Source organism: Stegostoma tigrinum, chromosome 23, assembly GCF_030684315.1.
Source record: "Stegostoma tigrinum isolate sSteTig4 chromosome 23, sSteTig4.hap1, whole genome shotgun sequence".
NCBI lineage: Eukaryota > Metazoa > Chordata > Chondrichthyes > Orectolobiformes > Stegostomatidae > Stegostoma > Stegostoma tigrinum.
The window spans coordinates 10,095,453-10,167,541 of record NC_081376.1 but is presented as its reverse complement, the minus strand read 5'-3'; the positions used below and the strand labels follow the sequence as shown (position 1 = coordinate 10,167,541).

Below are 72,089 nucleotides of genomic sequence, written 5' to 3'. Positions count from 1 at the left end.
CTGTGGGTATTGTCATGCGATCACTGCCTCCAAATGACCTCCACTTAGTCAAACAGCCTTTCTTCCCTCTTCACTTCCGACTTTACAACAATAGCTATCTTTCAGAAACACATTAATAGCTGTCGCAAGCTTTGGGTGCCTGGAATTCATGAAAGGTGCTACATAAATGCAAGTATCTATTTTCTTCCGAATGGCTTTTGTTTTCTCACTGTGTTATTTAGAGCAGTGATTGGGAGATTAATCTTGGACAGCACTGATCCAGGCAAATTTTCAGCCAGAAAAGCCTTCCAAGTTGGAACATGGGAATTCTGAACTCTTTCATCAGAAAGAGCCCTCACCACTTTTGCAATGGAATTATCTACCTAATATTTTAACTGGAGTTACACTACTAGTCATGTTAGCTGTGAATTTGTTGGTAATGTTGCTTCTGAATTACGAGGTAATAAAATGTGAGGCTGGATGAACACAGCAGGCCAAGCAGCATCTCAGGAGCACAAAAGCTGACGTTTCGGGCCTAGACCCTTCATCAGAGAGGGGGATGGGGGGAGGGAACCGGAATAAATAGGGAGAGAGGGGGAGGCGGACCGAAGATGGAGAGTAAAGAAGATAGGTGGAGAGGGTGTAGGTGGGGAGGTAGGGAGGGGATAGGTCAGTCCAGGGAAGACGGACAGGTCAAGGAGGTGGGATGAGGTTAGTAGGTAGCTGGGGGTGCGGCTTGGGGTGGGAGGAAGGGATGGGTGAGAGGAAGAACCGGTTAGGGAGGCAGAGACAGGTTGGACTGGTTTTGGGATGCAGTGGGTGGGGGGGAAGAGCTGGGCTGGTTGTGTGGTGCAGTGGGAGGAGGGGATGAACTGGGCTGGTTTAGGGATGCAGTGGGGGAAGGGGAGATTTTGAAACTGGTGAAGTCCACATTGATACCATATGGCTGCAGGGTTCCCAGGCGGAATATGAGTTGCTGTTCCTGCAACCTTCGGGTGGCATCATTGTGGCAGTGCAGGAGGCCCATGATGGACATGTCATCAAGAGAATGGGAGGGGGAGTGGAAATGGTTTGCGACTGGGAGGTGCAGTTGTTTGTTGCGAACTGAGCGGAGGTGTTCTGCAAAGCGGTCCCCAAGCCTCCGCTTGGTTTCCCCAATGTAGAGAAAGCCGCACCGGGTACAGTGGATGCAGTATACCACATTGGCAGATGTGCAGGTGAACCTCTGCTTAATGTGGAATGTCATCTTGGGGCCTGGGATGGGGGTGAGGGAGGAGGTGTGGGGACAAGTGTAGCATTTCCTGCGGTTGCAGGGGAAGGTGCCGGGTGTGGTGGGGTTGGAGGGCAGTGTGGAGCGAACAAGGGAGTCACGGAGAGAGTGGTCTCTCCGGAAAGCAGACAGGGGTGGGGATGGAAAAATGTCTTGGGTGGTGGGGTCGGATTGTAAATGGCGGAAGTGTCGGAGGATAATGCGTTGTATCCGGAGATTGGTAGGGTGGTGTGTGAGAACGAGGGGGATCCTCTTGGGGCGGTTGTGGCGGGGGCGGGGTGTGAGGGATGTGTCGCGGGAAATGCGGGAGACGCGGTCAAGGGCGTTCTCAATCACCGTGGGGGGGAAGTTGCGGTCCTTAAAGAACTTGGACATCTGGGATGTGCGGGAGTGGAATGTCTTATCGTGGGAGCAGATGCGGCGGAGGCGGAGGAATTGGGAATAGGGGATGGAATTTTTGCAGGAGGGTGGGTGGGAGGAGGTGTATTCTAGGTAGCTGTGGGAGTCGGTGGGCTTGAAATGGACATCAGTTACAAGCTGGTTGCCTGAGATGGAGACTGAGAGGTCCAGGAAGGTGAGGGATGTACTGGAGATGGCCCAGGTGAACTGAAGGTTGGGGTGGAAGGTGTTGGTGAAGTGGATGAACTGTTTGAGCTCGAACAGTTCATCCACTTCACCAACACCTTCCACCCCAACCTTCAGTTCACCTGGGCCATCTCCAGTACATCCCTCACCTTCCTGGACCTCTCAGTCTCCATCTCAGGCAACCAGCTTGTAACTGATGTCCATTTCAAGCCCACCGACTCCCACAGCTACCTAGAATACACCTCCTCCCACCCACCCTCCTGCAAAAATTCCATCCCCTATTCCCAATTCCTCCGCCTCCGCCGCATCTGCTCCCACGATAAGACATTCCACTCCCGCACATCCCAGATGTCCAAGTTCTTTAAGGACCGCAACTTCCCCCCCACGGTGATTGAGAACGCCCTTGACCGCGTCTCCCGCATTTCCCGCGACACATCCCTCACACCCCGCCCCCGCCACAACCGCCCCAAGAGGATCCCCCTCGTTCTCACACACCACCCTACCAATCTCCGGATACAACGCATTATCCTCCGACACTTCCGCCATTTACAATCCGACCCCACCACCCAAGACATTTTTCCATCCCCACCCCTGTCTGCTTTCCGGAGAGACCACTCTCTCCGTGACTCCCTTGTTCGCTCCACACTGCCCTCCAACCCCACCACACCCGGCACCTTCCCCTGCAACCGCAGGAAATGCTACACTTGTCCCCACACCTCCTCCCTCACCCCCATCCCAGGCCCCAAGATGACATTCCACATTAAGCAGAGGTTCACCTGCACATCTGCCAATGTGGTATACTGCATCCACTGTACCCGGTGCGGCTTTCTCTACATTGGGGAAACCAAGCGGAGGCTTGGGGACCGCTTTGCAGAACACCTCCGCTCAGTTCGCAACAAACAACTGCACCTCCCAGTCGCAAACCATTTCCACTCCCCCTCCCATTCTCTTGATGACATGTCCATCATGGGCCTCCTGCACTGCCACAATGATGCCACCCGAAGGTTGCAGGAACAGCAACTCATATTCCGCCTGGGAACCCTGCAGCCATATGGTATCAATGTGGACTTCACCAGTTTCAAAATCTCCCCTTCCCCCACTGCATCCCTAAACCAGCCCAGTTCATCCCCTCCTCCCACTGCACCACACAACCAGCCCAGCTCTTCCCCCCCACCCACTGCATCCCAAAACCAGTCCAACCTGTCTCTGCCTCCCTAACCGGTTCTTCCTCTCACCCATCCCTTCCTCCCACCCCAAGCCGCACCCACAGCTACCTACTAACCTCATCCCACCTCCTTGACCTGTCCGTCTTCCCTGGACTGACCTATCCCCTCCCTACCTCCCCACCTACACCCTCTCCACCTATCTTCTTTACTCTCCATCTTCGGTCCGCCTCCCCCTCTCTCCCTATTTATTCCGGTTCCCTCCCCCCATCCCCCTCTCTGATGAAGGGTCTAGGCCCGAAACGTCAGCTTTTGTGCTCCTGAGATGCTGCTTGGCCTGCTGTGTTCATCCAGCCTCACATTTTATTATCTTGGAATCTCCAGCATCTGCAGTTCCCATTATCTCTGAATTACGAGGTTCTGGATTCAAGTCCCGCTCCAGGGCTTGAACATAAAAACAAAAGTTGACGCTGTAGTGCAGAGGAAAATTGCACTCACAGAAATGGTGTTGTTCAGACAAGATGGTAAACTACTTGAGATCCCACCTACCTGCATGGGTGATGTAAAAGATCCTGTGGCGCTGTGAGGAAGAGTTATCTTTGGTGTCAAGGCCTATATGTATCTCTCAATCAGCATGACAAGGACCGGGCTACCTGGTCATTATCAGACTGTTGACTGTGAGAGCTAGCTAAGTGCAAACTGAATGCCACACATCCTGCATTACAGCAGTGATTTCACTTCAGAAATTGCTTCATCCGCTGTAAAGGACTTTGCAATGTCCAGGGGTTTTGGAAGTGCTCTTTAAATGCAATTCTTTCCTTCCAATTACAGAACAATTTCAGACCGTTAATCATTCCTACCCATTACTCCATTTATAAAAGGCCCATTAATGGGAAGCACAGTGATTCAGTGGTTAGCACTGGTGCCTCACAGCACCAGGGAGCTGGGTTCGATTCCATCCTCGGGTGACTGTTGTGTGAAGTTTGCACTTTCTCCCCATGTCTGTGTGGGTTTCCTCCCACAGTTCAAAGATGTGTCAGTTAGGCGGATTGGCCACGCTAAATTGTCCCGTCGTGTCCAGGGATGTGTAGGCTAAATGGATTAGCCATGATTGATGCAAGGTTATGGAGATGGTTTGGGGGACTGGGTCTCAATGGGATACTCTTTGGAAGGTTGATGTAGACTTAATGGGCTGAATGGCCTGCTTCCACACTGCTGGGTTTCAATGAATCATTAATGATGACAGAAGAGTCTTTGCTGTGTCTGGAAAATGCCACAGTATTGTGTTGCATACACTTTTTAAACTCGTATGCCTCATAAAGGCTTTTAAATGACAATTAGATAGTTGCTTGAAATGAGAACAGTCATTATTTTGAACTCCTAAATTAATTCTCACTTTAATGTCGCCTGAGGTGGAACTTTCCTATCTTCATTTAATGTATTTTGTCGGGTGAGAGTCACGGTATCTAGGCTGTCAGAATCAGGGTGCCTTTGCTCACACAATCTTCTACCCTTCACCTCGTTTAAAACACAACCTGGATCTTGGCCACATTTCTCAGGTCAATCAACAGCAGGAGAGGGAGAAACGCTTGCTACCGCCAGGACCTTCTGGGATTCTCTCCACTAGGAGCCCAGTGAATGACTGGAATACGGTCAGCCAGATGGATCTTATATGATATGGGGCTTTTAACCTGGTCCAATCAGGGAGCTCTGCCTAACAGATATAAACAGGAGTGTCAAGGATTCTGTTCACTCTGGGAGCCGGCACTGAGCTAGCTGATTTAATGTTTTGTACTGCGCACGCGTAAATAAAAGGGGACTTGGTGATTGGATATTAGCCTCCGTGGAGTTATTTCACCCAGCTGCACACTATGTCTGCATGCCAGGGATAACCCTTCACATTGTGGTGTGCTCAACCAGTATCACCAGAGTCTGACAGAAGAGAGGAAAGCTTATCCCTCCCTACTCTTCACAAAAGACAGTAAGGACACGGATCCCAAAACTCAGTTAGGACAAATTGTCGAACTGATTGTGGCCACACCCGGTAACTGTAAGAGGAGCACCCCCTTGACTGACTGTAACAGTACCACATGAAGACTGTAATCCCTCCGCACCCCACTAAGGGCTGTTTCTGTTTGACTTTCAGGCAAGGCGCCTTTGCTTGAAGCGTGTGCAGTGTGCTTGCTGTCTAAACTGTTAACAAATGCTGAAGGACATTGAAGGAAGCTGGAGTGCAGATTGCAGGGGCACTGGCTCTGATTGTTCAGTCTTTCCAGACACCGAGGTTGTGCCAGAAGACTAGAGAATTGCAAACATTGCAATGTTCAAAAATGGTTATTAAGAATAAACTCAGCAATTAGAGACCAAGTCAGTTTAAGTTTAGTGGTAGGGCAACTTGTAGAAGTATTCATTCAGGATAGAATTAGTGATAGTCATGTTCCATTATCTTGCTGGAATTTCTTGAAGAGATAACAGCATTGAATTGAATTGAATGTGCTTTGATGTCACATGTACTCAAATGAGTACAGTGAACAGTTTACAAGTCGCCACTTATGGCTTCATTATAGGTACAAAGGTACCCAGGTACAGATTCTTCAGCACAAGTTCTTAGGAAAAATAAATTGGAAAAATAATGAAACAAAAAGTTCAGAAAGGGTTGATGAGAGTAATGTTGTTGATTTAGTGTACATGGACCTCTGAAACGTGTTCAACTTAATGTCATGCAACCAATTTAAGAGAAAGTTAATAGCTCATGAAATAAAAAAGGCAATAGCAACACGGATACAAAATTGGTTGAGTGCTAGGAAACCGACAATAATGGTCAATTATTGCTTTTCAAGCTAGAGGAAGGTTTGTCGTGGGGTTCCCCAGGAGTCAGTATTGGAATGCTTGCTTTTCCAGGTATGCTTTAACGATCTGGATCTTAGTATACAGGAGACAATTTCAGAGTTTGTCGGTGACATTAAACTTGGAAGCATTGTGAACAGTGAGGAGGAAAACATGGAATCTCAAAACAATATTTTCATGTTGGTGGAGTGGGTAGATAGGCGGCAAATGAAGTTCAAAGCAGCGAAGTCTGAAGTAATACATTTTGGCAGTCTGAACAAGGACAGACAAAATATAATAAGTTGTCAAATTCTAAATGGTGTGTAGAAGCAGAGGGACTTTGCTATATATGTAGACAGATCATTAAAGATGGCAAGACAGGTGGAGAGAGCAATTAAAATAACATACAGGTTCCTTGGCTTTATTAACAGGGGCACAGAGTACAGGAGTCAGGAGGTTATGCTGACTCTTAATAGGACATCACCTAGTGTATTGTGCACAGTTCTGGGTACCATAGAATGAGACAGGTGTGAACACACTTGAGAGAGTGCAAAACAGATTTACAAAAATGTTTCCAAGAATGAGAAATTTTAGTTATGAGAATAGATTGGAGAGATTTTGACTTCGCTTTAGAGATTTTAAGGTTGAGGAAAGACCTGATAGAAGATTGCAAAACCATACAGGCCTTGATAGAGTAAGTAGAGAGAAACTGTTCCCACTTGTAAGAAGATCAAGTACAAGAGGGCACAGTTTTAAAGATTTTGCCAAAGAAGCAAATGTGATGTGAGCATAAACTTTTTTCGCAAAAGTGTTTGCAGTTCAGAATACACTGACTAGAACGTGGTTCAACTGAATCTTTCTAGAGGACATTAGGTGAACATCTAAGTATATACAAGACAAAACAAAAACAGTGGCCCTAACTTGTGACGGTATTTGGAGAGTCAATATGAGCTGAATGGATTCCGTTACACCAGAAGTCTTCAGTGATTCTGAGATACGATGTCAATGTAGTGTGGTGCTACATAGTGACATGACCATTCCTTTAACTGTTCAATGTTCCCCACTGTAGCAAATGCCTGCCTGTCCCTCCACCTGCTACCTCATAGGCTGGCAGCCTGTAACAGAGCACTTAATGATCTTCAGTGTCAAGAAAGCAGTGTGATCCATGAAGGCAGGTAGTATGTAAGCCAGTGCTGATATTAGTGAGCATGCACAAAGAAAGTAAGCTAAAAGCTCCAAGATGCATCCCGTGCAGATGCATAAGTTGCATATCTGCCCTTGCGTGCAAAGTAACCTGGCAGATCCATGTTAGTCACAGATATCTCTGAGCTTCAAGTATTGAAGGGTTGAAGTAGTGTGAAGATTGATCTGAGGGCAAGCATGATGTTATGGTGAGGCTGGTGGTTTGCCAATGCCAACGTGCCTTAACAAGGGGTTGAGAAAGATGGTGGCCAGAGACCTTGCAGAGATGCTGTTCTGAAGAAGACATTAGATGATGACATTAGATGGGACAAGCACGTGATGAACACAGCTGCCAAGCAGCCACTGATTCAAATGTCAGGAATAGGCACTGTCTAGTTTCTCAAAGTCGAAGAGGAAATTTAGAACTGATGTGTAAATGAGTAGGGACTTTAATGAGATGCAAATGCATGGAAATATGGTTGTTGCCACTCAGTGGCAAGATTCTGAAGTTACCATTTAAAACTTGAGGGGAAAACTAGGAAAAACCTCCTCAACATTGAGATTCTGTGTTTATCATTCTCTCCATAATTTCCTATCTTTCTCAACACCATTGCTTATACCACACCAAGGAGGGGAAATCTCCAACTCCACTCTTGAAGAAAATGCAGGGTCAGTTAGTTCAGTTGCATAGGCAGTTACTTCTCGTCACAGAGTGACATCAACAGCAGAGGTTCAGTTCCTGCATTGACTGATGTTAACATGAAGGCACCCTTCTCAACCTTGTCCCTTACCTGAGGCATGGTGACCGTCAGGTTAAAATCTACCAGTCATGTATCTCTCTCCAATGAGAAGGTGGGATTATGGTGCTTTTACCTTTTGTTGATATTAAATCTGTTTCAAAGTCTTTATATAATGTAGAGTAGGAGGAAGAATTTGTGGAACATTAAGAGTGGCATTAGCCAGTTGGGCTGAATGCCCTGTTTCTATACTGCAATTTGTATGATCTATGGCTTAAGTCAAAGGATAACTATTTTCAGTTCCAAAAAACTGGACAGCGGAATGCAAATTGAATCCTCTTGGGCAAAGGAGAATAGCGCCTTTTGTTAATGGAAGAGATTTTAAGGTGGTAAAGTTGCAGCATCTTGCAGCTACGGTAGGGTGCTGCATTCTTTGGAGACATACTGGCAAATAGTGGATGCTTGACTTATGATTTCCGTCTGTTGGCCAAAAATAGAGTGATGTTATGAGCAAACTTCGGATTAATTTTTAAAGTATGTATCTGGTATACCAGGTGACTGTGTGTGCAATATTGCCAACCCTCCAGGATTGCCCAGGAATTGGAAAATAATTTCCAGGACACTCCAGATTGCTTGAAGTCTGAAACAAACACAAAGAAAACTGAAGGAACTCAGCAAGTGTGGCAATATTTGTGGAGGGAGAAACAGAGTTAACATTTTGAGTAGAGTAAGACTGTTCAGTTCTGAAGTGCTAGATCAGACTTGAAACGTCAACTCTCTCTCTCCCTCTCCCCACAGATGCTGCCAGACCTGCGACCACATCAAGCCTTCAGGACCCTGTGATTCGATCCCATGCTCCATTTTTATTTCCAGTGAAAGAATGGCTTTCGACAGATGGCACTGCACCGCCGGAAAGAAAGCTTAGCTGGCTAACCGGGACTCCAACCCTTTCTCTGTCAATTAATCACAGATTACGTCAACACGGTCAGCCCTGAGTTACAAATGGCATCTGCCAAAACAGTATGGGAATTGGCTGCCTTCCATTGCAGATTAAAGACCTGTACAATGAAGAGCTCCACTCAACACACACGGCTGCAAGAGGAGGTCCAAAGCTCACACATGAAGTGAAATCTGTGATCCTCAACTGACAGGCTTCAAGGCTCTTGAATTAGCTGAGCAAGATCGAGAAATTTGAGGGCAGCAAATCTTCAATTTTGAGTGTGAAATTGAGCAATGCAATCACTGAAAATCATTACTTGCCTATTTTCTCAACAAGTCAAAGCTGTTTCCAGGAGAACAAAGACAGACCTATTAGCCAGAGCAACTTTAGAAAGGGGTAATCTTCTCCAGATCCACATAAAATAACAGTGAACTTGTAAAATAGTCATTATTGCTCCCTCGCCTGCAGGTTTACTAGCCAAAGAATACTCAAGACACAATTATTTGATTTTTCATGATTCTCCCTTTTATATACTCTCTTCATACACTTCCTTTTTTCTTATGGAAATAGCACTATGTCCTGTAACACCAACATGGGGCTCTGCTACTAGAGGGCAATTGAGGTTCAGCCATCTTTCCCCTCTAAAACCACAAAATCTTATTGCTGCAAAATATCATTGTGTCAACGACAAGTTAATTTCTGCAGGTGAGGAGAGTTTGTAGATTGCTAGGTGCTTGGATAATGTACAAGAGGGGAGAAAAGCTGGCTAATCATTGGAATAATAGGAATTGGTGCCCCAAGGAAAAGGAGTAAGACAATACTGGATGAATGTAGAATATGGAATTCTTCTTTGTCTAAGTACAAGAGCAATCAACCATGTTTGCAATTCTGGAGGTGCCAATATTAGATATCTTCATTTGTACCTCTTTATCCACTCATCTGCTTGCAATCTACCAAATCCATTGCAGCAACACACACTGACACTTTGGGAATTGGATCAATTAGTTCAACTAATTTATGATGTGCAGACTTTAATGTGATGCACAGGGATCGCCTGCTTAAGCACTAAGTAGGACCAAGATACCAACTGGAGGAAATTTTGCATAAACTAATGAAATGAATGAGGCATTTGCTATATTTACCAGCAATTTTAAATATAATTGATGTTGAAATCTTAAAAGAAAAGGAAGAGGAAAAGAAGCCTAATTGTAGAATTCTAAATGAGTTACTACCATAATTTTCTTTTTTAAACTGGATGAACTGCAGTCTTAATTAATTCAATGTAGTCAGAGCTACCTGTAGCAATGTCTGCTTATTGGCATATAAATTATCCAAGTCTTACATCAGTGTAACAGGCTTCCCTCTTCTTCACCAGTATCTATATCAGTATGTGTGTTTATTTCAGAATGCAGCATGTAGTCATCCTGGGAATGTGCTGGGAGTTACCATTATAAATCCTAGATTTTGTGTTCAAGGCTTAGAACATGAATCCGCAGCTAATAATAAAAGTGTTAGAGATGATATTCTAAATTCAAAGCAGTTGAGCTGGTAAAGGGCTCAAACCAATTCTTGTGTGCCAACCAAATACCTAAACTTATGTAATTGTGGATGAGGAATCAATTAATCTTACTCACATGTGCCATTTCATAACCTCCAGTTGGTAGCTACCTTCAACCAGCATCACTAAAACAGATATAGTTGATCATATTAAACAGTCCTTGGATAAGCATATGGATAATGATGAGATAGTGTAGTGGGGGGGGCTTAGATTAGTTCACAGGTCGCACAACATCGAGGGCCGAAGGGCCTGTTCTGCGCTGTATTGTTCTATGTTCTATATTATATTACTGGTGTTTTTGGGAGCTTGCTGTGCACACTTTGGAGACAATATTTCCCACATTAAACAATGATAACATTTTAAAACAAAGGCACTTTATTGATGGAAAACCACCTGGGATGACTTATTTTTCTGATATTTGTTTTCTTTCTATTATTTTGCATTCAAATGCCCTACTTTGAGTTGTTAATCATGCTGCTGAAAATATTATTTTCTTCAAAAGTCTGGAGAAAATAGAATAATGGATTACAAACATTAAATCTGAATCATAGTTAATGAATTTCATAACAAGTAAAAATCTATCTGAAATAAGAGGCTGGAATATGCTTACTCAGATATTTTTCTCACGACTAAATTGGAGTAAAAAGTCAAGAATCACTTAGAAGTTGTATAATCCAAAGAAGTTCCAAATAATTATTGATCTGATCCATTTTAGTATTTGACATTTCCTTGGTCTTTTGGAGCTTCTTACAAATAAATGCAGCACTCAAAATGATGTCACACTACTGGCAGTAAATGTGGGGTGACTAAATCAGATTAGATTCCATACAGTGTGGAAACAGGCCCTTCGGCCCAACAAGTCCACACCGCCTCTTGGAGCATCCCACCCAGACCCATCCCCCTATAACCTACACACCCCTGAACACTACGGGAAATTTAGTATGGCCAAACCACATCTTTGGACTGTGGGAGGAAACCAGACCACCCAGAGAAAATCCACGCAGACACAGGGAGAATGTGCAAACTCCACACAGACAGTCGCCCGAGGCTGGAATCAAGCCCGGGTCCCTGGTGCTGTGAGGCTGCAGTGCTAACCACTGAGCCACCGTGCCACCCGTAAATGTAATCAGGACTTTTTTGGTGGTCTATGTTAGCTTCAAGATAACACGCCAAAGGTCCAAGTGGAACAAAGTCAACCCTTTGCAGTTGACTCACTGCATCAGAGTTTGATCCTGGGTCAGAACCTCCCAGGACACTGGTGAGAATTAACAAGCTAGTCTGACTTATTGTTAGAGGCTGTGGGGAATCAGCAAGTCAGGTTACTTCCCACTCCATTTTGACAATCCTAAAAAGTATAGGCTGAATGTTGCAGCAGCCGTAATTTCTCACTGATTGTGAATATAATACGTTAACATTTGGAACTTCAGAGCATTAAAGAGTGGGAAATGTTAAATATGGCAATAATTCTGAAGGAGTCAACATCAATCTTGTATTAAGCTCCACTTCGTGGGATAATGTTACATATTTGAGTAGAGACATTGAGTTCTGCACAAATACCCAAAGGAAGCAACTGTAATTTTAGTTAGCAATTTAAATTAACTTGTTTTCATACAATTAATTGCTCTGTTACCTAAAATAAGTACATCCTGTTTACAGTCACCAGTAGTCCATCATCTACCACTGATAATCAGACAGGCCTAGACTCAGAATAGAGAAAGAAGGATTGCTGTCAATGAACTACTCAAAGCAGAATATGACTTGCAGCGGACATGGCATCTTAAAATAAGAAATAGTGACGAGCGATGCACAGAGAGAATCCACCTAACCATGAAGAGAGAAGAAGTGCATCTTGAATGCATCATTTTAAAAGCATTACTGCTTTAAGAATAAACACACACAAAAATGTAAAAACTGACAAAAAGTCAACAGGAGACATGGGAACAGCAACAAGGTACATTTAGGATCCTAAAGGCAAACTTTCACCAAAAAGCTGGTAAGAAGTGCAGGGAGGAGAGTGAGGGCTCAGGAACAAGAAAAAGCCAGCTACTCTGAAAAAAAGACAAAGGTCTGACTGAAAGAAACTCTGTAGAGAGTGAGTAAAGGCTCCAGGAGTAAAGCTATATACCTTTGGAGGGAAAGGGGTGAAAAATTTATGAAAACAGGGTAAAGACCAGACTGGGAGTAAAAGGAAAAAATTTACATTTTTTCAAATGAACATTGCTGCTAACACAAGTAGGTTCCAATTGCACAGATGGAAGGCATAGTGAAAGGGTCATCGACATAATCCATATTGGAATCAAAAACAGAAATTGCTGGAAAAGCTCAGCTGGTCAGACAGCATCTGTGGGCAGAAATCAGAGTTAACTTTTCAGGTCAAATGACCTTTCCTCAGAACCATACTGGGCCAGCAGAATTGGGACCGCCTTCAAATTTACTTCAGATGGAAAAGTGGAAAATTTAGGGAAAGCCAACCACAGAAGAAGAAAAGCCATTTGAAATTTAGGATGTGATCAGAGATAATGGGAACTGCAGATGCTGGAGAATCCAAGATAACAAAGTGTGGGGACGGATGAACACAGTGTTCATCCAGCTTGCTGTGTTCATCCAGCCCCACACTTTGTTATCTTGAAATTTAGGGTGTAATTGGACTACAATATTAGTTAAACAGCAGTGTTGTTAGAAAAATTAGGAAGGTTGACACAGAACGTTACTCAAAAAGAAAATGTGTAGGAGAAAGTGTGTTTTGGAATATGAAAAAGTGAAAAAATGTCATTGTGCCAGCAAGGAAGCCAGAAAACTCCAATTCGGCTGTAGAAGGTAGGAACCCCCTGGGAAAAGGCAGAAGCCACCATCTTAATAATTGAAAAGAGGCAAGAAATCACTGCAAGCAGCATAGGGATACAGTACTGTAATGAAATAAAATTTAAAAGCTTAAAGTTAGCACTATTGGAAGAAATGAATACACAACTACAAGAAAATAGAAATGACAGACAGGTGGATAAAGACATTACTGCAACGTTGTGTCTTTACAAAGTCAAGCAAACTTTACAGCATCAAAAATTGAAGTTCTAAGAAAGGGTCACCGGACCCAAAATGTTAACTTTGATTTTTTTTCTCCAGACCTGCTGAGCTTTTCCAGCAATTTCTGTTTTTGTTCCTGATTTACAGCATCCACAGTTCTTTTGGTTTTAAAACATAATAGCAACAGCATTTAAAACACCATTTTTGAAAATGAGAATAAAAGCTTAAATAACAGCAGATTACAAGCAGTATTGAAATGCTAAAGATTCAAACAACTTTACAGTAATGAGTTAAATGACTTCATTAATAAACTAAAAAGGAGAAATAATACTTTACCACTTCCAAAGTCAGACACAGTGCATACAGAATATAAAATTTGACTCTGCAGATGACACGTCTTAAGATACAGTATCACTGCAAAATTAAACACTATGTCTGAAGCTGACAAATGAAATACACTTCTGTATTCAGTGGGTCCTATTCCAGATAATGTTGTTGATCATCAGATCATTAGAGAGTATTGATATTTTTCACAAAGCCCTAAAAGCTTTTGATCATTGCTTTAATCGGAGAACAAATGTCTTGATTGAGTGAGATTTAACAGAAAAATTCAGCTTCCGGGGAATCCATACATAGTTTATACAATTACCTCTACAATAAATAAAATAATTTTTGATGAAGCTTTGTTAGATTTCTTACACTCTTATAGTCAAAATTCTATTTAATTTTGGAGAAAACCATTCAAATTGTGCTGAGAACAGAAACTAGAAAGACTTAAGACAGATCCTGAGAGGAGAAGAACTCTGTCACAGGACAGCAACAGAATCTATTCAATCTTTAAGGTATTGACACTGTAAAGAAGCACATGAAAAGATAATACATGGGCTAAGCCAAACAGCAAAGGCTAAGAATCTAGGACAGCACTGTGGAGCAATAATGCTAGAAGTCACAGACAATTTAAAGCATGAGAAAGGAATGCTATACTTACAAAATACTTGACATACAGAAGAAAGACACATTTCTCAGAACAGCAGAAATACTGGGGGTCATCAAGAACATAAGCATAGAATCCCTACAGTGTGGAAACAGGCCCTTCTGCCCACAAGTCCACACCAAACCTCAGAGCATCCCACCCAGACCCATCCGCCTATAACGCAGCTAATCTACACATCCCTGAACACTATGGGCAATTTAGCATGGTCAATCCACTTAACCTGCACATCTTTGGACTGTGCAAGGAAACCAGAGCACCCAGACGAAACTCACACATACACAGGGAGAATGTGTAAACTCCACACAGACAGTGACCTGAGGCTGGAATCAAACTCAGGTCCCTGGCACTGTGAGGCAGCAGTGCTAACCACTGAGCCACTTACTGCAAGGTCACACAAACAAAGAGGTCTACGTGGTGGACATCCCACCACCATTAGAAAATGACCATGCTTTAAATTTCATTCGTCCATTAGAAAAGATAACAGAGGCATTCTTGAGAGAAATTACTATTCTAAATGGGATTAGTGATGTCAACAGCTCATATTTGACAGCTGTCATTATGTATGTCATTGGGTATCTTGTTAATTTCAAGCTTGACACAAGAATGACTGGTCACTATACTATCAGGTTGAATACCATAGCTATAGAAACTGAGGCTATAACCTACAAAGTTAAACTGCATGGTCTGGGTGAACAACTCCTGAAACTAAAAGTATGTACATGTAACACTGCAACATAAGAGTTGAAGATATATATGTGGTTAACACTTTCAGCCTGAGTGTATATCTTGGTCCCAACATCATTGCAATTGCAAAAGAAGTCAGAATAGAGCCAAAAACACAACTGCATCAGAAACAAACCATTGTCAACCAATCAGTCAAGGAGCAACCAGTAGAAGATTTCATTGGGCTTCCTATGTGCATAGCAGAAGCCAAACAGAAGGAAGAATTTAGAGAGATTACCTGTGTGGGTATAAAGGAGCATTTTCATACTGTCAACAGGAAACAAGTCATAGACTTTTACAGTACTGGTGGGAAAACTCAATCCTCAGACTTTGAAAACAGAGCAATCAATGCAAGCGACAAAGATAGCGCTGATTGAGTAGCACCCTTCCAGTAGCTGAACTGAGTGTGTGGAAAAAGTCTGGCCCATCAGTCAAACAACTGCAGAAGGCAACTGAAGATATCCAACCTAGCTTATAGACTTCAACCCAGACGTATTTACGGGAGGCATGGTGGCTCAGTGATTAGTACTGCTGCATCACACCACCAAAGAAATGGGTTCGATCCCAGCTTTTGGCAAATGCTTGTGAGGAGTTTGCACTTTCACCCTGTATCTGTGTGGGTTTCCTCCACATGCTTCGGTTACTTCCAATAGTCAAAAGATGTGTGGGTTAAGTGGATTGGCCATGCGAAATTGCCGACAATGTCCAGGGATGTGCAGGCTGAGTGGATTAGCTATGGGAAATGCAGGGTTACAAGGCTGGGGTGGGTCTGGGTGGGATGCTGTTCGGAAGACTGCTGTGGAGTTGATGGGCGGACTGGCCTCTTTCACACTGTAGGAATTGTATGGTTTCATGGTATCAGCCAGTCGACAGTAAGTATTTGCTTCAACAAAGTGGAGATGGGGGCTGCATATGACTTCATGGAAGCCACAACAATGTCTTCAGATTCAGGGCACACTCAAAAAGAAAAATATTTCTGGTTTGAACATCCAGGATACTGCAAAACAAAACTACTCAAACTGAAAAGCAGTTGCACGGGTCCAGAAACCCAGTGTACTGAAAGTGAAAAAATAGCCTTCGCTTTAACAGAACAAGTGTCTCTCATGATGGACATTCCACAAGATTAAAGGTTCTCCAGATGACAGCACATGTAAATACCTGAGTCAGGAAGGAAGAGTTCCTCTGTGAAGCAAATTCAGAAGATTATAGGTCTTGCAGGGAAGGTAATGGACCAACGACCTGGCCCATCAGGAATGAGGACCTCCCTGCTGGATATCCAAAAGATTGGAGAACAAAAGTTCAGAATCAAAGTCAAAAGTCCCTCAAGCAATAGACCTACTGTTCGTCCATGTCCAAACAGAATGCATCTAGGAACATTGTGAAACATTCAGACTGCCTATAATTGACTAAATTGGTAAGAAAGAACTATTTAGATGTCAGCGAAGGAGGACCAAGGCATTGTTAAGAAGGGTAAAAATGTCAGAGTTAGCTTGCAATGAACATAAAATCTGACTGCAGAAGCTTCTACAGGCATATAAGGTGAAAAAAGTTGGTGAAAATGAATGCAGGTGCCTAATAGAAATGGTGCTATTTATATTGGGGAAAAAAATAAATGGTTAATGAACTAAATTCAGACTTTGCTTCTGCCTTCACAAATGAGGGGACAAATAACGTACCAGAAATAATGGCAAACACAGGGTTTAGACTGAGAGAAGAACTGAAGCAAATCTGTATTAGTAGAAAAATGGTGTTAGAGATATTGATGGGATTGAAGGCAGATAAATGGCCAGAGGCTGATAACCTACATCCCAGGGTACTTACAGAAGAAGCCCGAGAAATAGTGAATGCATTGGTGTTCATCTTCCAAGATTCTTTAGACCCAAACAATTCCTAGGTATTGGAGGGTAGCCAATGTAACTCCACTGTTTAAAAAGGGAGATAGAGAGAAAACAGGGAATTTTAGACCAGTGAGTCTTATATTGCCAGTGGGAAAGATAGTAGAATCCATTAACAAGGATTTTATAGCGGAGCATTTAGAAAACAGTGACAGAATCAGTCACGGTCAGCATGGATTTACAAAAGTGAAATCATGCTTCACAAATCTACTGGAATTCTTTGAGGATGTAAAAATTAGAATTAATTGGGAAACTCAATGTGGTTTATGGATGTGGTTTATTTGGACTTCAGAACACTTCTTTCAAAATCCCACCAAAGAGTGTAAAATTAACATGCATGGGACTGGGGATAGAGTCGAGCTGACAGGAAACAAAGAGTAGTAAAAGATGAGTCTTTTTCTGAATGGTTCAGGATTCTGGTTTGTACGTCTGGTATTTGTATAGGTTCCAAAATGTCTGCGGTTTGTAGCCCAAGGTGTAAAAGTTAGTTTCAGTCTACCGTGTCAGGTCTGGTTGATTGCTCTCTCAGAGTAAAGGTGTATATTGGAATTCTGAGATAACACAGTGTGGAGCTGGACGAACACAGCAGGCCAGGCAGCATCAGAGGAGCAGGAAAGCTGACGTTTTGGTTTGGGACCCTTCTTCAGAAAATTCTTCATTCTTCATTTTCTGAAGACGGGTCCCAAATCAAAACGTCAGCTTTCCTGCTCCTCTGATGCTGCTTGGCCTGCTGTGTTCATCCAGCTCCGCACTGTGTTATCTCAGACTCCAGCACTGGCAGTTCTTACTATCTCTATATTGGAATTCCAGTGAGAACCATAGTCCCAGGCTGAAATCATTCTGACTGTGTATCTGTTTGTTGCAGGCTGAGCTCAGAATTTTGCCCCGCATTTTCGATACCAGGGAAGTCCAGGGGTTTGTCAAGTTTTTAGATGATGGGAATTTTTTGTTCAATCCTAAAGTGGCAGGCATTGGCTAGTGGGATACAGCAGGGATCAGACCAGGACCCCGTATTTTAACAAGTCAGACAAGAGAATAAAATGTAATATCTCAAAATTTACTGATGATCCAAAGCTGAGTGGAAGGGTGAGCTGTGAGCAGGATGCAGAGATGTCACAGTGGTGATTTGGACAGGCTGAAGGAGTGGGTAAATGCATGGCAGATGCAGTACAATGTGGATAAATGTGAGGTTATCCACTTTGGTAGCAAAAACAGGAAAGCAGATGGTTATTTGAATGGCTGTGAATTGAGAGAGGGGAATGTTCAATGAGACCTGGGTGTCCTTGTGCACCCAATCATGTTTGCCCAGTAACTTAAATGAAAATTGGGAATATAAAATTCATGCAGAATGAAGACGGAAAGTGCTGCTGTATATTTTGTAGAAAACCTGAGGAAATACACAACAGATAACAGCAAATGTTAAGCTAGTAAGGTTTAACATCAGTGAAAACAAATGATAATATACAGCAACTGTAATGTTAATGGGTTTGGGTGAACATATTCAGAAAAGTTTCAAATGGTACCTGTCATCTGAAGGATTCAAAAGAAGGGTTCATCTGGAACATCTAGCTCTTTCAGAGGCAAACTGACCTATTGTAGATCTTCAGCTTTAACTTTAGATCTCCTGCATTTTCTTACTTTTCCTTTCAATTCAACTGGAAAGATTTCCCCTTAGACTATAACAGGAAATGAAGGGAAACAGACCTCTGAAGGCAAGACTTTGAGAGTTGACGGTTCCACAATCAAGTCTCATACCCTTCAAGGCTTTGGGGCTACATCGAAAAGCAGAAAATAGAAACGTGCATTCACTTGAAACTGGGAAAAGGATTACAAGATTTTTTGGTTATATAATGTCTCTGGTCCTGACCAGATAGCCAAATGGAGGTCAGAACAGATGTAGTGTAAAACTTTAATTTGAAGAGAATGTAAAGCACACAAACTGGGATTTACATCACAGGATTTTTCTCTCTTTAGTGGCAGGAGAAATATAGATAAAAGAGAGAGCACAGATTGAATTGTAACATACCTTTGCTTTCCTCGACAGACTTTCTGCTTTATCTTCCATGCAAGCGTTTGCATCTTACGTTTATATTGACTCAAATATTAAATGGTGGTTGTCTGGGTTGCTTCAGCATTGCAATGTTGTGTCATTTTAGTCAATTTGTATGTTCATTTAATCTGCCAAATTAAAATTAGTAACAATAGGAGGCCCATCCACTTTGAATATCCAACAGTGACCCATAACTGGAAACATTTGTTATTACAGTGTTGTCAGATGTATTTCATTGGTCTTTGTAGAGTTCAACCATTGTTGTGTTTGATTGTGAGACTATTCATTATTGATGTGCACTGTGCCTAATTGTTTAAGTCTGGAAGTGGACTCACTAAAATTTAAACAAACTGTAGATATTACTGCTACGCCATCTCTGCATTGTCCTGACACACAAAATTTGCAACAGTCTTCAAGCACAGAAACTTAAAGGACTCTCATTCAATGTGGCCTATGATGAGATACAGAATTGTCCAACATGGAGAAATGCCAAATGTGATCATTATTGCTTGTTAAATGCCTTGTTGATACCAGAACTTTCCTCGTAATATTCAGACTTCCATCTGAATGAATTTGCCACACAAGCTGGACATTGGGAAAACTCAACAAGGAAGCTAGGAAGATTCAACTCGTTACTTGCTCTGAGTGATGTCCATGTTGGAAATCAGGTACTAACATCTCAGGACGCTCTCCATATGCACCAGTCACAAGCACCGTATTTCTATGGACATTAACATGCTATGTTTGCTAATCATAAGAAAGTTCATGACACATCTCCAATCCACTTAGAGTAAGCTACTGCACTTCAATGCTGTAATGTTGCACGCTCAGAGACATGCACCCAGTTCATGGACTGGACAAGGCTTCATCGCTGGGCTGTTCACTGGCTGTCACAGTGCTCACTCACTCTGAGCCTAACTGGATGGGTTGGAATGACAGCGAGTGGGGAAGATGTTACAGGAAATAGTGACAGTGGTACAGCATGAGCCTTGGTCGGACGTGGGTCCAGTCGCCGAAATACAGTGAGTGTGGAGTATCAGAGACATGATTGTGGCACTTACTCTGGTGGAGTGGAGAAGGATGTTGACCTACTTTCTACAGACCTGGGCATTCTTATGATGGCTGAGACCATTTCAACCTGGTTGGAAATCCTGTCCAGCACACTTCTCTTCTGTCATCACAAAGGAGGGCACAAATAACATACCAGAAATGACGGGGAGCTCTGGCTTTAGAGAGAGGGCAGGAACTTGAGCAAATCTGTATTAGTAGAGAATACTAACCCTTCACAGTGGGTTGATGTTGTGGCCTCCACTCCAAGTTCTGGGGGAAGAAGGTGCCTTACTTGTGCACCATCCTGTCCAGTTGGGGTCTCCAGTTCCCTGCCTGCACAACAAGGCAAGAATTTGCCCCTCTCCATCATTTCCAGGGTAAATATCCAGAAACATGCAGGGCAGTTCCAGCTTGACAGTGCTTATCCAGGTACATAATGGGCTTTGAAAAACAGCATGGCTGTAAGGAATCCCAATGAATTCCGACATGTCCACTGAGTGGCGAGCTGTTGTGAGAAAGCATGTGGTAAAGCTGGGGCAGAGATAAAATGTAGAAGGTACCATCGGGGCATGTTAGGTAAATTAATGAAGCATGTTTGATGAAATAAGGCAACAGAACTCATTTGGCCTCATAGCAGCAAATCCTCCAAAACTTCAATGCAACTTAGATTTAACCAAAAACAATGTGATTTAGTCCTGTGGGTTAAAGAGTGCACAGTTGTCACTGTCTCCCACCTATTCGGCAGAACTGATTCCTCTATCACCCATTTCTAGTTGCACCTTGAACTTTATAAATAATTCAGAGACTATTGGCAAGCCTAAATCTCAACCCTGGTATAATATTGCACTCAGAATGTTCTCATTTTATCTGTACACCCAATGCTGTGCTTCCTTGCTATTCCAAGATGGCTGTGGACTAGGGGCCCTGAGTCGAGGGCTTGTCTGCTTTTCGTTTTCTCTTTCCTTGTTGTTTTTCTTCTTCCTTCCTCCCCTCTTGTGAAGAGCTTGGTTGCAGTGCCAGTATCAGCGGCATGTTTGGGTTCCCGGAGGCTTCTCCGTCGACAGGGTTAGCCCAGTGCTGACTCATGGCTGCTGCAGTGGAGGTGAGTTCGGTTCCCTGCAGCGTCTGCATCCTGCACAGATTAACAGAGATAACAGTGAAGGCGGGTTTGGGCCCAATACATTAGCCAGGGGCATTGGCTGTGGCTGAGGTGGGCCTGGAGCGGAGTCTTGGCGGCGGCAGAGTGGAGTTTGGGCCTCCGTAGGACCGGGTGGCATCGGTGATGGCTGCATCAGTGAGACCCATCAAAGATTCATGACGGCAGCTGTGTCAATGGAGGAAAGATGGTGTCAAAGAGTGGGTATTCTTGTTCCACTGGTGCTGAGAGGGATCTCATGGCTGCCTGCACCAGGCCCATGGCTGAGCATTTAACAAGAAGGGCTGTAACGTAGAATTTTACTTCTTTATTTTTCTGCCTTTATATTCTACGTTTTGGTTTTTTTTATGTTTTAAGATGGTGCCAGGGAAAGGCGACACCATACAGTACACTTTACCGTATTTTGCAACAAAGTACACACGGCAATAAATAAATCAAATTTTAAAAAAATCAACAAAGCTGCTTTGAGTCAAGTTTGATTGATTGATTGACCTGTGGTAGGAGAAAGAAGTAACACCCTCAGTGAGCATTTTCTCCTACCATGTGTGTCAGTGTTACATTGATGCCTCCATTGGACAATAACATAAATGGGGTGTTGGATTTCCACTCTAAGCAAACAGTGTTTATCAGATCAAATTGTCATATAATTAATTTTCAAGCTAAGTGAGTGAGAAACACTGGGTGAATTTCATTAGAAATGCTGTTTCATTTTATCCAATTACACTGTAAGTTTTACTCGTGTCAACTGATCGTTTCATTTTTGAAGATTACAGCCTTGTTTGATGCAGGTTTCTCCTTGATGACATGGATTCCTTTTGTTTTACTCCCTTTTTCTCTCCATAATCATCTGCTGGCTAAGTATCTCCCATGAGAAAGACAGTAGCCAGCAGCCCTGTTGTAAAAACACAAGTGTTGGAAATATTCAGCAGGTTCTGGCAGCATCTCCGACCAGTGAAAAACAGTTAACTTTTCAAGTTACGTGTTTCTCCTCGGCAGAAGAATCTTTTCATCTGGTGCTGTGAAGCAGGTCATAACGTAACGACAGATGCCCTAGCCTGTAACTTTGGGGCCTGATGGTATTTGTGGCAAACTGTGGTGTTCGTGGATACAAGAATGCTGCCACCATTCCTCTTTTCTTAATGAGATGTTTTTAGTTGTTCCTCTACCACTGTAAACAAACATAAACTATGCGTGAGTTTTAACAAGAAGAAGCTCTTGACTAAATAAGATTCAGTTTATTGTATAACAATTAAGTCCAAGTGACATTAGTGAATTAGACATTGTTACTAAGATTACTGAGAGACATTGATGACAAATTCATCTCCTTTGAGATCCAAAGCTCTTCTACTCATTTCCCCATCCAGACTGTATGACATCATCAGATTGGATGGAACTTTACACAGACTCCAACATTAACCACTTCAGAACCATCACCATATACAATATCTGCCCCCATGCTTTTTTTTCTCAAAATTAACATTCATACATTGATATGTACAATTATATTTAACACTACCCCTTCCTTTTCTCAGCTAACTTTCATCACAAAGTCATGCAGCCTAGAGATTTCCAACTTTTTGAGAATGAGTTTCTTTAGGACTTGGAAGATCATTTGATTTGATTTGAGAACTGTTGACCTTGGTTCTAATTTTGACTTTGCACTTCCATAACTTCTGATTTCTAAGCTCCATCGTCACAGGTTTCCACTAATCTGTAGGGATCATTAATAATTATATCTTTGAAATCCCCTAGATGCTGAACATTTGTGATAAATCTTGCTCTTTCAACAATTTATCTGTTCTCAGATTAAAGCAGCTGTCAAACACTTGCAGATTTTCTTCAAAAGTATCTGTGCTTCCTTTTATGTTTTGGAAATTTATAACTTTATCAGCTGTAGGTACTACAATAGCGTATTTCTTTATTCAACTTATGGTTTAATATGTAAGTTTGAAACAATTCAGTATCTTAAGAACTGGTTTATCCAAGACGTCCAATCTTATGTTCTATGTGTTCAATTCCAGTAATAAATATTACAGGTCATATTATTTTTCTTGCCATGTTTTCTTCATGTGATTATTTATTTTGCTTACTTTGAAGGTTGTTAATTCTGCAGTAATTCAAAGTTAGCTTTGTAAACACTGATGTTGTATATAATTTTCCTTGTCTCAAAGATTTTTAAAATATGCACTATCTAATGCTATATTTTGCTTTATTTTAAAGCTTTTAATTCTTAAACAGTAATGCTGAATATTTGTACTCCCAACTGTGAATGTTCCCAAACTTTTAGCAAAGAAGTCAGAGGCTTCACACCTCTATGGGCAAAATGATGATCTCCTTCCTTTCACATCTAATTCACAAAGCTTATCTTTTTCAACATTCCCAAATAAAACCTCATGCTAGTGGCCTTAGTAAGTTCTTCCAGCCAGAGCCATCATTAAATTACATTTCTCAGACCCCTGCTGCAACAAAAGTTCTATTCTTCTGTTTGACTCTGTCTGCTTTAGCTTTTAAATTGTCTATTTTGTCACTTTAATTCTGCTTCATGATATTTCTGGTGCTGTTACATCAATACAAAGTATTTTGTGGCCCTTAATCTCTGCATTGTAACTGCACTTTGTGATGTACCCTTAGTATGATGGCAATACTCATACAGAGCTGTAAGTATTCCATTTCTTTCTTCTAGCCTTCTCAGCCTTTATTTTCATGCTGCAAATTTGAAGATTTTCCTTTTATCCCCACATGTAATTTTAATTTTACTCTTGGAGTTCTAATACACTTATTTCTCAGCCAAAGCTCAAATCGTGAATGAAATAACTCTACAGAGGCTGGTATTCTGTCACCAAAGCACCCTTTATTTACATATGAACTGTCCTTGACTTTAGTACAGCCTCATTCAGAGTGAGCTTTCAAAATGCCGGAATCTCTGACAGTCCTGCTTATATCTGTCAGCCAGAGCTCCCTGATTGCACCAAATTAACAGCCACACTTAGGGAACTCATATTCCATGAGGTCCAGAGATAGTAGGAACTGCAGATGCTGGAGAATCTGAGATAACAAGGTGTAGAGCTGGATGAACACAGCAGGCCGAGCAGGAAAGTTGTTTCGGGCCTAGACCCTTCTTCAGCCAAAACATCAGCCTTCCTGCTCCTCTGATGCTGCTTGGTCTGCAGTGTTCATCCAGCTCTATACCTTGTTATCTCTTTCTATGAGGTCCCGCTGGCTGACCTTGTTGCATTCACGACAGTGATCCTAGCTTCCCAATAGAATTGGTTACTAGCAGGTGTGAGCAATCTTTAAGCTCTTTCTAAAGTAAACAGCTTTTCCTGTGCCCCTATCAAATCTGAAGTAAAGGGATTAGGCTGAAGTGCTGCTTTCCCCTTTCATGAGTTCCCACTGACCGAATGTTTGTTCAAACACTTGCAGCTACTAACTGTTTTAAAACTTCTTTAAAGCTGAAAACTCACTTGGCCTCTGGGAGTTTCTTCTCCTTGATCCAATGGAATTTTTCCCTGCTGTACCTTGAGGTAGTGAGCAACAATGCCCAACTCTGATCGCTGTGCAATATTTATGGATCGGAATCTAAGGGCCTACTTGATTTACAGTGGAGGGTGAACAGCCTCTACAGAGTCTTAACATGAACAAGACTATTACCTTAACAAGATGTAGTTTAATGCATAATGGCAATTTAGTACAAGTTACATAAGCTGGTTACATATTGGTACTCAGCATATTTGGAGACATAGGTCTGCCCCTTGGAGATTCAGAACTTTTCTACCCTCTCCCCACCCAAGATAACATCAGACTGAGTACAACTTAAGCACAATCTTCAACGCCAATGCTTTCAGAACAACTGGCAGCATGGTGGCTCAGTGGTTAGCACTGCTGCCTCACAACGCCAGGGACCTGGGTTCGATTCCAGCCTCAGTTGTCTGTCGGTGTCAAGTTTGCTCATTCTCCACTGCGTGGGTTTCCTCCGGGTGCTGCGGTTTCCTCCCACATTCCAAAGATGTGCAGGGTAGGGGGACTGACGAGGCTAAATTGCCCATTGTGTCCAGGTATGTGTAGACTAGGTGGGTTATAGTGGGGATGGATCTGGATGGGATGCATTAAGGTGGTGAATTTGCTGGGCCAAAGGGCCTGTTTCCACACAAAAAAAAACTGCCCTTGACAACACAGACAAAATGCAGGCTGACATTGACACAGATAGGAAGTTGGACCTCAGTTCTTTCCTTGTCTGTGAGGCTTGGCTACTCACTAAATAACTCTGTTGAATCATTGGTGTCCTTTACAGAATAAAAGGAGGTCATTCAGCCCATCAAGTCCATGCCAGTTTCCCATGGAGGAATCTATTCAGTCCTATTCCTCGCTCGGAGTCCATAGCCTATCGTTTACTTCCTTCAAGTGTCCATTGTTTCTAATTAATTAATTAATTGTTTCTGATTTCACCATTTTTATGGGCATAAAATTCCACTTCAGTAAAAACCGAAAGAACCATGCATGCTATAAATCAGGAACAAAACAGAAGTTTCTAGAAAAGCTCAGCAGGAAGCGTCACTGGACCCGAAATGTTAACTCTGATTTTTTCTTCACAGATGCTGTCAGGCCCGGTGTGCTTTTCCAGCAACTTGTGTTTTTGTCCATGTCATTAATACTTGCATTTCCTCTGCATCGCTTACCTAAAATCTCAAATTTATGTCCCCTGGTGTATGGACCATGAGATGATAGCAAGATTGGTTCTTTGACTGCTTTATCCAAGCTTGTTGTTATAAATCCCATGGACAAACAGGAAACTAAAATAACAATTCTTACCAAGCAACCCCTAGGTGAGGAAATTAAAGGCAAATTTCACTTTAACTACTTGATACTTACCACAAGCATGTGCATCACACCCCACAGATATGTGTCATCATGCACAGTTCTAACTTTCTCCAAGTCAGCCTCTGGTTGATAGGATCTCTCACTTTTCCACTCAATCAATTCCATATTTGAGTCATGCTCATAGACAGCCCATATTCCATCTGAGGACCCTGGAGATGGTCATCACCTGAACATTACACTCCTGCAAAACTCTTTAGCTAGATTCATGACAGTCTTGATGGCACAAATTTCTCAGACACTCCTTTATTTGATTTATTTAAGAAAATTATTGAATAGTTTGGTTGGCTGTAGCAGAACTGAAACATTTCAGAAAAAATATCCGATCGACAATCTCTTGTCGTAACCTGCATTGAGCTTTCTATAATCGTAGAATCCCCACGGCGCAGAAAGAGACCATTCAGCCCATTGAGTCTGTAGTGACCCGCTGAAGAGCATCCACCCGGAACAAGCCCCCTGCCATATTCCCGTAACCCTGTATTTATCATGGCCAATCAACCTAACCTGCATATCCAAGGACACTACGGGGCAATTTATCATGGCTAATCACTTAACCTGCATGTGCCTGGACTGTGGGAGGAAACCAGAGCACCTGGAGAAATCCACACAGATACAGACGGAACGTTCAAACTCCACTCATAGTCACCCAAGGCTGGAATCAAGGCTGACTTCTGTTTTTTTTTAAATTTTATTACGTGCACAGCTCTTTATAAATGTCCCATCTCTTTTTTTTTCCCAGCTGGATTCTTTGTCACTGATAACATGGTGACCAAATGTTAAATTTCTTCATATTGATATTGCTCCAGGTCAACAGTTGCCAGTTTACAGAGGCCAATATATCTTCTTAACCAAGAAAAGTGCAATTGTTACATTTTCAATTGCTGCAGCCTCTTAAAAGTCCTCTTCAAACACTCTTTAAACAATTACAAACTCCACAGACAGTTTAAACAAATTACAATTATTCTTTGATCCTGTTCTGCTCCTGGGTCAAAGATTGCTGCACTGTCATTGTCTTGTACAACTCTACTAAATCTCCCCTCAATTTCCCGGGGAGACCAGTCCCAGATGTTCGAACACAACCTTTTAACGAACCTTCCCACCACATCCCCAATTCCTGGAACCATTCTGGTAAATCTCCTTTGGATGCTTTCAAGGTATGCACGTGCAGATGTCCCGAAGTTCCCACACACACTTCAGTAGAGTACCATTAAGATGATATTACCTCTCTCTTCCTCCTGTGCATTGCGTCACACTTCTTTGTATTAAATTCCATCTAGCACATGTTTGTCTATTCTGCTAGGCTATCTATGTCCTCATATTGGTGTTTCACATTATCCTCACTGTTCTATCATGAGCAAGTTTTGAAATGTTACTCATTCTGCCAAGAGCCAAGTCATTTATTTATACATAGCAAAAAAAAATGCAATGTTGCTGGCATTAAACAGCAGGAAATACCATGGTCCAACATCCTTTAGAACAAGTAACAACTATCTACCATGACTCTCTACTTTCTGACATGAAGTCAATTTTTCACCCAACTGGGTACTAACCTTCCTATTCTACGCCATAAGGCACCAGTCTGTTAATCAGCATTTTACTTGGTACCAAGTCAAACAATTTCTTAAAAGGTACATAAACAACCTCCAGTTGTTTTCCCATCATCAATCTTTTCTATGGCTTCATCAAAAAAATTCCATAATATTAGTCAAGCACAATACATCTTCTACAAATCTGCACTGGCTCTCCTTAATTAATTTAAATTTCTCCACGTGGCTGTTGATTTATGTCTTTGCTTATGGATTAGAAAACTTCAGCCAACACTGATTTTAAACTAACCAGCCTGCATTTGCTAGGACTATCCATCCAATCTTTCCTGAATTAAGGATGCCATGTTTGCCATTCCCTGGTCCTTTCACCATACCTAGGGAAGATTGGAATATTAAGGCAAGCCTTTCCATGACTTCCATCTCCACTGCCTTCAGCAGTTTATTCTATTTCTTTAATAATCTAGAAAATTAAATATATTTCAAATTCAAAAATGTTGGCAGACTTTCAAGAACCAATATATTGCATCCAAGTATGAACCTGGTAGAAATTGCAGTGACTTATTTGGATGAGATCTTCACAGCTAAGATAAATGTTTAACAGATTTGCTTTAGCAGAAAAGAAAAAAATTGTGGCAGACAGGGGTTAATTTTCTTGACTCTTTTTCACTGCTTATCCTCACACTGTGATGGCAATATCACAGAATTACTGAAAATATGCATATCGTTTTTCAGCTTAGCATATGTACAGTCGAACTGTTTGGATATCAAAGTATGAATCTCTGAGGTATATTTCAACACTGCTTTAGACAGCAAGTGACATTTGGCATTCAGCCTAGAAGAGAAGCATTTCCCTACAATATGATTGAACAGTCAGATCCACCGTCTATAAGCAACTAAACATCAGAGAGCCTGCACTAGCTAAGATAATTCAAAAAAAGCAATATCAGTGAAATGCCTTCCATGTGGAAATTAAGAAATCAAGTCTGTGAGTCTATATTTAAATATGGATCTTTGAAATTAAATCTAAACCACTTATCTAAAAATTTTGAAATCTACTTAAAAAACCGTATGCATTAGCATCAAAATGAACAGAGACGCATCAATTTAAACATTTTTTAAATCCAAGAACTTTGCAACATTGAAGGAGACAGTTCAGCCCAAATTTATTGTACTTGCTTTGGAAGCATTATCTCACTAGTATCACTCTTGCTGCTCAATCCTCAATTTTACAACACATTCAGTTTAATTTTTAAATTAATTAGTGGATCTACTTTCACCACGCTTGAATCTGCTTCCACCGCCCTTTCGCACAGTATATTTCAGCCATTCTTCAGAAACACAGGGTTGACATCTGGACATGATTCTAAAATCCAAAACCAAAGCACTGCCAATGCTAGGAATTTGAGATTGGATTATAATCCAAAGATGCCCTGCCTCACTGTATTGGAGAATGAGACGAGAAGCTGTCAATAAATGTAGTGACACTCAGAGCTAGCTTAATGATGAAGTGTCGAGGGTGGGCAGTCAATCTGGTTCAATTTCAGAGATGTCACAGATTGACTACTAATCTAATGTCTTGATGGGAACTGGGAGCTAAGGATCCCTTGGAGGACTCCATCATGGTTAGGATATGAAGCCATTGCTGCAGATACTCTGGTTATAGTTGGTTTCAATAAGAATCTGATCAAGGGAAGTTTCCCTGAGCTGGATTGTGGGAGGAAGGAGATTGTGAGGATTACAAGGAAGCAGGAATGTGGCACAGTCACAAATGTGGACAATTGTGACATTCGTTCAAGCCTGTGACCAGGATGAAAACCTGATTGGAAAGGTTCAAACAAAGTTGTATTACAATAATAAACCAGGGAGATGACAAGATGGTCAAATTGGTGAGGATCTGGAGAATGTAGGTGAGACATCAGGATGCAACTACAGAGGGTTCCAGCATCTTTGAGAGGTGACAATGAGTTTGGAATGGAAAGGGAAATATCTAATGTCAGGGAACTATTTACAATTGCAGCTGGCAGGGAAGTGGCTTTGGTTAAAATAAAGATTTGTGTTTGTATAACAACTTCTAAAATTTCAGGACACGCCTCATAGCCAATGAAACATACTATACTACGCTGCTAATACAATGAGTACGTTCCAACGTAGGGCATATGGCAGTCAATGTATGGAAGCACCCACAAACAGCAACGCAGTAATTGCCTGGTTGTAATTTTTTGTGATATTGATTATGGAATAAATAGTGCTCAGGACACCTCCCCCAGTTAGAGCTATGGTATCTGTTAGATCCATCTGAAAGAATACATGGTTGAAGACTCACATCAACATTTCAGACCAAAGATTCACTGCCAACATTGCAGCATTTCCTCACTGCACTGGAGAGTGAACCAAAAATTATGTGCTTAATTGTTGTTCCAATACATGAACAAATACAGAGGAAAGCAGACACAAAACCTTGCTTCCTTGATACCCCAGTTTGCTCGCACCATTCTGCCCCATGGTCACATTCCCTAAGGCAGGTTGCCAATAGAGGGCATTTTATTAGATGAATTGTTGGAGCCCAAATGAATATTTATAGACAGTCACTGGTCAGCCCAAAGGTGTGGGAACTAGGTCAGCTTGCCCGGAAGTGGCCTCCCATTGCCAGACTGGAACCTGGGACTCCAAGCTGACTCTGCAATAGGGTTAGTCTGGAAAAACATCATGATGCATTTTCTCAATAAGAAATTTGAATGTTTTAATAAGATCATCTCTCATTACTCAGAGACAGGCCCGGTTTATTTAATTTTTCTTCAAACGACAATCCCTCCATCTTAGAAATTAATTTTCTGAACCTTCACTGCACTCTGTCTACAGCAAATATATTTTCCCTTAGGTAAGGATACCAAAATTGCTTACAATACTCCAAGTGTGGTGTCAGCAAGGATGTTTTTAATTGCAGCAAGACATCATTGCTCTTACACAGAAATCTTACTGTAATAAAGGTCAACATACTATTTGCATTCCTAATTATCTTAAACCAAACGCAGGCAAAAGAGTTGTGTGAATATCATGGAATTGAAATGTTTCAATATGCTCTTAAAAAATAATGAACCACCCAGGCATACATGACACTTACTACTTCGAAATCTTATTTTGCCTGAAACTAAAAATTCAACTTATTCAGCAACTAGTGCAATTTAAACAAAAAAGTGTTAAACGAAAAAAAATTCATTTGCTTCAGCAGATGCTTTGAGCAAAGTAGTGCAAACTGTGTTTTGCAAAATAACAGAAAATGTTGCGGACAGAGAGACTATGGAAATATTTCAAATTTATGATCCTCCACCAGAATTGGAAATTGTTCCAGATGTGATACATTTTAAGCAAGTGCAGAGCAGGACCGGGGTAGAACACAAGGGACGGACTGTGATAAGGTGAGGGCAGGTGAGATTAAATGACAACTGGGATCGTAATTGAAAAGTAAGGAATAAGAAATGGATCTAGAGGAGTGAATGGAAAATAGTAGTGTCATCACCGACAGATATGTAATATGATGGGGGCCATGGTTATAATTTGAAATGCTTGAACTAAGTGCCGAATCTGGAAAGATGCAGAATGCCCAAGAATCAAAATGTTGTGTTGCTGTTCATCAAAACAGGAGACCAAGGATAAAGGTCAAACTGGGAATAGTATGGAGGATAAAAATAATGGCCAACTGGAAGCTCAGGGTCATGATTGCAAACTGAACTGAAGTGCTCTGCAAAAAACAAAAGGTGTAGGAGCAGGCAGAGGAAGTCAGCCTCACAAACCATCCTCACCCATCTCCATTTAATATGTAGACTGTAAGCAGTGAAAACAATGTGCCCTGGATAAGGAAAAGTTGTAAATTGTGCATTTTCTTGGAAAGGTGTCTTGGGAAGGAGAGGAGGTGGTGGTGGTGGGGAGGGAGAGATGCAGGGAGGTGATCGAGGAATGGATTGCAGGGCCAGAGAAAGAACTGGTGCTTCACAATACTAGAGGAAAGAGAAATTGTGTTTGTTGGCAGCATTGTGCTGGAGGTGGCTGTAATGGCAGAGGACGGTCTGTGGGATATGATGGCTATTGAGGTGGAAGGCGAAAATGTGGCTGTGGGAAAGTGCTAGGGAACGAAATTGAGGGCAGAATTGTGCAGTTGTCAGACACAGTGGAGGGCCCTGTGAATTATGGTGTTGGGGAATCCTCAGTTGAAGGGACCAAAGAAGACATATTAGAACGTGACATTGTCAAAACTGATGCAACAGAGACAGGGGAACTGGGAGAATGGAAAAGAATCCTTACAAGGAACAATCCTGGAAGGGAAGATCAATCAACGTAGCAGTGAGAGCTCGTGAACTCATTACAGATATTGATCAAAGGCAATTGGAGATAAAGAAGGGAAGAGTCAGAAATGGGCCATTTGAATGCCAGGACTTCTTGAAATTGGGAACAATATTAATTAAATTTTCTCGTTTAGGGCAAGAGCAGGATTTGACCTTGACATAGTCATCAAAGAGGTGAAGGGATAGGCAGTGGGGATAACTTGAACTGAAATGCAGACTGTTCCGAACATCTGATGAAGAAGTAGGTATAGTATAGTCAGGAGCAAGATGAGCACCCATAGCTCTAGGAAGAAGTGACACAGCAGAAGGGGAAATTGCTCAATGTGAGAACAAATTCAAACAGGTGGAAATGGGGCATGGACGTGCGGATGGTGGATTGGAAATCGGTATCACTCAGAGAGATTTCACACCATCTTGATGGGGGGATGGAGTTGGAGAGAGATTGGATATCCTGGTGAGAAAACCATCAGGGCCAGGAAACTGGATGATTTGAAAGATTTACGAAACCCAAAGAATTACAGATGCTAGAAATTGGAAACACGAACAGAAATTGCTGGAAAAACTCAGGAGGTCTGGCAGTATCTGTGGAGGGAAAGCAGAGTTAACGTTTCAGGTCTGGTGACCCTTCTTCAGAACACACAGAAAGCCTTACAGGTGTGGACTGGAAGAGGACAGACAAAAAAAAGCATGGAAAATAGACCATTTAACCAAGCCTATTCTGCCATTCAGTACAATTGCAGCTGATCTGCAGCATCACCTTCAGTTTCGTGTTTGCACCTCTTAGCCCTTGATTCCATGGAAGAGCTGTCTATCACAGCTTTATGTGTGTTCAACATTTAATCATTCAAAATCTTCTGGAATAGAAAATTCTAAAGTTTCACAACCATTGGAATGAAGAAACTTCTCATCTCAGTCCTAACCTATCAACCACTGATTCCCACTGTCAAACTGTGCCCGGTGTCCTACATTCCCCAGCCATGGGAAATAACCATTCAGTCTCTAACCTGGCAAGTCCCTTCAAAATGTGCCATGTTTCAGTGAAATCAGTCTTCTTATCTCTAGATAGGTTTACTACATCTCTCATCAAAGGGAACCAATGCAATTACATTCTTCTTTGAATAGATTGTAATCGTGGATCTTATCAGAGCAGTTCTGTTTGAAGGTCTTGGGAAGGAGGCAGAAGTAGACTGTGTAGGATTGGGAATTGTTACACTTGGGGTCTTAGAACAAAGAGTCTCCAGAGATTCTGGCAATCTGAGAAAAGATGACTTGATGTTCAGTAGTAGCGTCATGGTCCTGTTCTCGCCACATCAATGGTAAAGTTACTTGGGCAAAGCCTTGAGGAACACGCACGTTGATATTTGAAACCACGAAGGAAAGCAAATGAGTCTCGGAGCACAAATGGTTAACGATGTAGCTGCAAGCTTTGGTTTACACGGAGGCGTGTGCATGGACCTTCAGATAGCAGTGTGATTCCCCCTGGTGGTGACAAGCAGGGTAGCAGAACTGCCTTTGCAGCTCCCACAGATCACAAATGACTGTGGAAATCGGCTTCAGCAAGTTGGGTGGTTCCAAAATCGCACAGTAATAATATTTTAGTTTAATGAAGTTTCTGATGGAAGAGATTTACAGATACATTTTTAAGCAAAATGTTGAAAACTAAACACAATTAGTCCAGCAGAGATCAGAAGACTATGTAGTTAAATAATGCCCTTTCGTGTTCAAATCCATACAGACAGATGCCTGACCTCAGGAGTATTTGCACCCGTCATTAGTGTATAATGCCGCAATATTAAACTTCTGCTGATTAGCATGAAAGTACTTCCAACATAAAAAAGCACGAGTATTGGAAATTTGAAATTGAAATCAAAAATTGCTAATAGATCACAATTTATTGACAGAAAGATTGAAGTCATTGGTAATTATAGGAAAACTTTGCACTGGCTGGAACATACCTGGCAGAAAGGAAGATGATTGTGGTTTGTAAGTCAATCATCTCAGCTCCAGAACATCACTGCAGCAGTTCCTCAGGACAGGTTTTCCATTAACTTGTTCAGATGTGTTGGGACACACTTCTGGAGCATAAGAGACTTGAATCTAGGCCTTTTGGCTCACAAAGTACGGATATTACCACTGTGCCACATGAACCCACTAAGTTGTTCAGGATAAAGTCCCACATACAATCATTTTCACCTCCTTAGATGTGATTTTCCCCCTCATCATAAGGTTAGAAATGGGATAGTCACTGACGTTAGTGCTCAATACCATTCATAATTCAGTCTATGTCTGCGTGAAGCAAGACCTGGACAACAGTAAGACTTAGTCTGTGAAGTGACAAGTAACATTCATATCACACAAGTTCCAGAAAATGGCCATTGTCAACAGAAATCCAGACCTGTGGAGAACTTCTGCACTGTACTATACACAGGGAATTTGGTGAGAAACGAAATCCTGGGGATTTTAAGAACTGAACTCTTGTTAAACTTGGCTTTTTTTGCACTTAGCGTGTAACCTAAATTTAACTAAACTTATAGTTTCTGTCACAGAGTCATAGAGTCATTCAGCACGGAAATGGACCTTTTCGTCCAACTCATCTATGCCGACTGGTTTTTCCAACCTAAACTAGTTCCATCTTCCTATGTTTGGCATGAATCCCCTGGAATGTTTCCTATTCATATACCTATTCAAATGTTTTTTAAATGGTGTAATCATATTTGCATTTACCACTTCCTCTGGCAGTTCATTCCATAACATGCACCACCCTCTGTGTGAAAAAGTTGCCCCTCAGGTCGCTCTTATCTTACACCTCTCACCTTAAACCTATGCCCTCTAGTTTTGAAGTCCCCTACCCTGGGGTAAAGACCTTGGATCTCCACCCTATCAATGCCTTTTATGATTTTATGAACTTCTATAATGTCACTCCTCAGCCACTTACACTATGGAGAACAAAGCCTCAGCCTATCCAGCCTCTCCTCATAACTCAACCTCCGATCTCAGGAACATCCTTGCACCCTGTCCAATTTAATAACATGCTGCCAGAGCAATCAGAATTGTACGCAATACTCCAAAAATGGTTTCACTGATGTTTTGTACAGCCATAAACAAGCTGATTACTGTTGCAGTTGCAGTTAGTCCAATTTCATGGCTTGTTAGAACTGTTAATGACTGTGAAATGTCTTAAATTGTTGGAATTTCTACAGATATAAAAACAGAATTTTTTTCCCTCTAAGGCAATAAAAGTACTAAAAGATGGGTGATAGAGATTAATTTTAGATCATGGACCAGCTGAAACATGATGCAAGTAATTCCTGGACTATTTAGGAATGTCAGGAACATGTCAAATATCTTAAGGGAACCACTTGTGTGGGAAGATTCTCCAGCCATCTGAGCTTGACTGAAGTCTCTGTGGAGCATCAGTGAGGTTAAGGGTTTCCTTATTGTATGCTCCAGGAGGTGACCATCCTGCACATCTCACATACAATCCATAATTCACACGATCAGGCCATGCTCTGGTACGAGACATTCTAATATCTGGTATTGTGAAACTCGCACTGTTCCCCAGAATGTAGCCCAGCTTACATGAAGATCTGGATTTATAAACTGTGTAGTAGAGACTCTTGCACATCCATCACATCAAGAATGCAGCTGGTGCAATCCGACTCAAGTGTTGCAAGCTCATATCAACCTGCAGGCTCTCCTGAGTGAGTAGCAACTCAGCAATACATTCAGTGCTGGACATTTGGTTGCTTCCTGCAACTCTATGAACAGCCACAGGTTGATCACAAAGCCCCAAGCCCAATTTGGGAGGCTTTTAAATTCTACCCTCCTTAGACAACTCCACTGATAATTCATTGAAAATACATGATACTAAAAATGGATACTATTGGTAATACGGCTTATGTAAATTAGGAGAAGCGGGAAATTGCACTCAGTCACTTCCCTGGATTATTTAGAAATCAAAAGGGAAATGTTAATACTCCAAAATAGATGGGTTTCTAGCAGGTAGGGTTCTTTAATACATAATTTTTTCATTGGTGAGTGTGTTGCTGGCAATTTCTATTGCCCATCCCTAACTGCTCTTGGGGAGGCGGTACTGAGCTATTTTTTTGGACCAACTATAGCCCCTGAAGTGAAGGTCCACCCAGAGTTCTGCTGGGAACAGGCTCCAAAATCTCAACTCAGCAACAGTGAGGAATGGCAATATAGTTCCAAATTAAGATGGTGCATGTGACTTCAAAGGGAAATTTGGACATTCTCATGCATCATCTGTTTTGTCCTCCATGTTTGGAAAGCGCTGTTGAAGGGAGTCATGCCAAGTTGCTACAGCAACACTACATATACTGCTACCGTGGGAAACTAAATATTTACAGTGGTAGAAATAATAGGAACTGCAGATGCTGGAGAATCTGAGATAACAAGGTGTGGAGCTGGATGAACACAGCAGGACAAGCAGCATCTTAGAAGCAGGAAGGCTGCCGTTTCAGGCCTAGGCCCTTCATCAGAAAAATCTCATTTTGGTCTTGCTGGAGATGGTTAGAAATCGCACGACACCAGGTTATGGTCCAACAAGTTTATTTAAAAACACAAGCCCTCCTCAGGTGTCAGTGTGAGAGGTAGTATCAGACACAGAATTTATAAGTAAAAGATCAAACCCTAACATGCTGTCAAATCTTTAATTAGTTAGAAGGTTTTAATTGATTAACATGTATATGTAAAACCCCAAATTCCTTTCAAGTCGCTGTCCTGACAGAACCAAAGGTATTATCAGGGTAAAGAAGAGGTGGCATTTTAAGTCAGACAATGTATGTGAGATGTGAGTGTTTATGTTTTAGTTTGGAGTCCAACTGGTTTTACTTCACAAGTAGGAATTTATAAAACACCAAATTGACTGACTATAAATTGTTGGGTGGTGGGTGGGAGAGAGAAATAGAAAGAGGAGAGCGTGTGGGAGAGAGAGTGTGTCATCCAGTACTTCCCGGGAGTGGGAAAACTACGCCATGTTCTTCACAGCCTTCGACACATTATTGATGAAGACAAGCACGTCACCCAGATCTTCCCCACACCTCCACTTCTCACCTTCAAACAGCCACCAAGCCTTAAACAGAGCATTGTTCGCAGTAAACTACCCCGCCTTCAGGACACCATCAGCCACAACACAACACAACCCTGCCATGGCAACCTCTGCAAGACATGCCAGATCATCGACATGGATACTACCATCACACATGGTAACACCACCCACCACTTACACGGCAGATACCCACGTGACTCAGCCGACGTTGTCCATCTCATACGCTGAAGGTAAGGATGCCCTGAGGCATGGTTTATTGGCGAAACCATGGAGACTCGATAGCAACGTATGAATGGATACCATGCAACAATCACCAGACGGGAATGTACACTCCCCGGGGGAAGCACTTCAGCGGTCGAGGACATTCAGCCTCGGATCTTCGGGTAAACATCCTTCATGATACACAACTGAGCAGAGTCGCCCAGCAGAGGCTGATAGCCAAGTTTGGTACGCATTAAGAAGGCCTCAACTGGGACCTTGGGTTCACGTCACACTTCAGGAGACCCTACCACACTATACACTCTCATACACACGCGTACACAAACACACAGTCTCACATACACACTCTCTCTCACTCCCGTGCACACGCACACACAAATGCACACGTGCGCCCGCATGCACGCACGTGCACCCCTTTGCCCTCACGTGTGCCCTTTCAACCGCACGCAATCTCTCTCTCTCCCGCGCGCACCCTCTCCCGCGTGCACACACACATCCTTTCTCTCACACGCGTATGCGTGCACGTGCACCCTTTCGCTCTCACACACCGCACACTCACGTGCGTGCCCTCACTCTCCCTCCCGCGCCGCGCGCGCGCACCCTCACTCTCTTTCGAATTCCCACTTTAGAAATAAAACCAATCAGACTCCAAACTAAAATATAAACAGATTCTACATAAGGCCTAATACCTAGCATGCACTGTCTTACCTAAAATGTCATCTCTTCTTTTCACTGATAAAACCTTTTGTTCTCTCAGTGACTTGAAATGAATTTGTGGATTTACATCTACACATTAATCAATTAAAATTTTCTAACTGACTAAAGATTTAACAGCATCTTAGATTTGTTTAATCCCGATCAGTGGTGTGACCCTTTGACCTTTCACTTGTAAATTCTGTGTCAGTTCCTACCTCTCTCATTAACACCTCAAGGTGTGAGGCTGCAAAAGTTTATGTTTTCAGATAAATCTGTTGGACTATAACCTGGTGTCATGTGATTTCTTACCTTGTCCACCCCAGTCCAACACTGGCATCTCCACATCATTGCTGGAGATGGTAAGTTGTGTGGCATAAGTATCACCCACTACTTATGTGTCCAAGCTTGACTGTTGTCTAGGTCTTGCTGCAGATAGACATAAACTGCTTTAGTTTTGAGCAGTTGCAAATGGTGTGGAACATTGTGCAGAATCACCAAACATCCCAGCCTCTGATCTTATGATGAAGAGCAGATCACTAGTGAAGCAACTGCTGATGGTTAGGCCAATGGTCTGTCCTGAGGAACTCCTGCAGCCATGTCCCGAGGTTAATGTGATTGGTCTCCAATATCCACAAATCATCTTCCTTTGTGATGGGTATGATTCTAACAGGTAGAGAGTTTGCCCCGATTCCCATTAACTTCAATTTTGCTAATAGTTCTTGATGCAACGTTCAATCAAATACTCGCTTAGTCCCACCTCACTTCTAGAATTCAGCACTTTGTTTCCACGATTGGAGCAAGTTTAGGAGGCAAGTGGGGCCAATGGGCCCAATCTGAAGACTAGTACACAGGTTATTTCTGAGTAAGTGCTCTTGATAGAATTGTTAACAACCCTGTCAGTTTGCCTATGATTGGGAGTACACTGATGGGACAGTAAATGGCTGGACTGGATTTGACTCATTCTTTCTCGTGATTAGGGCTTACCTGAGCACCACTCCCTTTACCTCACACATGACTAGAGCTTCTTGCTCTCTGCTCATCCTTGTACTAAAAGCTTTTTTAAGCCATGAGCATCTAATTCAGAGACAAATCCTGCTGTTGTACTGACAGGTCTGACCATTACATTTCTGCATGCAGGGAAGAAAAGGTTTAGCAGGGGTCTCACAGAAACTGCTTCCAAAATGGTTCCTTCCCTGTGTGCACTAATAACTGAAATGTTTGTTTCTTTCAATGTTACCCAGAATTTGGCCCTGGAAATTCACATTTTCTTTGATATCAAAACTGTTGCATGCTAGCTACTTTTGTAAATTCCTATAATCTAGAATTGACTTTTGATATTTTAGAAAAATAAAAACACAGATGGCATTTGGGTTTACAGTTGTAATATCATCTCCCTAAAAACTGGTACAAAATGTGTGAATATCTTACCACGGAACCCCCGACCCAAAACATCGACTCTCCTGCTCCTCTGATGCTGCCTGACCTGCTGTGTACCTCCAGCTCTATGCTATTTTGACTCTGAATATCATACCCATTCAGCTTGGCCAAGTTCAATGCAATATACCAGCCTTAATCATCAATAACGGCAATCTGACCCACAAAAAGTAATACTTCTAAAGTTTGATATGCAGTATGGCTCTATAAATATAAATCACTATAAATCATCTGGTAGGAAGCATTCTTGCATCAAATTGATATTTCCAATGACCTTTTCAAAAAGGAAAACGTTAAAATCCAAAAGTGTGCTTCTCTTCTGACTCAGCAACCTTGCCCCAGCCTGAGATCCTCCACATGAATGACTTTTGGAAGCCTCAGCATGATTTGCTGATTATCAAACCCCAGAAGGAAAAAAAAAATCCAATGGTATGTAACTGTTCAATTTCTGGCTTTTTAGGAAATCTTCTTGACCAACAACACCTTCCTCCAACATATTAACATTCTGGGATCAGATGGAGGGTAAGGTACCACTTGCCTGAGGGTGTAATGACAGCACAGACTGAATACATAAGGGCACATGAATTTATACTGACAACATAAATGAAGAATATAAGAAATAGGAGCAGGAATAAACCAGATGCCCTGTTAAGCCTTTTCCACAATTCAATAATATCATGAGGACTCTTTGGCTTTTACACCACTTTCCCGATCACTGTCCAAACATTCTGATTCTGAAAGACCAAACATCAATCCATTTTAGCCTTTAATATATTGAATGATTGAGCATCCACAGACCAATGGAGTAGAGAATTCAAAAGATTCACAACCCTGTGTGTGAATAAATTTCTGCTCACTACCTAAATAGTTAACCTTTTATCATGAAACTATGTTCCCCAATGGCTTGGTGTCTACCTATCAAGTCCCTACAAAATTCAGTATGTTTCAATGAAATCTAAACCTAACTAGCACTGATGTCAAGGAAAATGAATTCTTGGAATGGGTGCAAAATGGTTTCTACAGCAGATGCTGAGGAACCAACTAACAGACAAGTTATTTTTAATCTAGCAATGTGCAGTAAAAGAGGGCTGGTTGATATTCTTTTTCTATAGGTGGTTTTAGGGCAGAACTAACATTAATTGGTAGAATTTTCCATTAATTTTGAAAATGATACAATTCATTCAGAAACTAGGGACTTAAATCTAAACAAAGGAAACTATGAAGTGTCACAATTCACTGAGGCAGCACACAGGAAATCAAGTTCCACTCTGCCCAGAGTGTCACATTCCAAGAAAGACAAGGAATACGAAGTGTTAAACAGAAAGAGCTTTCTTAAGGAGCTGTTCGGTCTTGTAGGCAGCAAGTTTAGATTAAGCTATTTACTATCCTAAAGGGTCAATGATGTCATTGTTGCATCATACAATTGGACTCAAAGTGACAGTCCATCAGTCCACATAAATACACAAAATTAGTCATCACAAAAGTTGAAAGTTTTAAAATAAGCACACAAAATTCCCCAATGTACCTAATCTTCAGATCCAGGTTGAAAGAAAGCACATATCAGAGTTCTGAACTTAAAAATTACTATTTATTACACCTAGTTAGACCATTGGTACAGAAGACCACAAATTAAAAACTCTAATTCTCTTATACATTCCTTTTAAATACTCACATGCACACAGGGGAAGATAATTTGTGGTTGGAGGAAAGCTGTGTGGCTGTTCTGTGGTTTCATTTCATGCCTTGCTGAGATGATCCTTACGATTCTGACACTGATCAAAATATTGCTTTTCAATCATCCTTCTCCAGATGCTTCTCCTGCAAGAGACACAAGGTTGCAAACCAATCAGTTAAAAGTTACAATTTACAACAATTAAACGATATGAAGGCAACCAGGCAATGGTTAACATTTAAAGAAGTAATACAGAGTTTACAACAAAAATACATTCCTTTTGTGAAAAATAACCAGTACAGAAAATCTGCCAACAATGTTAATAAAACAAATCAAGGATTGCATTAATCAAAGAAAGATGCATTAAAGTTACTCATAAAATGGTAAAAACAGGAAGTTTTTTTTAAAAATTCATTCATGGCATGTGGGCATCACTAACCAAACCAGCATTTACTGTCCATCCCTAACTGCTCTTTTGGACAGCTAAAGTACATTTGGTATGGGCACCTTCACAGTGCTGTTAGGCAAGAGTTGCTGCATAGTTGCATAGTGGTGCAGGGAATGAATATTGAAGGTTTGCATTTCAGTCAATCAAGCTGCATCATCGTGAATGATGTCAAGCATCTTGTGAGCTGCATTCACCCAAGCAATTGAACAGTATTCCATCACACTTTTAACTGGTGCTCTATGGATGGTGGACAAGCTTCGGGGAGTCAAGAGTTGAGTTACTCACCACAGAAATCCCCAGCCTCTAATCTGGTACGTTAGCCACAGTATACCTTACTTTTAAAAAGTGTAGTAATCCTTTCCATAATGCTGTATTTTCAAAATCAGTTCTTTTCCCATTTTAGTTTATAATCAAAAATACAGGAAAATAACAAGTCTGTCCACAAATGTACCCTCACTGTGTAAAAACAAGAGAGAGAGAGAGAGAGAAAACAAAATGCTAGAATATAAAGTGACATAGAACATAAAATGCCAAGAGGACGGTCAACAAATAATATTAAAATTAGGCATAGTCATCATGGATACATAAATGGAAATCACTTTTTAAAAACCTGTTAGCAGTTTCTTTTTGAGGATGTAATTATCAGAATAGAAAAAAGAAAAAAAACTGGATGTGGTACATTGAGATTTTTAAGAAGTTTTTCATAAGATCCCACAAAGAAGGTTACTAAACATAATTACAGCACATAGAATTTGGGGGCAATATACATGTATGCATTGAAAATTGATTAATGGTCTGAAAGCAGAGAATATGAACAAATAGAACATTTTCGGGTTGGCAGGCTATGACACGTGGAGTATCCCAAGCATCAGTGCTTGGACCCCACTATTCACCATACCAATAGACTGGACTTGGTAACTGAACATAATATTTCTAGGTTGATAGAGTACACAAAACTAGGTGGAAGTGAGAGCTGTGAAGTGGATACAAAGACACTTCAGGGGAACCTGGACAGGTTGTCAATGGGCAAGAAAATGGCAAATGGAAGACAATATGGAGAAATGTGAGGTTATACACTTCATAAGAAAAACATAAATATGGAGTATTTCCGAAATGGCAAAAGACAGGAAAGTATTGAACTTTGAAGGAATGTTGGCTTTGACAAGAAGATTTGAGCACAAAAATAAAGATGTCTTACTACAAATGTACAGTGCATTATGAGACCACAGTTTGATCTCCTTAAGTGCAGAAATGTGTATTGGCCATAGAGGAAGTACAATGAATGTTCACACTTTAATTCCTGGAAGAAGGGATAGTCCAATGTAGAAAAATTAAATGGACCAGGTCTTTATTCTTTGCACTTTAAAAAAATGACAGGTGGTCTCATTCAAACCTACAGAATTTTTTTAACAAACAGAAACATGAAAATTTCTGCTAAAACTCAGCAGCTGTGACAGCATCAAGAGCCCCAGGAGTCACTGGACTTGGAACATTAACACTGTTTTTTCTCTATAGATGTTGCCAGACCTGCTGAGTTTCACCAGAAATTTCTGATTTGTTTGTTTCAAATTGCCACCACCCACATTTATTATTTATCAAATTCTTACATGGCTCAACAGGGCAGATGCCGGAAGGATGTTTTCTCAGCTCAGCGGATAGTATCTAAGAGTAAAGGACAGCCCATTTAGGACTGAGATGAGGAGGGATGTCTTCACTCCAAGGATGGTGAATCTTTGCAATTCTCTGACTAGAAAACTGTGGAAGTTCATTGAGTAGGCTCAAGACCAAAACTGATAGATTTGAACATGTTAAAAACATAAAGGGAAACAGGGATAATGCAGGACAATAGAGTTAGAGATCAGCCGTGATATTTATTGAATGGTGGAATGGGCGGAAAAGCCTGAATCACCTGTCCTGCTCTTTCACTTAAGATTCTAATGAGATTATCTCTTCATTTTTAGAAACCACAATGAAATAAGCTCAATTCACTTAACCCTTTCAGGAACAAATGTTAAGAAATTTGACTGCAAGTGTAGAATGCACAAGCATGGGTGTACTCTGGCCTCAAGTTCAATATGGAAACTACAGTTTGTTTTGCTTCCTTGTATGCAATGACGGAAAGATGACTTATTAAAAATATATTATTCAGCAATGGTATTAGATTTAGAGAGCAGCCTGCAGCAAGGCTCAAAAACCAGTCAGACCAATGGGATAAAGTTCTCTTCTATCTCTTAGAGTTGACAACTCAAGGTAAATATGAAGGTCTTGTTACACAGCTTACTGGCTCTAACTATGTGACCCATTGAAATATCCTTCTCCAGTGCTTCCGTAGCATTTCACTTTTGCAATAAAACTGCTCAAAGAAAGTACAAAGCTTTTTTTTAAACTGATCCTGAGATTTTCCTGCAGCAGGTTGTTCAAAACCATCTTCAGAGGATTAACGTGTTCAGTTCCTATATAAGGCACCTGGACGATCCTGAAAGATTGACTGGTGCTAGTTGTGAGTGTTTTGGTGAGTTTAACACAGTGTGGAGCTGGAAGAACATAGCAGGCCAGGCAGCATCAGAAGAGGAGGAAAGTCGATGTTTCGGGTCGGGACCTTGTGCGCAGGGGTCCACAGCAACAAATTGGCAGAAACCTATCTCACATACAGGTTCTTTTTCCTATTTCATTTGCTCAGATGTGCCACCACACACTACTGAGTTACTTTCCCACCATCAAAATCAGTGACTTTTTTTTTAATTTGGCATTTTTCAATTTTTAAAATTCAACTGCCAGTTATCAGCCTTGTAGCCAATTAAATATTTACAAGCAAAGCCCATTACGGGCAACGCAGACCATCAGAAGTGAGGTGGAAGTAGGGAAAGTGGGAATCAAAAACAGAGTTGGGGAGGGGGGTAAACGCTTACACGTAACTTTTATTCGTAACCTACCAACTAGCATCAGCAAAATCACTCGGATAACCAACCTAATATTTACAAGCAACACACACTATGGGTAATACAAGCTATCAAAAGTGAGGGAAGAGACTAAGTCAAAATGGAATTGGAGGGGAAAACACTTACAGGTAAATAACTAGATAATAAAACGTGAGGCTGGATGAACACAGCAGGCCAAGCAGCATCTCAGGAGCACAAAAGCTGACGTTTCGGGCCTAGAGCCTTCATCAGAGAGGGGGATGGGGAGAGGGTTCTGGAATAAATAGGGAGAGAGGGGGAGGCGGACCGAAGATGGAGAGTAAAGAAGATAGGTGGAGAGGGTGTAGGTGGGGAGGTAGGGAGGGGATAGGTCAGTCCAGGGAAGACGGACAGGTCAAGGAGGTGGGATGAGGTTAGTAGGTAGCGGGGGGTGCGGCTTGGGGTGGGAGGAAGGGATGGGTGAGAGGAAGAACAGGTTAGGGAGGCAGAGACAGGTTGGACTGGTTTTGGGATGCAGTGGGTGGAGGGGAAGAGCTGGGCTGGTTGTGTGGTGCAGTGGGGGGAGGGGACGAACTGGGCTGGTTTTGGGATGCGCTGAGGGAAGGGGAGATTTTGAAGCTGGTGAAATCCACATTGATACCATTGGGCTGCAGGGTTCCCAGGCGGAATATGAGTTGCTGTTCCTGCAACCTTCGGGTGGCATCGTTGTGGCAGTGCAGGAGGCTGTTTATTCCAGAACCCTCACCCCATCCCCCTCTCTGATGAAGGGTCTAGGCCCGAAACGTCAGCTTTTGTGCTCCTGAGATGCTGCTTGGCCTGCTGTGTTCATCCAGCCTCACATTTTATTATCTTGGATTCTCCAGCATCTGCAGTTCCCATTATCACAGGTAAATAACTGTTGCTGGAGATGGAAAACAACATTCACTGATGATGACGACCATGCAGGTGATGATCAGTCACAACAGGTGCACAATTAAACACGTTTCACTTTTTTACAGAGAATGAAAATGAAATGAGAAACACATTAACTGGATTTATATTTCACAGCAAACACCCCCCCCCCCCCCACCAACCGGACTTAGGGTCTCTCAGCAACGGCCGAATGAGCTGAGTCCCATGATGCACTTGCGCTCCAGGCCTAACCTCACTCCCGAGATGCTCCTGCGCCAAGGGTGTAGTGGGGAGGAGGGAGAATGAAATCGACCCCACTCCCGGGATGCTCCTTCCCCGGGCGGAGGGCATGACCTCACTCCCGAGATGCTCTTTCTCCGGGGTGGTGGATGACCTCACTCCCATGCTGCCTAGTGAGTTGAGGCGCGACCATGGGGAAAGAAACAGGTCAGCGTGAAAGACGGAGAAAGTTATTCACTGGCCTTCAGGATTGATATCACTGCTGTTTAGTGGGTTTGTGGATGGGGTGGGGGAATCGTCGCCTCTGATGGAAGTGAATCGGAGAGCCTTCGGCTGTGGGCCGCGGTTGCTATGGGAACCAGACTGGTCCAGAGTGGAAAACAGCAAATGGTCAGGCAGTGACCGTTTAGATGTGGTTTCAATTCTGTCCCCCGTTTTATCCTCGAAATGAGCTTTATTCGCCAGTCTATGAGGATGCAGCACTGTACAATTCAGATGTGGCTGAAAGATGAGTAATACAAACCACATTTGTTAAATAGATTTTCTGTCACTCCAGAACGCCTCACTCCATTCGCATGCACAGGACATTGACATTCTGTGTAAGAAACTGGAACAGGGTTTAGCCATAGCTCTTGAGTCTCTTCTACCATTTAAATTAGTTTGTGGCTAATTGTCAACCTTAATTTCCCTTTTTCTGCCTGATTTTCAGTGACCATCGTTCTTAGTCTTCGTTGAGTGAACCTTTACAACCGTTTTGGGGTGGATTTGACAGATTTATAACTGAGTGAAAACACTTCTGCTCTTTTAAATCCAAAAGCTAAGGGAAGCATCTTCTGAGTATCTACTCTGTCAAACCTTTGGAATCATGTATATTTCAATCTTGTGAATGCACGTTCTGCTTCCACCAGAGAATTCTCTTGTCATAAAAGTTAATTTACTCAGTCTTACTTACACCTCCTCTTAGGTTAACTGTGCCCTTCCCTGAGTAACCAGAATTGTACTCAACAAGTCATTTCTAATTAAGCCAAAATAGTGGTCCTCCTAATTGCTAGTTCTTAATTATGTTATAAATATATTTTGATTCATATAGCCTGAAGGGTTTTACACTGGGTCCAGGTCCTCAGTCTAGTATTGTGACTTAGACTCTGACTGTGGCCATTTCCCCATTAATATTTTATGTTGACTGCACTAGACTTCCGGTGCATCTCTCAGTTTTTAGCCCTGGAGCTTGGACTATGCCAGACTACACTTCACTGTGGACTGTGGAGTACCAGTGAGGCAGGCCAAAAAGTACATGTAGTCAAGTTGATAACCAACCTTCCAGCACCAGTTTATGTGTGTCTTGCTGTGCATCCGTGGAAATATGCCACAGAGCATAGTATCCGGTCTGACAGAGTTGTTTGAGATGAACCTCTACAAAAACTCCTGCAACCCTTTTCAAATCATTCTTTGCAAATGTACAAAAGATGACAAGCTCTACACATCCCAGTTATAATCAGGGAGTGTTTCTGGCACTCTGGGTGTGCATGAAGGAGCTATTGGAGAGGATTGCATTCATTACAATTCAAGTCACATCTTGGTTATTCTTTGTCACTTCTGGGAATAAGGTGTTTTGAGGAACCGTCCGACCGAATCCACCATCTCTTTTTTCCGTTGGAGTTTAGGGATTTGCATACAGACACCGTGCTTTTTATATGCAAACTTATCTGTCAGGAACAGGTGGTATTGTGTGTTCCTGCTGAACACGACATTCCTTGGAACTTAGCCAGATCCATCCTTCAGAAATTAGAACCAGTGTACATACAAGCAGGTTAATAAAATGCGAGGCTGGATGAACACAGCAGGCCGAGCAGCATCTCAGGAGCACAAAAGCTGACGTTTCGGGCCTAGACCCTTCATCAGAGAGGTGCTCCTGAGATGCTGCTCGGCCTGCTGTGTTCATCCAGCCTCGCATTTTATTATCTTGGAATCTCCAGCATCTGCAGTTCCCATTATCTCTCTCTACATACAAGCAGGTAGTGTTTGCGTACCGAGGAACTATGCAGAATTTGATGCAGCCGCATGCAAAGGTAGTGATCAGGTGTTTTCGTGTATTTTCCCTCCGATATCATCTAAAACTTTGAACAGCATATCCCTACAAATATGGACCATTTTTAATTTCCAGATAAAAGGAAGGCTAGCTTGTGTGATTGCCATAGAGCTATGGGGGAAACGGTCAAACAAGCATCATGTACAGTAACACTGAGTGTATGTTGTATTCTGACCAGGTTCTCACACAGAATTGAGAGGAATCAATGCTCAAAGAAGGTTTTCACAATCCTCCAGCTGTTTGAGTTCCAGAGATAGATCTAGATGTTTTCTGAGGTCTCAACCAAGGAAGCATTCGATCTCCAGTGTGCTCAGGACATCACACAGGTTGGCACCTTTTACTGCCACTGTGGTGTCCAGTTTTCTATCACTTTTGCTACATCATCCAGCCTCATTGATGATGCAGTTGCAGTTACTACCTAAACAACATGGTCTGGACATCACCAGCTGCAGTAGGAGCTACTAGCAGTAGACCAGTCACTTGTTTACTCGAGCCAGGAATTGAAACCTGAGTGATTGGAGCAAAGCGATTTCGTCCAGTAATTTTGCAACAAGGTCACTAAGCACTGCCTCCTTCAGTATTATTGAAGTGTCTTCTAGCAACAGAATATCCACCCCTAAAGAACAACAATCATTGTCTCTTGACCAGATCATTGGCCAGTGGTACCATTATCCTGACCACCTGAAAGAACAGCAGATTAATGGTGGGGAGGTACCCTAAGATCAAAATACATTGTATAGTTTTTTTTCTCCATAATATACACCTTTGAACTTTGAACATTTGTTTTTGAAAGGTTAGTTCGAAGTCCCATCTAAAATGTCATTTAGGTTGGTTCTGCCCTTTGGGTCTGTTCTTGCATAATGTTACCTGCAAGATCCCTTCCAGCCTGTACACCACTTAGAATATTTGTAAGTGAGACAATGTTAGAGTTTATTGTGAAGAATGTAATAGCAGAGCATTTAGAAATATATACTATAACCAGGCAGAGTCAACGTGGCTTTATGAAGGAAAAATCATGCCTGATAAATTTATTTGTATTAGTTGAGGATGTAACAACCAGGATAGATAAAGGGAAACCAATAGATGTTATATATTTGGATTTCCAAATGGCATCAAATAAGGTACCACACATAAGGCTACTTAATAATATGAGCTCATGGTATTAGGGTCCTCATGCATGAATCAAGTAAAGCTAGCATCCAAGGATTGTTGGCCTTTATTTCGAAGTAAATTGAGTGTAAAAATATATATTTCTTGTTAAAACTACAGAATGCACCAGGCAAACTGCACCTGGAATAATGTGATTAGTTAGTTCCTCTTATTAAAGGAAAGATATACCAGCATTAAAGGCACTCAGAGAAGGAGAGGTTGAGTAATTTAGGCTGTTCTCATCCGAGTTCAGAAGATTGAGAGGAAACTTTACTGAAACATATATGATTCTGAAGGTGCTTCACAGGACAGATACTGAGAAGTTGTTTTCCCTTGTGGAAGAGCCTAGACCACAGGGTACAAAATCATAGTAAGAGGTTGCCCGTTTAATGCGGAGATCAGCAGGAACGGTTTTCTTTCAGAAGATAGTGAATCTGTGGAATTCTTCGTTGCAGAGGGCTGTCAAAGCTAAGTTAAATAGATGCTACGTTGAGATAAATAGGTTTATAAACTATAAGGGAGTCAGTGCTTATGGGGAAAGTCAAGGAAGTGGAGTTGAGGATTATCAAATCTGTCGTGATCTCATTGAATGGTAGAATGGACTGATGGACCAAATTGCTTAAATGTCCTATGTTTTATGGTCTGATTTCCTTGATAACAATACCGTGGTTGCCCCTACGCAACACAGACTGCAACATGAAACCTTTATTCCTTCAATGGCAAAATTGAATGAGGTATTGGATGACTTCTTTGGTATCCATTTTCAGTGCCATCTTGATCTATCAGACAGTTGATGTTGATGCAGCTTCCAGTCCCATCTGTGTATTTGGCATGTCATTGGCTGTCATGGCGCAGTTCCTTTACACTGGGAAGGAAAGCATGAAGAAACTTTGAGCATCCATTGACATTTTGAAAGCGTCATTTCAAGTTATGCACAGTGGACAAGGTTGTCCGCAGCTTGGGAACCTTACCACTTGAACTGATCCCTCTGCGCATAGAAGATGGGGTTAGCAGACATAACCTCTTTCAGTTGTTTCATCAATACTCTGACAGTGTTCTGTACGCCCTCACTCAGCGCTCGCCATGATAATGCATTTGACTCCTCGACTGCTATTGACATTAGACCAAAGCTACAAAACTGAGAAAAGTCAAGACTTTTCACTCAAACTTTACCAGTACAATACTTGCACTTAGCCAAAAGACCAAGAAGCATTCCCAGTAGGGAACTACTTTGCAGCTTCCAAGGTCTATGACAGACTCTGAAAAGTACGGTTGAAGTCAAGATCTGATAGTTTACATGTGCTGAAGTATTAATTTCACTGCTAGCTGATGCTAATTCATTGACCATACTTTCAAAGAGAAGCTGATGTATAGGCAAAATACATTTTCATCAAAATATTGACACAAAAAGTAATGACAAAATGCAAATTAATTGTGTTAAAAAGTACTTACAAATTTGATGTCCTACGGCTATCTGCCTTGCTATTGCTCCAGTAGGTAGCCAAACATGAAAGGATCAACAGCAGTAGACTCCATCAGTAGCGTGTCAAGGTGAATTGTTCCGTAGTGCCTCTCAAGATTTTTCCAAATTGAGTATCCCTGAGGTGCAAGCTGCCGTTCCCTGTAATTTAATTTTAAAATTAATTTTCATCATTGGGGTCATCGGGCTGATAAGTGGCAGATGGTGTTTAATTTGGGTAAATGTGTGATATTGCATTTTGGTAAAACAAACAAGAACAGGACTTAGACAACTAGTGGTAAGGCCCTGGCCAGAGTTGTTGAACAGAGAGATTTAGGAGTTCATGTACATAATTCTTTGAAGTTTATGTTGCATGTAGACAGAGTGGTTGAGAAGGCATTTAGCATGCTCGCCTTCATTGCTCAGACCTTTTGAGTATAGGAGTTGGCATGTTATTTTGAGATTATATAAGATGTTGGTGCAGCCTCTTCTGGAGTAACATGTGCAATTCTGGTTGCCATGTTATAGGAATGATACTATTAAAATGGAGAGGGTTCAGAAAAGCTTTATCAGGATATTACCAAGAATGGAGAGTTCCAAATAAAGGGAGAGGCTGGAACTTTTTTCACTAGATCATAGGTGGTTGAGTGGTGATCTTATAGAGGTTTATGAAATCATGACGGGCATAGATAAAGTGAATAGCTAGCGTCTTTTCCCTAGGTTTGGGGAGTTCAAAACCAGGGACATATTTTTAAGGTGGAAGGAGAAAGTTTTAAAAAGGATATGAGGGGCAACATTTTTACACAGAGAGTGGTTCATGTGTGGAATTAACTGCCAGAGAAAGTGGTGGTTGCAGGTACAGTTAAAACATTTAAAAAATATTTGGATAAGTACAAGAATAGGGAAGGTTTGGAGGGACATGGGCCAAATGAAGGCAAATGGGACTAGTTTAGTTTGGGAACATGGTTGGACAGAAGGTCTGTTCCCATGCTGTCTTATGCACATTTGCCTATGTATCATGGATTCTACCCAAGCTGGCTTAAAATAAATAATAGAGCACATCAGCTGAAACATTTCCACCATTTTATGGAATTTAGTACCTGCAACAGTAATTACTGATGTTTTATTTTCTTGATAAACCTATTCAAATGGTGTTAACTGTTTTTCTCTCTTTTTAACATCATCATGTGTAGTATATCATCAGATACTCATTCAAAAGCAAGCCAAGATTATAAATAAATAGACTTGATACGTCAATGCAGTACAGAGTGGAGCAATGCCAGAAACAGATGACATGGCCATTCATTTCATTGCTATTGGAGGGTCATGCCGCACATAAAATGAATACTATATTTGCCCACAGAACAAGAAGCAGTGCCTTCAATTTAATTCAATATGTTGCAAACTCATACATTTCTTAGAAACACTAAATAGTTCTTTCATTTTAATAGCCAGAAAAGGACTAATTTTAAGGCTACAGTCAATCGATGCACCCAGACCATCACTGGTGTTTTTATATATATTGTACCCTCCATCATTGAACAGCAATTAGACTCTTCAAGTTCTCTGTCTGTGCAAAAAAAGCCAAATGATACTGAAAAAAATGTGACTCTGGAAAATGTTGCTATGTATCATTGTATGTGACGTTATATTCCACCGTCAATGGGAATCAAACATACTCTGCGCTTTATTACAGTGGCCAATATTTTATGCTATCATTGTTGCTGTCAGTTCATAAAGGAAAATCCAATAATTATGTAGCATTGTTTATTGCCATTCTAACAGAAGTAGTAAATAACAGTCAGCAACATGGTACAATAATTGTAAATGAGATGTAGACTCCCAATCCATTGACTTTTATTTCCCATCTTTTACGTCAACTCAATCCGATGAATCATTTTTGTCTTAACATTAGCTGCCACTTGTTTCTCCGTTCTATACTGCTGAATGGCATACAGAGGTATACAAATTACTTCCTTGGTTCTTTCAAGAAAATTCCCCCACTGGGTGCATTTTTTTCTTTTCAAAGAATCTCAAATTTTCGAAATTGTGAAGTGTGGCTGCCAACAGAAACGAACAGTTTTTGAACTTCATTCACTCTTCCACCAGTTTGCTGCACCAACAGCCTTGTATAATTGTACTGAAACTGCAACTTTTCATCTGTTTGTAGCTATTTATTCATAGCGTCATCACAATTGAACCTCATGCTGTTCCTGTCAATATGAATCTTCATCATACATGCGGAAGAGCAATTTGAAGGGGGAGCCCTGTTTTGAATGGTAGAGAAGTGTCTCAACCAAATCAATTCTTACATTAATTTCCATTGGTGATAGATTGAAAACAACTATGACTATGGTAATCTAAAATGATGGAATTATTTCACTTTGAGATATGGCTTTTCCTATACCTAAATTGTTATGTATGGTGTCCTCCCATGTTCCGTACTCAACCCCTCGCTCCTAACTAGCCACGTTCTATTATTCATTATCCCAAATTGGTGAATTAGTTTTCACACATCTGATTTAATTCTGCTCTACCTTGTTGCCTTGTCCATTGACACAAATATTATACCAAGACTTGGGATGTTAAGTTCTACTCTGGAACCTATCAACTTCAATTGATCCCTTCTGTTCCTGTCTGTCCTCCCAATAACACTGTCTTCTATGTCTTCATCACTTTGACTTCAACAACATCTTTCTACCTTTTTACCTTGTGCTACATTTCAATAATCTTGCAACTCATCCAATAATTGTAGCATTTTATGTCTTCACCCAACTGAGTACCACGTGTCACAATTCATAATCTTATTTTTAAATTTCCGTATCCAAACTTAGTGACTTTCTCCTCCTTTATTCCCCTATATGTGCTTTCCACCTCTTTCTGCACTAGATGGTCTTCACTTAGTTCACTTTATCATCACTCATTACTGCTCTGTCCAGGAATTTCCTCCCCTCTGGAATTTTTGACCTAATCTCTTCCAAGATCTCAACATTCTCCCTCCCATAAACTTTCTCAAAGTTCTCCTTTGTAAATTTGTCCCTTTGTTCAATTTCTGCTTCAATTTGCTGTACTTGTTGTACATTATATCCATTTCCTCCTTACTATAAAGTGTTCTGAGATATTTGCCAGCATTGAAAGTTGTTAGTTAAAGGGAAAGGAATGCTTACATTTTAATGAAAAATAGGATTCTTTTAATAAAGTTGTATGATTGATATCTTTCACTTTCATGGGCAAACATTATTTATTTACAAAAAATGAACAATTAGTACTATTTTACCAATTAATCAATATTGTATTCAAGCACCGTTCAAGCCATGACTTTATATACTATTGAGTAGTTATTTTCTTGCAGTGATACACTGACTGCGATTAAAGCTTTTTTTTCTGTTTTAGCATTCTCCTGCAGATGCTAATTTGTTAGACTAGAGTGGCACACCAGAAATCAAGCTTCATTATTTCCAGTGTTGTCACAAGTTAAAACATTTTTCAAAATGTGCAAAACCCTCCAACTTACCTGTCTTTCTGGTCCACATTGACAGAAAGCCAGAGACCAAGTTTCTGTTCTTAACAAGAATTACTGCTTATGACAACTAAATAGATTCAACCTTCAAGTAAACATTGTAAAGGTTGATATGTAACTCTAGCAGTTAGAACTCTAACCTCCCTGTAAAACTCCCCCCAACACACATATGCAGGCAAACACACAAAATTAGTGTTATGGATAGAGGAAAAGACTGGAAAGGTAGTTCAGTGATCCCTATCCACAGGATTCACTGAGGTGATCATTTGGGTTTGTCAGAACTTGCTGCTGATCAATCTTGGAAAGGTGTTTTCACATGCTTACAAGAGGCATAGGGCTACAGGTTCACATTTATAAAATTTCTGATTTACTGCTTAAAGGCTTACAGCAAATGATAAGGGGAAACAAATTAGTTTACTTCAGGCTAGAGGTTTTTTTTACCACAGACAAAGGGATCGCGTCTTCTGTTTCAGAGGTTAAATGGTTACTGATCAAACATACCAGCTGTTCAGCTAGTCAGAAACCAATCATCTACTTGTTGGCAGGCAAAAGCCTTTGTGATTGACAACTGACACAATTCCAAGAGATCAGTTTGCTATTTGTTGCTAGCCAAATTTCATTTGTACATATTCCCTGGTTCCAGCTTTTCTGCAACTCACGCTCTACCCCTCAACTGCTTGAACAACAACACGTAATTGGCAACCTGCATTTTAAAAGAGTGGCCACCCTTTCCACAATCTTTTTTTTTCAAAAAAACCCCTCCCATTTCAACCCACAATTAACAATATAGAAAAATTAAAAACGATAGTCTTTCCAAATTCAAGTAGGGTACAGTGTCAAAGGCAACTGTAATGTTCTCTCACTACATATAAAATGGCCTTTTCTTCATCTATAAACCTGACCACAATTAACAATATAGAAAAATTAAAAACGATAGTCTTTCCAAATTCAAGTAGGGTACAGTGTCAAAGGCAACTGTAATGTTCTCTCACTACATATAAAATGGCCTTTTCTTCATCTATAAACCTGACTCTAAACAATCAGGTAGCAGAGGTTAACAGACCATCCTGGCCCTAATTTCAACCAATGTGCATTCATTCTCCAGCTGTTACCACTGGGTAGTTATACAATTACAACGTTTGATTTATTTTCCTTCATTCTTATTGGACAGCCTCTGAGAAGATCCGAGGGAAAAAGCCTGCAAATGCTAACCTGTAGGTCTTAGTACCACATCAGCTAGTGTTCTTAGCCACTGTTTGGACAGATCTTTAATGGTCGTCAGACAGAATTAAACTTGAAATTTGTTAGAATCGGTTATAGTAATCAGGTATGTCCAATGTTATTCAGGTCAGCAAATGTTATAAATCTGTATAGGTCTGTAACGTGCACATTGTGCAGGTCAAGATGATTTACCCAGGATCTCTGAGATGTGAATTATTTGAATACGTCTTTTTTCCTTCATTGTTCCACTTTGTAGCTTGGCCTTAAACAAAATTGTTAAGTAACTTGTGATTGTCTCATAGTGCCACTTATCAAGAAGAATCTGTTGGATCTTAAAGTAGCAGAGGTTCCTTCCTGGACTATACAGAGACTATTTTCTCCAATGTCTATATTTCATGCTATCTGCAGATGTAAGTGTGATTTAAAAAGCCTAATTCTATACATTAGAACTCAGTGTCACATTGAATGTTCATTAGTCAAGTACTGCATGGATTAATATTTGAGTAAGATTTCTTTCACTGTAGCAGATGTTTTACTCATTTCTGCTGTATTCCATCATGCAGGTCATGATTCCTACTACAAACATTATATCGATGTGAAAAAGGGTGGCCTTGGTGGCATTTCAATGTTCCTGATGGGATATGTCGTGATCAGCTACATTTGGGGATTCAGCCACATTAGTAAGTAAACTTGCTCCTTTGGGCTTGAGATGTTTTTCATTTACCTATAATTCACTAAAATAAGGGAACTGCAGTTTCTTTTCTTATTCATTCATGGGGCATCTCATCACTGGCTGGGCAGCATTTATTGCCCATCTCTTGTTGCCCTTGAGAAGGTGATGGTGAGCTGTCTTCTTGAACCACTGCAGTCTGTAGATACACCCACAATACTGTCAGGGAGGGAATTCCAGGATGTTGACACAGCAACATTTAAGGAATTGCGATGTATTTCCAAGTCCAGATGGTGAGTAGCTTGGAGGGGAACTTGTGGGTGGGAGTGCTCCCATGTATCTGCCGCCCTTGTCCTTTTAGATGAAAAAATAGTGCTGTCTGAGGATCTTTGTGAATTTCTGCAGTGCACCTTCTAAAAGAACACACATTGCTGCTACTGAGCATCAGTGGGAGAATGATGGAAGGTTTGTGGATGGGGTGTCAATCAAACCATCTGCAATGTCCTGGCTGGTGTCAAGCTTCTTAAGTGTTGTCAGAGTTTCTCTCATCCAGGAAAGTGGGGAGTACTCCATTACACACCTGATTTGCACCTAGTAGTTGGGGGACAGGTTTTGGGAGTCAGGAGGTGAACTATTAGCTGCAGTGTTCCTCGCCTTGCTGTTGTAGCCATTGTGTGTATTGGGAGTTCAGTTCAGTTTCTGGTCATTGGCAACCTAAGGATGCTGATTGTGAGGGATTCAGTGATGGTGACACTATTGAATATCAAGGGGCAGTGATTAGATTGTCACTTATTGCCTGGCAAATTTTCTACTGTTCAGCCCAAACCTGGATATTGTGCATGTCTTGTTGCAGTTGGACATGGACTGTTACAGTATCTCAGAAGACCCAAACGGTGCTGAACATTGTGTAATCTTCAGCAAACATCCCCACTTCTGACCTTGTGATATATGAAGCAGTTAATGAAGCACTTAGAGACTGTTGGACCTGGAACAACGCCCTGAGGAATTTCTGCTGAGATGACTGACCTCTAAGAACCAAAACCATCTTCTTCATTCACCAAGTATTCTTCAGTTACTCATTGCCATATGGGCAACAGAAGCAATTTTTCTCTAATGCCAGATTTTGACATCATAAAACTATGGTGTATTGATATTGTATAACATTGCACACAGTCCACTGAAATCTTTTACTGTAGAAAGCACCTTAATTGTTATCTTAGTCTTACTATGGACCTGGAGTTTTAGTCAATATTCTAAGGAAAAAATTTGCTACTTGTAGATTAATTATTTCCCAGAGCTTCAGTCAGAGCGTAAGTTAGTCTCAGAATTTCGGGGATTATATTTTCTTCCCAGTATTCATTTTTGAAATCTTGTATAAATTCCTCTTTACACACACAGATTTTCTTTACAGTCTTTGTAATTTCAAACAAAATGAATAAAGTTTCTGTTTAGAATTTGTTTTATAAGATATACATACAGGGACATGGGTACTGTGGCTAGGCCAGCAGATATTGCCTGCCCTAATTGTAAACGCCCATTTACGGATGCCCAATCAAAGCTGATCTAGCCAGCAATGCCCATATCCTGTGAATGAGTTAAAAAAAACTCGGGAACAGGTTTTTTTGAATTTTAAATAGCTGATAGGCTGGCAACATAGGGCTCCAATAATGGGCAAGAAAGCCATAAGTATGTGTATCACCTTAGTTTGTGGATTTCTAACCCAGGAGCTGTATGGTTACATTGTTCCTGACCAATTAGTGTGAGAGGCTGTGATGATTACCCTTATGAATTGCTTTCAATTTCAGTATTTAAGGGGATACTCCAGGCATACAATTTGAAGGACTAGAATTAGTAAATTAAGGCACGCACATTCAATGTAGTGATGTATCTCTGGATGTATAAAACATTGATAAGGCCACATTTGGAGTACTGTGTACAATTCTGGTGACCCTGCTATGGGAAGGATGTCATTAAACTGAAAAGTGTGCAAGGATGTTACCAAGGTTGGAAGGTTTGATTTATAAGGAGAGGCTGGATAGACCGGAACTTCTTTTCCCTAGATAGTGAGGGGCTGATAATGACCTTTTAGAGGTTTATAAAATCATGAGGGGCATAGATAAGGTGAATAGCCAAGATCTTTTCCCAAAGTAGGCAAATCCGAAACTAGAGGGCATAGGTTTAAGGTAAGAAGGGAAAGATTTAAAAGTGAGCTTTTGAATCCTTTTCTGTCAGGAAATTGCAGGAATGTAGAGTTGAGGTTAAAATCAGATCAGCCATGATCTTATTGAATAGTGCTGCAGGCTCGAGGGATCAAGTGGCCTCCTCATGTTCCTTTCTCAAATGACAGTTGCAAAAGAGGACGCAACGATCATTGGTGGAGCTTTGGTGTACGTGATTATCGTACATGGTGACACAACTAAATACGGATAACTCTGGGGCATACATTAACATGATGCCAACCATGAGTGAAATATGATGATCGCTTAAAATGTTCTGACTTGGACAATTCTAATTCATATCTTTAAGTTGCTGCAGGGCATCAAATGTCCTGCAGGAAACGGTGCAGGGAAACAATAATAATTCTTCAGAGGAAGTCACTCCCTCTCTGTGCATTGTCACAGAACTCGTGCAAACAGTGCACCAGCTCAGTTATTGACACTGCTGGGAAAGCACATAGTTGGATTTTCACACACATCATCAGTGAGAAAAAGCAAATTGAAGAGAGAGACAGCAGAAGAGAAGACTGTGTCAAAGGCTTAAAGATGTTTCAGGATCTCCTCAGCTGAAATTAGATGCTGTACTTTTGAGGCCATCAATGAGCTTGGGTGATGTACAGATGAACATTCCAGTTGTACTGCGTAGGCTTGCCATCAAATTAGTGTAATATCACAGGCCATCACAATGATGTCTTCATTCATACACAGAGATCCCACCTGCTCGCAAAATCAAGCATAACAATGACCAATTGCACAGTATCAATGCCACTTGAAAAAGAATGCACAATATCCTGGCCTTGAGCATTCATCACCCCACTAATCTGTAATAAGGTGTTCTTTACCTTATTGCAAGCAGAGAAGTGTGAATGCAAAAATATAGGACTGATGGTAAAGTGAACACAGAAGTGGGAACTCAGCTCAAAATGCATCCTTCTCCTACCCTTTTCCTTGCCTTCCAAGTTAGTAACTCACACAGTGCTTTGTATCCCAGATAGGCCAATTTGTGTTTGCAAAGGCTCTGAAGCAGTCCTTAAGGGCTCAAAAACCTTCCAGATATTCATCAAGAGCATATCAGCAGTGAGTACATCTGCAGTCTAGGATTTGAGCAATGCGCCTATATCACTGCTGTAGCTACAGACATAGAACCACATAGACGTGCTCAAGAGATTTAGAATAATAACTTGAAGTTGCACAAGGTTATATACTTGGGTATATTATGTAATATTAAATTGCTGCACAGATCTGTGAAGGAGGTGCGTGGTTTGTAGTTTGTCAGAATGGAGTGGATTTTGCGTGTAGATGTCAGGTGACTGGGCTGGCAGAACCTAGATGGACTTCACATCATTTAGGTTTTTCAAGTAGTAAGAATACTGTTCTTCTTCCCTTGTTCTTCATGTACATCCAAACCTCATTGTTGCACAATTTTGTGCAGAGTGCAGCATGCCTCAACCATTCGGAAGGCCATGGTTGGTGGGTACTGAAGGTGAGTGGGAATGATCTGAAATTCTCTGCTTATGAGGGTGATGGAAGCAGATGAAAGATTTTGAAATGGAATTGGATGGGCTCTTAAGGGACATAAAATTTCCAGCGTTACAAGGATAGAGTTGGAGAATGGGGTTGATTGGATTGCTTTAGAGAGAGCTCACAGTGGAGTCAATGGGCTAAATGGTCTGCTTCTGCACTGTAATAATTCCATGACTCATCAAATCCCATCAGCATATCCTTGTTTCTTTGTCTGTCAAGTGGCTATGACCTAAAACTCACTTTCTTTGAGCCTCACTGAAGCAGAGGCATTGAATGATTTTGAAATAAAAGTGAGCTATGAATTCCTGTTGCACTTGAGCTGTTTGTTCACTAAAATGCACATTCCAAATCCTGACCGGCTATTTCAGTCGCCCTATGGCTGTCACGGGCAGATCTGGCTAAATTGATATCTTCTGTGTATCGTATGCAAATATCCTCATTAATGTTCTCTGATGGGCTTTGCACATTAATTTAAACAAGTTTCATACAGTGTACCATATTAACTCAAGCAGAGCCTGCATATTTTAACACTTATAAAATCATGGATGTGACTTTATGAGAGTTTTAATTGCTGGCATTTTCCTCAAGGGAAAGGCTCATGTTTGGATTTCTGCCTATATATGGTGCTACTTATGCATAAATGAAATGGAGCAATGATTGACACATACTATTGCTTGTAAACAAATCTTCCATTACTGGCGAGAGACTTTGTTAATACAGATGCACCATTTTATTCATCTTGAATTTTACTCCAAACTTTGGTTTACTTTTCTTCTCATTCTTAAGATTCAGTTCTAATTTTCATTCAGTTGGAACTGTACTTCTCTCTTTATAACTTCAGTTAACTATAAGAACATTCACAGCTCCAGTTGAAAAAGGGGTGATCATATGGGTTTATAGAGTTTAAGTTTAGGGCGGCACGGTGGCTCAGTGGTTAGCACTGCAGCCTCACAGCGCCAGGGACCCAGGTTCGATTCCAGCCTCGGGTAACTGCCTGTGTGGAGTTTGCACATTCTCCCTGTGTCTGCGTGGGTTTCCTCCGGGTGCTCCGGTTTCCTCCCACAGTCCAAAGATGTGCAGCCTAGGTGGATCGGCCATGCTAAATTTCCCTTAGTGTTCAGGGGTGTGTGGGTTATAGGGGGTCTGGGTGGGATGCTCCAAGGGGCGGTGTGGACTTGTTGGGCTGAAGGGCCTGTTCCACACTGTAGGGAATCTAATCTAATCTAAAGTGTGCAATGGCAGTCAATTTGGTGGAAGCACATCTAATTTGTTACCATAAAAAAAACCCTCCATGGATCTTTCTGAAGCTGATTAATATTTTAGAGGTCTGATTTTAAATAGAGCTTAGTTCTAACCTCCAAAGTATAATCCTGACAGGATGCAGCATAGCACAAAGGCAAGGGCAGTGTCATTTGAAAATTCCTAACACAATTAACTGCTTCAATATGTTGATGTGCAGATAATGTAGCTCCTTTTGGTTTTCGAGAGAGACAGGCCAGTAAACATGCCTGCAATCTCCTATTTTAGTAGAAAATTGAGGATAGATGCCTAATGATATGTTCCATTGTATTGCAGAGCAGGACCGTTGGAGAAAGTACCACTAAATGGCTATGCAAATACGTCACAGCTCAAAGTAATGATAGAAGCTGACAAACCTTTCTACTGAACCTGTTGTTATTGAATGGCTACATTGTTTAGGTTTTTTTTACACCAGAGGTTATAAGTAAGAGTCATCGTTTACCCTTTTGTTCTATTATCCTATCCTGATTTTTGTGCAAGGTCAAATTTGAAAAACCCGTTCACTGTTTCTGGAATTAAATATGATATATTGCTGAAGTTGGCTTCTTTAAATATGTAATTATTGAAAGGATCTAAAGCACAATGAATTTTTACTCAGTTTCAAGGTAGTGATTGAGGTAATGTGAGATCAAATCAAACACCAGCTCCCTACTGCTCTAAAATAATAGACTGTGAAAAGCAGCCATGAAATTGGGAGCCTGGCCAACAGTCTGCTCTTTCTTCTTTTGACTTTGTGTTCGGCTGCATCTGAGGCACAGCCTTCAGAAACACTTGGTTTCTTTGATCCTGGCATTTTCCACACCCAAGAACATATTTTCAACTGTTGAGTTCAGAATCGTAGTCCATGTCTTCTGCACAAATTCATATTCAGATAATTGTAGCACTTGGTATCTAATTATAACATTTTGTTGAATTGCACCCTAAGTGGATAACTAGATGTTTATAGTGTCAAAGCATGGATTTTTTTTCAGGATAGTGTGGGTGTTGTTGCCTAAGCCAGCATTTATCACCCATCACTAATTGCCCTGGAGTAGGTGGTGATGAGCTGCTTCTTGAACTGCTGCGTCCTCAATACTGTTAGGAAGGGTGTTCCAGGGTTTTGACCCATTATCAATGAAGGAGCAATGACATACTTCCAAGTTAGGATTGTGTATGACTTGGAGGGGAACCTGAAAGTATTGGCTAGACTGGGTAAAAGATGGAAGATTTCATTCCTATTAAAGAACTTGGGAGATTAAAAAACATAAGAAAGTAGACATCAAGATAAATGGTCAACAGCTGGAACAAGGATCATGCTATAAGTATTTGGAACATATCTTGACATAAGATGGTTATTTAAGGTTTTTGCAAAGATTTTGCAAAGATAAGTATTGCCATAAAGAAATTAAAGGTAGAATAGCAATGTTAAGCTTAATGAAAGAGTACGGAGCTTAAGAAAATAATGATCAAGACGATGACGAGAAGTGTTTTAATGTATGGGTTTGAATAATTGACCTTGAAGAAAATAGGAATTGAAAGATGAGAAAGTTGTCAAATATAATTTAGGGAAGGGTGGAGTGGATCAGTTGGAAACAACATAAGAGCAATAAAGTAATTCTGGAGATGGTAGCAGAAGAAAAATTGTTTGTGAATATCGTCAAGAAGAGGCAACAAGGTTGGATTGTACATATTCGAACACTTGAGAACATGCTAAAGGTGATTGATGAAAACTTGGAGGGATGTTGACTAAGAGGGAGAAAGAGAATGATCATATCACATTGCTTGAAATTGAAAATGGAAGGATCGTGAGAGCAATGTAAGAGGAAAGAACAAGACATGAAGTAATGAACAGAGAGCCTGTCCTTAGGCTTATCACCACCTACTAAAAAACATTATTGAACTAGGTGGATTTTGCAATAAGTCAACTACGGTGTAATGGGATTTGAATTTCAGACTTCTGATCACTAGTGAAGGCCTCTGGCATACTACCTAAGTTGAACAATTTCAGATTGTAGCCACTGCCCCAATTTTTTAACACAGACATTGACCCTGAAAATATTGGGATCATTTACAACTTCTTAGAATCATCTTTTATTCTGTCAAAAAGATCAATTTTAAGAAACATCTGAGAGGAGTATAGTGAGGTGGAGAGGTCAGGGTGCATATTCCAGAACTTGGGCAAGGGTGACTGAAGACAGACATGCCCTTTTGTTCTCATCTCTACCCCTTCCCTTCCCATTTGTTTAAAACCTATTATATCTCTAGGAACTGTCTAAATAAAACAATTGACCGGAAATGTCAACTTTACTTTGGGTATGTTTGGATGACCATGTTTTCCAAAATCGAAACTGGGACACATTGAAATTCTACATTCCATGGGAATGCAGGGCTCCATGATGATTGTCATTTTGAGCAACCAATGGCATGAGTGAGGGGCCATGCAGTAGAAGATGAGTGGGTCATGTGATGATATTTCCCAGAACACGTTCAGTGTTCTTTTACGTGAACCTGTATGGATGTGTTGTAACCTGTGACCATTGCATTCAGAGGTAAGACCTGGCCCCAGAACTTCTGGCTCAGAAGTAGGGATACTATCACTGCACCACAAGACCTATGTCCAAAGAGAAGTAGAAACCCTATTCCACCGATAATTTACTTCATTGTTGTTTGTGGGATCTTACAGTGTGTGAATTTGTGTATGGAACAGGCTGCCAGAGGAATTGGTGGAGGTGGGTACAATTACAACATTTAAAAAGCACCTGGATGGATATACGAAATAATAAAATGTGAGGCTGGATGAACACAGCAGGCCAAGCAGCATCTCAGGAGCACAAAAGCTGACGTTTCGGGCCTAGACCCTTCATCAGAGAGGGGGATGGGGTGAGGGTTCTGGAATAAATAGGGAGAGAGGGGGAGGCGGACCGAAGATGGAGAGAAAAGAAGATAGGTGGAGAGGAGAGTGTAGGTGAGGAGGGGATAGGTCAGTCCAGGGAAGACGGACAGGTCAAGGAGGTGGGATGAGATTAGTAGGTAGATGGGGGTGTGGCTTGGGGTGGGAGGAAGGGATGGGTGAGAGGAAGAACAGGTTAGGGAGGCAGAGACAGGTTGGACTGGTTTTGGGATGCAGTGGGTGGAGGGGAAGAGCTGGGCTGGTTGTGTGGTGCAGTGGGGGGAGGGGACGAACTGGGCTGGTTTAGGGATGCGGTGAGGGAAGGGGAGATTTTGAAGCTGGTGAAGTCCACATTGATACCATTGGGCTGCAGGGTTCCCAAGCGAAATATGAGTTGCTGTTCCTGCAACCTTCGGGTGGCATCATTGTGGCAGTGCAGGAGGCCCATGATGGACATGTCATCTAAAGAATGGGAGGGGGAGTGGAAATGATTTGCCACTGGGAGGTGCAGTTGTTTGTTGCGAACTGAGCGGAAGTGATCTGCAAAGCGGTCCCCAAGCCTCCGCTTGGTTTCCCCAATGTAGAGGAAGCCACACCGGGTACAGTGGATGCAGTATACCACATTGGCAGATGTGCAGGTGAACCTCTGCTTAGTGTGGAATGTCATCTTGGGGCCTGGGATAGGGGTGAGGGAGGAGGTGTGGGGGCAAGTGTAGCATTTCCTGCGGTTGCAGGGGAAGGTGCCGGGTGTGGTGGGGTTGGAGGGCAGTGTGGAGCGAACAAGGGAGTCACGGAGACAGTGGTCTCTCCGGAAAGCAGACAGGGGTGGGGATGGAAAAATGTCTTGGGTGGTGGGGTCGGATTGTAGATGGCAGAAGTGTCGGAGGATGATGCGTTGTATCAAATAGGAAGGGTTTAGGAGGGACATAGGCCAAATGCTGACACATGGGACTAAGTCAGATTGGAACATCTGGTCAGCACAGACAAGTTTCCATGCTGTATGACTTTGGCTCTATAATTCATTATTCCATTTGACCAGAAATAAATACACAGCAGAAGGACTTCATTGATTGCAAAGCTGTTTGGGATGTCAAGAAAGATGCTGAATAAATGCAAGATCTTTCTTTACATGTTTCAAGACAGGAATATTAGTCACGTTTAATGCTTCAAGGAGTCTGATTTGATGGGAGTTCTACATCTGTTCAATAAGTAGCTGTTATATTGCCATTTAGTAATAACACGGTGTGGAGCTGGAGGAATGCGGCAAGCCAGGCAGAATCAGAGTAGGAAAGTTGACATATCAGGTCGGGACCCTTTACTATCTCTGATATTGCCATTTAGCCTTGTTTTGTTTATTCATACACAACAGGCAAAACGATTTATTGCTCATCAATTGCCCTTAAGATATGGTTAACCATCTTAAACCTCTGCAGTTCCTGTGCTGCAGGTACACCCTGTTCAGTTAGGAAGGCAGTTCTAGGATTTTGACCCAGCAACAATGAAGAAATGAAGATATATTTCCAAGTCAAAATATTTTGTTGCTTGGAGGGGAATTTGCAGGTAATAGTGTTCCTACGCATCTGTTGCCCTTATCCTTCTAGTTGGTAGAGCTCCCAGTTGTGGAAAATGCTATCAAAAGAAACTTAGTTTCTGCAGTGCACCCTGAAGATGTTACACACTACTACCAGTGTGCATTATTGATGAAGGGATTGAATTTTTAAGATCCCTGTTAGCTGCCAATCAAACAGACTGCTTTGTCCTGGATGGTGTCAAATGTTACAAGTGTTGTTGGAGATACATTCATCCTGCAAGTGGATAGTATTCCATCACACTGCTTTCTCTGAAAATGTGATGATATAAAAGAAGAGGTAAATAGATTCCTTCATATTTCCAATTAAGAATGCAGTCCCAATAGATGAAGATCCTAACTATTAAAGTTCTAATTGTTATGGACCAAACCGCATTCCTCCCCTCTCCAAAATATTTTAAAAGAAGCCTATACCCCAGCTGCTTCTTATTTTAAAAGCAAATATAGAGTGCTGTGTTCCAGATGCAATTTGCTTGGTCAAACTATTCCGTGTTAAGCAAAACACAATTTATTTAAGCACAATAGTTAAAATTCAACAAAAAAAACAACTCTATTGGAAAACTTTTAACAGAATAATAGATACAGTAACTGTTGTTATTAAATGTTCCAATATACAGACATCCCATAAACACACCGCTTGGCAAAAAGGCAAATTCAGAAATCAGATTTTCTCACATATGACACCCACAGTAGGAAGAGAAACCCCAGCTTCTAGCTATAACCAAGAGAGAGGGGAGAAAGAAGCTTCTACTTCTTCAACACTCCAGCAGCTTCTGCTAAGTCCAAAAACTAAATTTACAAAACCCCTAGAAATCCTGGTCTGAGACACTTAGGCACACCCACCCAAGCTGCTTCTTTGGTTCCATCTTAAAAAACCACAAGGCCTCGCAAGCCATTTACGTTACCACAGACTGCTTGGCAAGTCTTGTTCAATCCCTCTCATAAAATAAACCAAGAGAAAATACACCTGTTAGAGCCACAGCATCATCACGTAATCAACCACTATTTGTTCCTTTGAGTGATCATAAAAATCCCGAGTGCTATGCATGAGTACTTTTTTGTTTTAAAAACGTCAACCTCAGTTTCTCTGCTACATTCCTTTCTTACCCAACACACATTGGAATCAATGAGTAAACACATTACCTAATACTGCTGTATAGATAATGACACTTTTCAATAAGCAGTCATTGAACTATGGAAGAGCTAACATGCATTTTATTTTCAATATTATCAACATTTTGCATGGTCGCTGATTGCACCCTCATCCAAGTTTCCCCATTATGAAGGAAACTTTGACCCACATTTTTTCAACAATCTTAATTGAGGCCTCATTTTATGTTGAGAAGCATCCCTCACTTGATTTTTAAAAATCCTTAAAACCTTTCAATCAATTAATTTCAAGAAGTCAGATGACACCAGGTCATAGTCTAACAGGTTGATTTGAAATCACCAGCTTTCCTCGCTTTTCTCCATCAGGTGGAGTGAAGAGAAGGACACAGACACAGAATTTATAGGCAGAGAGGTCAAAAGATCGTATAAATGGTGCGAGTCGAGCGCTGTCAGGCTGAAATAATAAGTCTCTGTAGGTGATCAAAAATGTCAGTGTGGATGAGGTGTCAACAGCTGAATAACAGGCAAAGAGATGTCTTATAATCCGATTAAATGAGGTACAGGGATAATCACAAAAAGTTAAAAATAAACTGGTGCTGGAGACAAACCAAATGACTAGATTAACATGATAGGTACAAGAGTTGCATGCCAAGGGTCTAAACAAAGTGACAAGTAATCCAAAACAATACAAACTATTTAAGGTTGAGAGATAAGTTATCAAAGTGATGGTGTCAAAACAAGTGGAGAAGATTTTACAAATACAGAACAGTATGGTAGGGTTTCATGTAATGCAACATGAACCCAAGATCACAGTTGACACTGTCTTCTGAACGTAACTTGGCTTCAGTTTCTGCTCAGCCATTCTACAATGTGTATCTCAGTGTCCACCTTGGACGATGCTTACCTAAAGATCGGAGGCCAAATGTTCTTCATTGGTGAAGTGTTCCCTGACTGGGAGGGTATAATCCTGTACGGCAATTGTCATGCAGTGTCTATTCATCTGTTGCCATAACATCTGCATGGTCTAACCAATGCCTTGCCTTGGGGCATTCTTGCCTGCAGCATATGACGTAGACAACATTGGTTGAGTCACATATGTGCTTAGTATGTGGTGGTTAGTAGTATCCATGTTGGTGATCTTGAACATCTTGCAGAGGTTGACGTGGCAGGGTTGGGTGGTATTATGGTCAATGTTGTCCTGAAGGCTGGGTAGTTTACTGCAAAATGACTTTTTAAGATTTGGCGGTTGTTTGAAGTCATAGTGGAGGCATAGTGATGATCTTGGAGAGATATCCGTTGTCATTGATAACATGTTGAAGGCTGCAAAGAACAATGGCGTAGTTTCTCCGCTCTGGCACAAAGCCAACACACCTGGACATCCCATCATGTCAGGCAACAGGACCCTGTGAGAGAACCTTTCTGGCTATGCCGAGGATATCTTGAAACCCATTGTACAGGGAACTCTCAGCTTCTATCATGGCACTACAGATTTCTTACAGAAGCTGAGCACTCAGACCAGTCAAACCAGGAACATTTCTCGTCACATTGTACACTTCGGCACTCTACATCAGCATCCCTCATGACAACGGCTTCACTGCAACAGCCTCAATACTCAATACCAACAACTGCCAATTTCCAATACTATCCTACAACTCATCTGCTTCACCGTCCACCACAACGTCTTCACCTTCATCAGCCAGCTCTTCATTCAGACACAAGGAACAGCCATGGAGATCAAATTTGCAACCAAACATGCCAATATTTTCATGCACAAGCTCAAGCAAGACTTCTTTACTGCACAGGATCTCCAACCAACACTGTGCACCAGATACATCAATGACATTTTCTTCCTTTGGATTCATGGCGAGGAATCACTGAAGCAACTACACAATGTATTTTGTCCCACCAGACTCACCGTGGGCTACTTTTTAGAATCACTCTCATTCTTGGACACACGCATCTCCAACAAGGACAGATACCTTGGTACCTCACTCGACTGCAAGCCCATAAATAACCTCATGCCGCTGCACTTCTCTAGCTTCCATGCTGAACATGTTAAAGAAACCATCCCCTATGGACAAGCCCTGTGTATACACAGGATCTGCTCAGACAAGGTAGAACGCGATGGACACGTGAAGATATTGAAAGATGCCTTTATAAGAATGGGATACGATCTTCAACTCATCAATCACCAGTTCCTTCTCCGAAGGCGGATACAGCACACAAGCAAGAGTACCCTTCATTTTCCAGTATTTCCCTAAAGCGGAGAACTTTCAACGTGTCATCAAATATCACACCAAGATCATCTCTATACCTCTACCTCTCGCCTTCAAACAATCGCCAAATCTCAAACAGACCATCATTTGCAGTGAACTACCCAACCTTCAGGACATCAACCACAACATCACACAACACTGCCATTGCAACCTCTGCAAGACATGTCAGATCATTGACATGTAAACTACCATCTGATGTGGAATACCACATACCATGTAAACAACAAATATTCATACGACTCGGCCAATGTAATCTACCTCATACTGTGCAGGCAAGGATGGCATGGCGTATTGGCAAGACCATGCAGATGCTTAAGCAACAGTTGAATGGGACCATGCAACAATCACCAGACAGGGACAATTCCTCTTAGTGGGGGATCACTTCAGCAGTCAAGGACATTCAGCTTCCGATCTTCGGGTAAGCGTCCTCCAAAGCGGCCAAGGTACACAACGCAGAATTGCTGAGCAGAAACTGAAAGCCCAGTTCTATACTCATGAAGACGGCCTCAACCCTAATCTTGGGTTCATGTTGTGCTACATGTAACCCCACCACACTGTCTTGTATTTGTAAAATCTTCCTTACCAAAACCATCACCTTGATAACTTGTTACGATCTCTCTACTTTAATTAGTTTTTACAATTTTGGATTACTCGTCACTTTGGTTAGACTCTCAGCATGTGACTGATATTTATCCCGTTACTCCAGCCATTGGCTTTGTTTTCAGCACCACTTTATTTTTAATTTTTTGTAATTATCTCTATGCCACAATTGGATTATAGGTCATCCCGTCACTTGCTATTCAGCTGTTGACTTTACTCACACCATCTGACACTTTTGATCACCTGCAGAGACTTGTTATTCAGCCTGTTGACACTCTACTCACTATCTGTATGATCTTTTGATGTCTCTGCCTATAATTTATGTGCCTGTGTGCTTCCCTTCACCCCACCTGACAAAAGGGCTATGCTCAGAAAGCTTGTGATTTCAAATAAACCTGTTCGACTACAACCTAGTGTTGTGAGATTTCTGACCTCGTCCACCCCAATCCAACACTGGCATTCTCCATTTCAAGAACTTAACTGAGTAACAGAAGGTGAATGCTACTGAACATAAGTGCAGTGAGATTACATAATGACACAAAACAAGGCACATTTTTGTTAAAAAATATTTATTAAATTGGATAAAAATGAACACTTGACAATTATAAGGTAATTTAGGTTTCAAGAGTAGAATTTCTGCAACTCTCATTGCATTTTCCCTCTGCCACAAAACTAAAAACCTCCTTCCTATAAAATGTGATAACGCACAGGACAAATTAATAAGATATCCTAGCAAGTAATTCTACAGGACCTAAAGTAACCCTCATTAATCATTATTTTGCTAATCCAACAGACATATTTGATTCCAAGTTGATATCTAGCCAGGATTTTCTGTTGGTTTTCATGTCAACATGAGGTTGAGTGGCACAATGTATCAGGACACTATTCCTGTGCCTGGAACGAATCAATCCACTGAAATAGGATTAAGGATGTTCTCAGCTCCTTTCCCTACCATTTTTATATTTGTACATACTTCTCAAATATTTAAATTCAATCAGAGCAACTCAATAACAGCTGCACTAGAGAAAAGATCAGACTTATAATAGACACTGAGACCAACCAGTTTTATGGTTCTACTAAGAACTGCAGATCTGCTCAAGGCATTGAGCTGTTGTCACCAGAGCTGAGAGGTATGCCTGCAAAAGGCCTCTATAAACAGTCTACACATAGCTACAGCTCAACAGATGACTTAAAACTGCCCTCTCAATTTGAAGAATACAACTGGAGAAACAGGAAAAAAAAGTAATGCACAAATTATGTGATTTAAAGATCACAATTTAGCAATCTGCATTGTTCTGTCCCTCAGTGTCTTACCAATCCAATCCATTGCCAATTCTGTACCTTGTTTCATTGAAACATAGGAGCTGAAGGATGTTGAAGAATATGGCTGGAAATGGTACAAACAGAAGCTATTCTAAGTAGCTTTTCTTCACAGTGTAGTGCTTCCTGACACTGAACTTTAAAAAAAGAGTGCACATATTTCAGTAACAACTGTCATAATGTGCATTATGGGGGCACAGGGAGGTGGGGACAAAAAAGATAAAGTAAGTTTTTCAACTCCCAACCCCATTCAAGAATAATGTACATTCCATTCGGGGCATCAATAGAACTTGAGAGTTTTCCAACGTCTTGTTCACCAGTGACTGCTACTGACCACTAAGAAATGCCAAATGTCCTTTGGTACATCGGTTAGCATAATGTCCTTTCTCACCACACTGGAAAAAAAAGCACAAGAATTTATTTTGAGGTCAGAAATCTGCAGACTACAAAGTCAGTTATAGAATACAACAAGAGAAGCACATTTAAGTCATCACTGTTGGGTGATAGATTCTGGGAGATGCACAATGAGAAAATTCACAATTGTTCCTGATTCTGGTAATTAATAAAAGCAGCATCAACTTGGACAATACAGTTCATTTTGCACTGATTCAAGGATCCGTATGCAACTAAAAGATCTTCCCTTTTGCAAACTTTTGTATACCAGATATAACGTTGCAATATATTTTAAATGAAGTAAGCCCATTTGAATGTAGATAATAAGTGTACTAGACTATAGGTAAACTGGTGAAGCAAGAACCCATCACTACCCAAATCACTTGAGGTCTACATATTCCAAACAATGGCAATTACAATGTCTATGTGACTAACTGCCCTCTGAAATGGCCTAGCAAGCTACTCAGTTGTATCAATCGCAATGAAATTTCAACAAAGAAATGAAACCGAATGGACCACCAGATATCACTGTATTCTGGAAATGATCTTTAGCGCATGGACTGCAGCTGTTTAAAAAGGTAGATCACCAGCACCTTCTCAAGGGCAACGAGGGACAGGCAATAAATGCCGGCCCAGCCAGCAACGCTCATTCATGTAAGTGAATAACAAAAAAAAAGCCATGTGGTTCACTTCTGTTCCTATCTCTTGTTTGTTATATTCAATATACCAGACTTGTACTGCCTGGAAACTTCATAGACTACTCAAAGTAAATGATCGCTAATAATGTTTCAAAATTAATTGTCCTCAAATAGTCTGAAACAAAGTACCAGAATGAATGATACTCATAACTCCGGTCGAAGCAGCTGGCTTGATCAAACCCATCCATCACCTGAAAAATTCATTCACTTCACCTGCAGTGCAGAGAGGGGAGTTATGTGTGCTATGTACAAAATGCACTGCAGCAACCCACTAAGAACCTTCAAGAGCACCTTCCAAACCAGTAGCTCTGCTAATTTGATCGACAAAGGCAGCTGATGAATGGGAACACCTGCAAGTTCTGCTCCAAGCCAGAGTCTACCCTGATTTATATAATTCCATCACTGTAACTGGATCAAAAACGTGGAACTTACTTCCCAGCGGCAATGTGGGCATACCTATACTAAGTGGACTGAGGGTCAAATGCAGGCATCTAGGATTAGTTTAGTTTGGGAACATGGTCGCATTGACGAGTTGGACCAAAATGTTGTTTCCATGCTGTATGACTCTGTGTTCCAGGACAATCGGGAATGGGCAATAAATGCTAGTC

The 72,089-nt window shown here is 41.3% G+C and overlaps 2 protein-coding genes and 1 long non-coding RNA gene across 6 annotated transcripts in view; 1 reads left to right on the top strand and 2 right to left on the bottom strand.

Moving 5' to 3' along the window:
- Positions 1 to 17,648: 17,648 nt before the first annotated feature.
- On the bottom strand, positions 17,649 to 45,590 carry LOC125462135 (uncharacterized). Its single transcript, XR_007249607.2, has 3 exons — positions 45,423 to 45,590; positions 40,984 to 41,129; positions 17,649 to 22,297 (listed from the first exon to the last, which is right to left on the bottom strand). It is a non-coding gene; the product is annotated as an uncharacterized LOC125462135 (long non-coding RNA).
- A 17-nt stretch (positions 45,591 to 45,607) lies between these two features.
- atp5mf (ATP synthase membrane subunit f) lies at positions 45,608 to 61,119 on the top strand. 2 transcript variants are annotated; one of them, XM_048551724.1, is made up of 4 exons: positions 45,608 to 45,687; positions 55,221 to 55,328; positions 55,482 to 55,598; positions 60,904 to 61,119. In XM_048551724.1, the coding sequence occupies exons 1-4, from the start codon at positions 45,672 to 45,674 to the stop codon at positions 60,930 to 60,932; spliced, it is 270 nt and encodes an 89-aa protein (XP_048407681.1). In that variant the 5' UTR covers positions 45,608 to 45,671; the 3' UTR covers positions 60,933 to 61,119. The 2 variants fall into 2 exon arrangements, with proteins under 2 accessions (XP_048407681.1, XP_048407679.1); XM_048551722.2 differs by lacking the exon at positions 60,904 to 61,119 and adding an exon at positions 56,442 to 56,901.
- Positions 61,120 to 69,665: 8,546 nt separating this feature from the next.
- cpsf4 (cleavage and polyadenylation specific factor 4) overlaps positions 69,666 to 72,089 on the bottom strand; it is a 22,538-nt gene continuing 20,114 nt past the window's right edge. For all 3 annotated transcript variants that reach the window (XM_048552782.2, XM_048552780.2, XM_048552783.2), the window contains exon 8: positions 69,666 to 70,785. In XM_048552782.2, the coding sequence (XP_048408739.2) occupies positions 70,717 to 70,785 (69 nt within the window). In that variant the 3' untranslated portion in view covers positions 69,666 to 70,716. The remainder of the gene's footprint in view (positions 70,786 to 72,089) is intronic.

What these genes read in the sequence shown, in the direction of transcription:
- atp5mf (XM_048551722.2), top strand. An exon ending in ATTTCATGCTATCTGCAGAT is followed by an intron (nt 55,329 to 55,481) that starts GTAAGTGTGATT and finishes TCCATCATGCAG; the next exon opens with GTCATGATTCCTACTACAAA. An exon ending in TTGGGGATTCAGCCACATTA is followed by an intron (nt 55,599 to 56,441) that starts GTAAGTAAACTT and finishes GTCTTGTTGCAG; the next exon opens with TTGGACATGGACTGTTACAG.